Consider the following 71,472-nt stretch of genomic DNA (forward strand, 5'->3'; position numbering starts at 1 on the left):
AACCTTCTTTCTTTGTCTGTTTGAACAGTTTCTGCCTTGATGCTTATCATTAACTGATTTGTGGGGTATGTTCCAGGAAAAAAAAAAAAAAGTAAAATAACAACCTCTCTTTATGGTTTGTGTTAGGCCTAAGATTACAGAAAATACCTAATATATTGTAGTTTTTCTCACTTATTTTATAGTGTAATGTTTAAATTCTTTGTCCACCTGATATACAGAGATGATATATGAATTGGAGGTCTAATTTTCTTTTTTCTCAAAGAGATTGCCAATTTTCATGACATATTAAACAATTCCTCTCGACTACCTCCTTATCTAGTCCTGGTTAGTAATCTGTAGTAGACAGGCTGACTTCTAATTTGTGTTGCGTTTTGATACCTAGTAAGATTATTAAAGGTTACACTTTCTGGAAGAGAAAAGTGGAATGACAGGATATACTTGCTTAGAGGGAAGGGGATATTTTCTTACCATGTGGAAACAAGTTCTTCATTCCCGCAGAACTATCCCTTGATACACCTGGTATACTTGCCTTGAGCCTTTACACACTTTATGTTCCACCCTTTCTCACATCATCACCCAGACCAAGAGATAGCTGAGAGATTATAAGAAGCCCCAGAGGCTTGAAGCTCCTAGGGGAAAAACTAACAGTCAGCAAATTCCATGAGAGGAATTGTGCCAGCATGTAATGGTAGGCCCGCACGCGCACAGAATATCATGAGGGATCAAATAATAGACCAAAAGTACAAGTCAGTCGGGGGGTGGGGGGAGGGTGTAAAGAACGAGGGCTGGTGTCCGCAATTCTGACATTCGGTGTCTGAGTTAAAGTCTAAATCTGAGTTTGTCTCCTAGGATGGGAATATACCACTGCTGCTTGCAGTGCAGAATGGCCACAGTGAGATCTGTCGCTTTCTCCTGGATCATGGAGCAGATGTTAATTCCAGGGACAAAAGTGGAAGGTACCACAGGATTAGGCAAAAAGCTTATGACCTCAGCAATGTCCACTGCTGTCTTTGAAAATATCATACCTGAATTTTGGGCGATTTATTATAAAGGAGTCTTAACTTTTTCCTTTTTAAAATTTCTAACTCTTTTGATAATCAAGAATCTGTGCTGACTTCAAAGCAGTTTTTCCCAGACCTTTCTGGGCATCACTGCTGACTAAGTCTGTGATGAGACCATTAAATACTGAAGTAAACGAGCATTTCCCGTGACTTTTCACACAAAATAAAATACAAGTAAATATAAAGTTGCTTCTTAAAAATAGCATAGGTTCTTGAAAATGCTTGATGTGAAATGAGAACAAGATTTGTGCCAATAATATTAAATTCCATCCTATTATGCCAAATAGTATAGACAATTATGTCTATGTTGCTTGGCTGATATGGTTTAAGGTTTTAATCTGAAGTTAAAAAAACCCAAAAAACCTAATTTTATCTTGAGAGCATTCCATTTCAAGTTTCCCAGAAGATTAAGAGTAGTAAAGGTTTAACTATAGTTAATCTTCTTTTCTTTGTTTTCAAGACAAATGATTTCCCAGGAAAGACTTTTTACAATCCATTAGTACTAATTTTGTTTCTTTTCTTTTCTTCTTTTTTTTTTTTCCATTTTGTTTTGTTTTTCAGAACTGCTCTCATGCTGGCTTGTGAGATTGGCAGCTCTGACATTGTTGAAGCCTTACTTAAAAAGGGTGCAGACCTAAACCTTGTAGATTCTCTTGGACACAATGCCTTATATTATTCCAAACTCTCAGAAAATGCAGGAATTCAAAGCCTTCTATTATCAAAAATCTCTCAGGATGCTGGTATGTGAAAGAAAATAGCCAATGTTGTTTTAAATTTATCCAGTTCATTTTCCCCAAAGGATGAAGGAATGTGTGCAATATGATATATTTTATTCTTTTAAACATATTATTGAAAAAAATTGAAGTGTTGTGTGTTTATCTCCCCCCAAAAGTTTATGTGAGTTACTATGGTTCTTATAGTTTTTTTTCCCCACTTTTTCCTTTATAGATTTAAAGACCCCGACAAAACCAAAGCAGGTATTTATCTTTGGGCAAAGGATTTTTGGGCTTTTGGGTTTTTGTTTTTTTCTGTCTTCGCTTGTGGGAATTTGAAAATATTCAGATTAAACCACTCTGTGGTCTACTAGAAAAGTGATAAAGACTGTACTGAAAATATTTAAGCACTGAAATGTCTTCTGAATAAATGATTCATTGTTACAAAGTGGTAAATATTTTCTTAACAATTTATTTTAAAAGCATGTAACTTTAAACTTGCTACTTATTTATTCATCTTTTTCTGAAATGTACTAATACTTCCTATTGGGTAAAAATATTAGATGTGGTTTAAATTCTCAGGCTGAATAACAATAATTCATATGCTTATAATATCACATGGATGTCCTATAGCCATGAAAATATTAGATACACATATTTAATTAAAATTAGAGAACTTACCTTTTTTCTTTTAATGAGAGATTTTCTAAAATGTCATACAGTGTTATGCAAAGTAGAAATTGAGAAGTTTGACCTGTTATTTTTTAGTTTTTCCTAGCAACATGTTGTAACTGTTTTTGAGAAGGAGATATATGTTTGGTTGTTATATTTAATTATGTATGCATCAGGATTCTTGAAATCATAAACAACAAATAATATTGAATTTATTATGTTCTAACTAGATTACTTATTTATCAATAACCTTCAGAGATGAGGTTCCCCTTTCCCTCATATTTACATTCTTTAAAAGAAGGAATGAAAGTAATACAGAGAGGTATGGGGAATCCCACAGCTTTTCATTAAGACAGAAAGCTGACTCTGAATGTATTCTGAGTTCTAAACTGTGGTAGATAACTCCTAAGCCTCTGCTTTCCTAGTATTCCACACCAACTTAGTCTGGTTTGTCTTACATGTTTGTATTTTCTTGCTATTTAAGCATGGGCTACTAGAAGAAAACTTGGAGCATGCATATTATTTATTTTTATAATGATAGCAGATTTAAATCTTGATGGATTAAGAAATGCATGAACTTTTGAGTTTTTCTCATTTGTTTGATGAAGCTACTCGCTCAGACTTTTACTAACCTGACTAACCCACCTCCATTCTTTGGACTGTGATAACTTTCAGCATGATCAAGTCTCTAAAATAAGCTCAGAAAGAAGTGGAACTCCAAAAAAACGCAAAGCTCCACCACCTCCTATCAGTCCTACCCAGGTAAAAACAAAAGCAGACTACCAATCAACAAACGTACAACAATAAAGCCATAATTTTGTCATTTCTGCTTAGGCCAAAAAAAGGAATGTTTTAGAACTGGCCCTTAAGAGTACGTTTAAATTTTTTCATATGCATTTTTAAGTTATAAATTGTGGCAAGGGTTTTGATTATTAGTATGGAAATAATGTTGATTATTTTAAAGTTGTAGAGTTTTATCAGTATCTTTTTTTTTTAAGCCTCAAGGAAATTTGTCAAAATCTTACAACAGAAATCTTTCCCTTAAGATAATAAACTCAGTCCATTTTTAGTTCCTCATATTAACAGTTCTAGTAAGGGGTGGGAGAATAAGTAGCTAGTGAGGCAGTTAGTTGAAGATATATTTTAGTTGGTTTTTTAAAACACTGCTACTATATGTTTGCCTTTCTAATTACAAGGTTGGCTAATACGTAAGTCACTACGAAAGTTTTGAGACAGACTATGGTACAGTCCATTATTTTACTTCCAAGAAATGACAGTTGACAGCCTCCTTTCTGATTCACTGATGCAAGTTTCAACTTGCTTGGCTTATTGGTGTTGCTCGTTTTTTTACATCTGCGCAAATTTTACATTTCTTGATGCTTGTTTAACTCAAAACTTTCATAATGACCCTTAAAAGTACATTTTATTCCTGAGCTTATAGTGATTACAGCATAGAACAGGAAGTACAGAAATCTTTGTAAATGGCAAATAACAAGAGGATAGAGTTTGCTATTAAAACTTCACAGCCCACAAAGAGAATAATCCACATTTTATTTTATTTAATTAATTTATTTATTTTTTGAGACAGAGCCTCAAGCTGTCCCCCTGGGTAGAGTGCCATGGCTTCACTGCTCACAGCAACCTCCAACTCCTGGGCTCAAGCGAGTCTCCTGCCTCAGCCTCCCAAGTAGCTGAGACCACAGACGCCCGCCACAACGCCTGGCTCTTTTTTGGTTGAAGCCATTATTGTTGCTTGGCGGGCCTGGGCTGGATTCGAACCCGCCACCTTAGGTGTATGTGGCTGGCACCTTAGGCGCTTGAGCCACAGGCGCCGAGCCATAATCCATATTTTAAAAAGAAATATCAATAAGTAATTTTAAGTATATTTTAGTATATTTATTCTTAACCTGGAATAGAAGTTTTATAGATTGATTCTAATTAGTATAGGAGCAATATTACTTAGTTATACTCTGCAAACTTTCAAAAAGTATTTGAAATAACTCAATTGCACTGAAAGTATGTTACCCTGAATTAATTGAAGCTAAGGATCCTACTGTTAGATTTAATTGGACTGGTTAAACAGGTTGATTCTTTGGCACTGGAGAAGGAAAGATTTTGAAGGAAGATTTATCAGTGGTTTTTATTTGTTTATTTTTTTTAGTTGAGCGATGTGTCTTCCTCAAGGTCGATAACTTCAACACCACTTTCAGGAAAGGAATCAGTATTTTTTGTTGAACCACCCTTCAAGGTATTTCCTTTCTGTGTTCAATTTTGTTACTATATTTTAAAATACTGTATGTGATAGACTTGCTTTAAGTTATACAACACTATGAAAAATAGAATATACTTCTGAATCATTTGTTCACAACCTTTTCACTGTGAAGGACCCCCCCTTGATTATTTTCCCTGGCATGAACCCCACAAAATAAGAATAGGGTCAGTCAGTTGTATTTACTTATGAAGAATTAATTTTCCTCATTTAAGAAAAAGAAACAGAGTTCACTTATGTGGAATCTGAAAAAGTTGAACTCATAAAAGCAGAGAGTAGAATGGTGAAAAGAGGGATAGAGGGTTGGAGAGATGTTCAAAAGATACACCATTTCAGATAGAAGGAATAAATTCAAGAGATCTATTGTGTGACATGGTAGTGACTATAGTTTATGATGATGTATTGAGAATAGATTGTGTGTTCTCATCATAAAAAATAACAAATATGTGAGGTAACACATATGCTAATTAGCTATATTTAGGCATTCCATGTTATATACATATTTTAAAACATCATTATGTACATAATATATTTAATTTTTGTTTGTCAATTAAGAAATTAATTTTTTAAAAAGAGAGTAGGTATGAAAGTTACTAGATTCTGACTGGCCGTCACTCTTCTCATTTTTTCCTGAATTAACGATTGTTTAGGAAATAGCAAAAATTATATTTTAGAAAATCCTCTGTAATTGCCTGGATTGGATCCCGGGACAGAAAAAGGATATTAATGAAAAAACTGGTACAATCTGAATAAAGTCTATAAATAAGTTGATAATAATTTACCCATGTTAAGATCTTCATTTTGACAAACATATCATGGCTACATAGTTTATTAACAGTAGGAGAAAGTGAGTGAAGGGTTCTTGTACCTTCTTTGTAAAAAAAAAAAAATGTGTAGGAACTTATCTAATAACCAGCCTTTCTCTCTGTATTTTTTTTTTTTTTTTGAGGCAGAGTCTTGGTCTGTCACCTGGGCTGGATGGAGTACAGTGGCATGAAGCTCACTGCAACCTCCAATTCCTGGGCTCAAGTAATCCTCCTGCCTCAGCCTCCTTAGTAGATGGGACTTCAGGGGTATGCCACACAATACCTGGCTAATTTTTATACTTTATGAGATGGGCGTCTCACTCTTACTCTAGCTGCTTTTAAACTTCTGGCCTCAAGTGATCCTCCTATCTCAGCTTCCTGAAGTGCTAGGATTATAGGTGTGAACCACTATGTCCAACTGATAATTAGTCCTCATGCCAAAGAGATAGAAACTTTTGTTATTCTCCAATTTCTTACTGAAAAATAATTGTATATTTTTAATTAAACATTTTCCTGATTATAAAAGTAGTACATAATTTTATTTTAGGAAATCCATTAAGTCTTATTCCCCTGATTCTATAGATATGTGATTAGAAAAGTATTTTAAGGAAATGGGGTATATTTCTATTCAGTATTTGCTTACCTAACAATTACTGGGAAATTATACTTGGGAAAAGATAAAGTTTGTAATTATTAAAATGAAATTTCAGTTGTATAATTTTATATTTTGCTTTCCCTCATCCAAAAATTACTGAAAATGTTTTCTTTTAACTTGTATGCACATTAATATGAAAAAGATTCTATTGATCTGTCACTTTTCTCATTTTATACTTTAAACTCTTAAGATGAATTCCCATGTAAGGGAAGGCAAAGAAGTCATGCTTTTATAATTAGTACCCTAATATCTTTTAATATGACTGTGGCTTAAAAGAATCAAAATGTTTCAGTGAATAACATCACAAGTCATGATTTTCAGGAATATAAAAGACTGTCATTTCTCAGCAAAGAAATAGGGTAAAAAAAAAAAGGGGGGGTACTTGTTTAGAATGGCCAAAGTAAAAAGACTAAAATACCAAGTGTTAGTGAGGACATGGAAGAAGTAGAACTTTGATACTCTGTTGATAAGTATGTAAAATGGTACTACTTCTTTGGAAAACTGTTTCTTTCAAAATTAAACATACACCTAATATATGATCCAGCTGTCCACTCATAGGGGCTTCCCCAAAAGAAATGAAAATACATGTTTACCCAAAATCTTATGCACAAATATTTGTAGCCATTTTATCCACAATATCCCCAAATTGGAAACAATCCAAATGTCTATCAACAAGTGAATGGATAGAAAAAATACACATAATGAGATATATTCCTATAATGGAATATTACTCAGCAATAAAAAGGAATAAACTGCAATATCAGCTATGTCATAGGTGAATCTAAACAATCCTGCTGAGTGAAAGAAGCCAGTCACAAAAGTTTATACTGTAAGATGTTACCTCATATAGAAATTCTACAAAATTCAATAAGGAGAGTCATATTTGTCTGGGAAAAAGAGTGGACAAGATTGGCTATGATGAAGCATGAGAAGAATTTTAGGAGTAATGGAAATCTGTATCTTGTTCATAGTGGTGGGTCCATGGGTATACATGTGTCAAAACCTCCTCTAGGCCAGACATGGTGGTTCATACCTGTAATCCCACTTTTCGGGAGGCCAGCTCAGGAAGATCACATGAGACCAGGAGTTGGAGACCAGCCTAGTCACCGTAGTAAGACCTATCTCTATAGAAAAAGACAAATGAGCTGAGTGAAGTGGTGCACAGCTGAAGGCTTAGCTGTTCAGGGGTCTGAGGTAGGAGGATTTCTTGAACCCAAGAGTTTGATGTGGTAGTGAGCTATGATCCTACCACTGCACTCCAGTCTTGGCAATAGATTGCGACCTTTCCTCTAAAACAGAAAACACCTCCCAAAATTGTAAAGTTAAACTGTTTAAAGTTTAATTTAACTGTTTATTATACCTCATATAGTTGAAAACCTAAAAGTAAGTACACTTTTTATAAAAGAGAAAGGACTAGTTTGTATAAAGATAAGCACTTGCCAAAAATAAGCTACTCTATATTTAGCATTTGGACTTTTACAAAGGTTCCTTTGATGAGAAACTCTACCTTTTATCATTATCTGTGGTTCATTTAAATGAAACATACTGATTTTTGGCAAGTCACTGTAATGTTTTGAAATGAAAATGTGGCTTTGAAGTTCCAAGAATTTTTGCAATATATTAACAGGCAGATATTCACAAACAAAGGATTAAAGGAAATCTTCCAGGAATCATTTGCAATCCAAGACCATATAAAATTATGATTATCTTTCCTGACAGGTCTTTTTGTTATGATTTCTCTTAGATTAATAATAACATTAGTATCAGGTAACTTATAAAATGATAAAGCTAAAAAATATGCTTTAAAATATTTTAATCAACATAGAACACAGGTGGCTAGAACTTCTATTTGACTTCATGATGAAAATAGTATTTGCCATTTCAGGTTTTATGATATAGCCCAATAAATCAGCTATTATGTAGTCTTAAGTATATTTATATGTGTACTCACTAAGTGAATTTTCTGAAAAATATTTTGAGAGTATACCCTCTGCAGCTTCTAATGTGTTAGAAATCATACCTTTGTAGATAACTGTCATTTAAAATATCTTATTTCCTTGAGATCTTCTAGCTGTTTATTCAGAGTAGGATAATATGGACCCTGCTGTGTATAACTGCAAGGAAGAAAATCAGATGGTAATTCTTTTGAGTCATTTTTTTTGTTTCAACAGGCCGAGATCAGTTCTATACGAGAAAACAAAGACAGACTAAGCGACAGTACTACAGGTAAGATGAGGCGGCCAACTTTACCTCATGTTCGTTTCAACAGAGCAAAGGTCAGGCCAGGGTCCTCGGTACAGCATGGTTGAGAGCCAGCACGCTGGTGCAGGGTTGCCAGTAATGCACTCGCTGACATGCTCTGTACTTTGGGGGCCTTAACCTGGATTTTAAAGAGTCTCTCAGTTTGGATGTGAAAAAATACACTTCTATTTTCATTCGTCCTTAACTGAATGTTAGCATTTCCTTCGATTATGAGTATAGGCAGTAAACCCCCATGGTAGTAGACTAGTGACTTTGTCACCAAGAGAATTCCTATCACCTTACTGCTATTGCAAATACCTCAAAATATTGTTCACAATATGTTTACCGAAAATTGTTATTAAACCTGCTGTTAGATCGTATTTGGTGTGTTACAAAACGAGCTCTTAAATTACCAGAGCCTGTATAATTTATACATTTAAAAGCATTATCTTGAGATGGGGTCCAGAGGCTTCAGGCTGTCTGCTAATTACTTGTCGAAGCTGAGCAGCAAGTTACTTCACAGAGTGGGACCAGCTATACACCTCCACAGCTGTCTCAACTGAACTTTTCTACTTTGGATTTTAAGTGAACATCAGCAGAGATGGTGTTAATGAAATCGTATGCAATCATGTTGTCTTCACCAAGATAGGGTCTTGTTATGTTGTTTTGTTTTTCTTCCTCCTAAGCCATGGCAAGAGTTTAATTCACTGTGTCTTTTAATAGTATCTCCTAAGAGTTTACTCTTTAAGACCATAATACAGCATCTTCAGAATCAACTTTACATGTAGAATAGATGATTTCAAAGATCCATTTTTGCTCCCAAATTCAGTTTCTTTTCCTTCCTCCTTCTCCTCCTCCTCCTTTTTTTTTTTTTTGTGAGAGACTGTCTCACTATGTCACCCTTGGAAGAGTGCTGTGGCATCATAGCTCACAGCAACCTCCAACTCTTGGGCTTAAGTGATTCTCTTGCCCCAGCCTCACAAGTAGCTGGGACTACAGGTGCCCACCGCAGTGTCTGGCTATTTTTTGTTGCAGTCATCATTGTTGTTTAGCTGGCTTAGGCTGGATTCGAACCCGTCACCCTGGGTGTATATGGCTGGTGCTGTAACCACTGTGCTACGGGCGCTGAGCCAGGATTCAGTTTCTTAATCTATTGTGCATATCATACGTGTTTGGAGCCTTTAATTTGCAGAATTTAGAAATATTGAACTATCTTATTCCTGGCAGATACAAATGTTAATATAAATGAATAAGAGTTACATCAGATACTTTATTTTTATTTATTTATTTATTTATTTTGAGACAGAGCCTCAAGCTTTCCCCCTGGGTAGAGTGCCATGGCATCACAGCTCACAGCAACCTCCAACTCCTGGGCTCAAGTGAGTCTCCTGCCTCAGCCTCCCAAGTAGCTGGGACCACAGGCACCCCCTGCAACACCCGGCTATTTTTTGGTTGCAGCCATCATTGTTGTTTTGGCGGGCCCAGGCTGGATTCGAACCCGCTACCTTAGGTGTATGTGGCTGGCGCCTTAGCCACTTGAGCCACAGGCGCTAAGCCACATCAGATACTTTAAAAACCTTCCCTTATATCTTAGAAGTAATTTCTATTGCTTAGCATTGCAGGCATGCTCCAATTCCCTCATTCATTTCACTGACCACACTTCACTGACCACACTTCATGTGGAGGGGAATCAGAATGCTGTGACTTAGGCATCAGAACAGTGCCTTATAATCAGAAGCAAGCATTTCTACAAAGCAATGTCTTTTTGCCTTCTTCCAAATTAAGATGAACATCTGTGTCTTAAATGGCTGTGAGAAAATAAAGAGCATAATAATAAAAAGTTTAGATCAGTCCTATTTAGAGTATGACCTGTACACTATTGCTGTCTGCTTTAGTAAAGGAGTTTGCACCAGAAATTTATCAGCTTTCACAAAGCACCCCCCTGTTTTGCCCAGCTGATACTTTTTTCGTCAGAAGACTTTCTGGATGAAGCAAGCAGTACATTGTGTTACGTTATGGAGGAAGTTCTTTGTCTCAGTGAATGCTTTGAACAGCACCACTTTAGATGCAATTTCAGCTTAATAATCAGGATGACAAAAAGTTGAGGCTTACCAACTGTGACTCCTGTGGGAGAAGAGAATATCATTTCGTGCTAGAGTGGTCAGTGATACCTTAATAAGGAGGCAAAGTTTGACATGGGTCTTGAAGGATGCCTAAGAGCTTTCTAGGCAGAGAGATGCTACAAGAACAGTCTTGTGGCTGAAGGAATCAGCTACCTATCGGGAATGTAGACCATTGTTACAGGCACGTTGGGGTGTGACCGTAACAATGAATCTGAGTCACAAACTTGAAAAAAGTAGACTGGGGACAGATCACAGAGGCCTGAAACCATGTAAGGAGTTTTAGAGATTATTTTTGGAGGAAGAACAGTTGAAGCATTTGAAACAAAGGAATGACCCAATCAAGGTATAATTTTAGGAAGATTAGTCTAACATTGTCATGTAAGCTATATTTTTTACTCGAAAGAAGAGAGAGGCAGAGATTTGTCAGAGAGCTGTTTTCAGGGTCTCCAAGTAAGGTGGAAAATCTGAACTAGAGTAATGATGGCGTGGGGATGAGAAATAAACATGATTCCAGAGATATTTCTAAAAGGATTCACAGAACTAGGACTTCTGAGACAGGAGCCAGAAGCAACCAAGATAGGACATGTCAGTGAAAGGCAAATGTGTAACCAAATGCATCAGTTTTTAGAATCAACATATATATCTGTAAATTGTAGTCTGTCTGTCCAGCTGGTTGGGATTTCATACGCAGGACCAGGAGGAAGAACTTGGATCAGGCCAGAATGTGGATTTTTAGAGATCAGAGAAATAATAGCTTAATTTTTTGTATTTCAAATTGCCTTTATCTTTTCAAGGTGCTGACAGCTTATTGGATATAAGTTCTGAAGCTGACCAACAAGATCTTCTTGTCCTATTGCAAGCAAAAGTTGCTTCCCTTACCTTACACAATAAGGAATTACAAGATAAATTACAGGTAGGTAAATAGGTCGCTACCATGACAATTCTATAGAATCGCTCTATTGTTTTTTCAGGAGTATCAGACACATTATATTTTAAATATCTATATTAGTTTCTTCTATTTAAATGCAGCTATCTTTAAGCATATTATAGTTTCAAAACATTTGTTTCTTGAGAGTGTTATTAATGCTATTTCTGTAAATTGCTAAATTGGTGCATCATATAATTAACATAAATTATATATGTATATGACAATTAAATATTCTTATAAAAATGTATACATATAAATATATAAGCTCTTTATGTAAATAAAATGTATATATAAATATATTACATAGAGTGATATCTAATAAGATAATTATATGTATATATGATTTTGTATTTTAATTTTATATACATTAAAATTTTTTATTTTAAATTACATATGTATATGTGTAAAACATCAGTCATTAATTTAGTAAAGCTGATCATTTACCAGATTTAAGAACTTGAGAAGAATTAGCTATACTGGCTTGGCTCCCATAGCACAGTGGTTATGGTGCCAGCCACATACACCAAGGGTGGCGGGTTCAAACCCGACCTAGGCCAGCTGAACAACGACAATTGCAACAAAAAATAGCCGGGCATTGTCATTGGCACCGATAGTCTCAGTTGCTTGGGAGGATGAGGCACGAGAATCGCTTAAGCCCAAGAGTTTGAGGTAGCTGTGAGCTGTGACACCACGGTACTCTACCAAGGGCGACATAGTGAGACTCTGTCAAAAAAAAAAAAAAAAAAGAATTATCTGTAGTATCCTCATTGCTCCTCTTGGTTAAGCAGGATGGTATAAGAAACAAAGGAAAAAATTAAATCCAAGGTTTTGCAGACAAAACAATTCCAGTGTTTTGAGAGTGACACAAATCATCTGTCTTAACAGAGTACACAGTACCCTGTGTGTCACTAGTCCTACTATCACATCCCAGGCCATATATATGTGTGTGTGTGTGTGTGTGTGTGTGTGTGTATAATTATTATTATTTTTGTTGTTGTTGTTTGTTTGTTTGTTTTGTGTCAGGAGAGTACACAGTCAAAATGATCACCTGCTCTCCCATACTTGACTTTTGGATTTGTTGCTCTTATCCAGTTGCCTGTTGACTTACCTGATCTTTGGTGCCATTTAATTCTTGGTTTTTGTCCTAGGCTAAATCACCTAAGGAGGCAGAAGCAGACCTAAGCTTTGACTCTTACCATTCCACCCAAACTGACTTGGCCCCATCCCTGGGCAAACCTGGTGAGACCTCTCCCCCAGATGCCAAATCATCTCCGTCTGTCTTAACACATTCCTTAGGTAAATCCACTGTTGACAGTGATGTCAGAATTCAGCAACTACAAGAGATTTTGCAAGATTTTCAGAAGAGACTGGAGAGCTCTGAAACAGAAAGAAAACAGTTACAGGCTGAACTCCAGTCCCGAAGGACAGAACTGGTATGCTTAAACAACACGGAGATGTCAGAGAATGGCTCTGATCTCAGCCAGAAACTTAAGGAAACTCAGAGCAAGTACGAGGAGGCCATGAAAGAAGTCCTCAGTGTGCAGAAGCAGATGAAACTGGGTCTTGTCGCCCCTGAGAGTGTGGAGAGTTATTCACATCTCTGCGAGCTGAGGGTCTCTGAGGAGGAGATAGATGCCCTAAGGCAGGATCTGCAGAAGGCATTAGAAGAGAGTGAAAGAAATAAAGAGAAAGTGAGAGAGTTAGAGGGAAAACTTGCAGAGAGGGAGAAAGGTACAGTGGCTAAGCCGCCTGCAGAAGAATATGAGGAAATGAAAAGTTCATATTGCTCTGTTATTGAGAACATGAATAAAGAGAAAGCATTTTTGTTTGAGAAATACCAAGAGGCCCAAGAAGAAATCATGAAATTAAAAGACACGCTAAAAAGTCAGGTGACACAGGAAGCCAGTGACGAAGCTGGGGACATGAAAGAGGCCATGAATAGGATGATAGATGAACTCAATAAACAGGTGAGCGAGCTGTCACAGCTGTACAAAGAAGCCCAGGCTGAGCTGGAGGATTATAGGAAGAGGAAATCTTTAGAGGACGTAACGGCCGAATACATCCATAAGGCAGAGCATGAGAAATTGATGCAGGTGACAAACATGTCCAGGGCTAAAGCGGAAGATGCACTGTCCGAAATGAAGTCTCAGTATTCTAGAGTGTTGAATGAGTTGACCCAGCTCAAACAGCTGGTGGATGCGCAGAAAGAGAACTCTGTCTCCATCACAGAACATTTGCAAGTGATAACCACGCTGCGCACTGCTGCAAAAGACATGGAAGAAAAAATAAGCAGTCTGAAAGAGCACCTTGCAAACAAAGAAGTGGAAGTGGCTAAGCTAGAGAAACAGCTCCTAGAGGAGAAAGCCGCGATGACGGATGCAATGGTGCCCAGGTCTTCCTATGAAAAGCTCCAATCGTCCTTAGAGAGCGAAGTGAGTGTCCTGGCTTCAAAATTAAAGGATTCAGTAAAAGAGAAAGAAAAGGTCTATTCAGAGGTTGCCCAGATTAGAAGTGAGGTCTCTCAAGTAAAAAGAGAAAAGGAACATATTCAGACTCTCTTGAAATCCAAAGAACAAGAAGTAAATGACCTTCTGCAGAAATTCCAACAGGCTCAGGAAGAACTTGCAGAAATGAAAAGATATTCTGAGAGCTCTTCTAAATTGGAGGAGGATAAAGATAAAAAGGTTGGTGCAATTCTATTGCTGTTGGCTTTCTACCAATAAGTCCTTGGCCCTTTGTTCTGTATTAAACATTTGTTGTATTTGTTGGCACTAAGCTGTCGTGAGTGCTCAGAGACTCTGCATGTGACTGCACCTGTCTCCACACACCACATTAAGAATAATTTATTGGATATTTATATTGAAACAAAATTTATCTTCTGCCACTTTTCCTTATATTAACACATTTTCACATATGTGATACATATTTGTCCTTTAAAAACAGTTTCAGAAGATCTGCTACCAGTGTCAGGGATTGGCAGTGAAACTGCAAACTCAAAAGTGTACATGATCCATTTTGAACTTCAACTCCACTTCCTGAATCCAGAACAGATTCCTTCATCATATGGAAACTCAGACATTTCTAGGTGTAATCCTGCTTCCCTCAGCTCCATAAGTTTCCCCACCTCCCCCAAGTCAGTATAAAATCTGACCCACATTCTCAAAGGTGGGGATGGTTGGGGAATGTAGGGGCAGGTAGGAGATGGGACTGGATGTGGCCAGAGAAGGACGGAAGTAAAGGGAAGTTCAGGATGGTCCCTTGTATCAGGGGTTCTGAATGGCATTCATCAGTGGGCTAGTTACCTTTTTTCTTTTGTGGTGAGTGTTTCAAAAGGAGTTTCAAAAGCCTACAGGGAGTGGGGAGTTAGGAATCAGTGGGGTGAGGTGGACGTTCAGTTCACTTTCAAGCAACATGTTCAAAGATACCCGGCTTCCTAAGACATACTCCTGATTGCCCATGTCAGCAATATTGAAAACACATAGCTGTCTCGAAATAAAAGAAGTCTGAAGTCCTATTCTGATTTATTGTTTTCCAACATACTCTTTTTAAGCATGAAAGAAGGAACTCAACATTCCAGCTTTAGTTACCCTCATGCACCAAAACACCATGTGTAATCCAGGGGTCTTTATCAGAACATAATGTGGGGGCCTTACTGTTTTACCTTATTTTGTTATTTCTTATGAATTTTCTTTTAAAATGGAAGGATTGTTTCAACGTCTCCTGTCTCAGAGGCCAAAAGAGATGACTGTGTTCAAGGCTCAGTTATCTAAACTTTTGCTTCTGCAGACACGTTACTGCCTATTGATACGGTTTTCTTTGTCACTAGATAAATGAGATGTCAAAGGAAGTCACCAAATTGAAGGAGGCACTGAACAGCCTGTCGCAGCTCTCCTACTCAACAAGCTCATCCAAAAGACAGAGTCAGCAGTTGGATGCACTGCAGCAGCAGGTCAAGCAGCTCCAGACCCAGCTGGCTGTGAGTGGATGTTTCCGCTGCCTGGTTTGGGTAGAGGGTGAGGGTGATCATACACAGTTCACCTGTCAGGGCAAGCTCCCATGAGCAGAAAGATTCCTAGCCCAAAGGAATGTTGTGCTTCAGTGCAGGCAAAGAGGGAACCAAGGGTGGAATTCTTCATCACTGTGCCCCATGAAGGAAATCAGTAGGGCTGCTGGTTCACTCATCCATCGACTTTTCACCTCTCTGTTCTGTCTGCAACAGTTGTGCCCCATCTCTGGCAGTGGCAGGAACTTTTTCTTATTAGGGGCTAGAGTCTCTGGTAGCTGTGTTGCTCCATGTTTGAAGCTGCTTCCGGGAAAACCCTTTCATATCTGAATCAGTTCCCTGGAGTTGTTATAACCAGTCACCACATACCTGATAGAAAACAACATAAATTTTATTATTTCATAGTTCTGGAGATCAGAAGTCCAAAATCAGGTTCGCCAGACTTGTATCAAGGTGTTGGCAGAGCTGGTTCCCTCTCAAGGCTGTAGGGGAGAATCCATTTCCTTGCTTTTTCCAGCTTCTAGAAGCTGCCTGCATTCCTTGGCTTATAGCCCCCTCTTCCATCTTCAGAACACATCACTTCTGTGATGCCTGTCTGCTGCCTGTCTTCTCACTTCTCTCTTTCTGCCTTTGACTTTCTTGCCTCCCTCTTATAAGGACCTTTTATAATGATTAAAAGTCCACCTATACTATGTGATTATATACTGTGTTTCCCCGAAAATAAGATACTGTCTTATATTTATTTTTTCTTAAAAAGACACACTAGGGCTTATTTTCAGGGAAAATAAGTCTTCCTTATTTGTCTTCCTCTCCACGCCAAAATGTATGGTGTCATGCAGATACACTGCATAGCCACACCCATCACTAGGTCTTATTATTAGGGTAGGGCTTATATTTAACAAATGCATAGAAATCCTGCTAGGGCTTATTTTTTGGGTAGTTCTTATTTTTGGGGAAACACGGTAATCTCTCCATCTCAAAATCCTTAACCTTAATCTTAAATCCTTAATCTCTCCATCTCAAAATCCTTAATCCAAGATCCCTTTTGTCATATAAACTAACATTCACAGCTTCTGGGATTAGGATGTGAACATCTTTGAAGGGCCATTATTTGGCCCACCACAAAATCTGTTAAGTTGTCAAGGGTGTATTCTCCATAAGAAGTTAAGGGATAGTCTGTCCTGGACTGTTGGTAGCTTCAGTGTACAAATAGAATATGGATTTGATGATTTCTTCAGCATAGATTTAACACGAGTGAATTCAGGTTTCTACAGTCCTTACTGTGGTTAGCCACAAAGTACAATACTAGCTTTTTGGAGTTAACAGTTCTAGCAGTGGTGGAAAAAATCAAGGGAAAAATGATCCTCTTTACTGTGTTCTGCAGGCCACTCTCCTAATAAAATGGTTATTAAAGACTTGTAGATAAAGTGCTAATAGTTTATATAGTAAATTATTCAGCATATGTTTGTTGAGTTTTTATTATGTATCGGTATTGTACATGGTGCTGATGATATAAAAGATAGAGACCCTGCCTTCATGGAATTTATACTCAATATATGTTAATATGGTGATAATCCATTCATAAAGAGGTGCCCAACACTCTGTGGGCATGCAGAGGAAATCTGTCTACCCAATCTGTTGAGTCATGAAAAGCTTCCCATAGGAGGTGATGCTTGTGCTGGGTCTCAAAGGGATAGGTGACAACTTCCTTACTCAGCAAGGCTGAGATGTGGCACTAGCTAGCTCGTGGTAACCTACTCCAGTGGACTGGGGGCAGGTAGAATCTGGACTGCACTAGATTGGCTGCTAGAGGAATAAGTAGACAGGTGTCTGGTGAGGCTAAAGAATTACAGCACAGGGCAGAGGGAAGCCTAGGAGATAGTTGTGAGAGGGTGGGATGCTTTTATTGACAATATCAGAGATGGTAATGACAGAGAATATATTTTTAAATTAAATTAATGCATACTTGGTCATTATCAAAAAGTTGAAAAATACAGAAAACTCTGAAAAGTTCCTACAAATTAAAATTGCCCATAATTCAACAACTCTGAGATAATCACTTCTGGCATTTGATATATTTCCTTGCTGGTATTTACTTTGAGTACATGTGTCTGCCTCTGCATAAGTACCTGTACATATATTTCTAAAACAAATTCAGGATGGTAAGACTCCTTTTTACTTGTTTTCTCCTGGAGTTGACATACTAAGATGAAGTAGGTAGATTTGCTTTCTCTAAGAATATTGACAAGTACTCAGAAATACACAAGCCATGGAGCCCACAGTAATTTTAGAAGCTTCATATGCTTGCATACAGTGGAGGGAATTACTCGGGTAGCATTTGACTGCAGCTTTCCCATCGTTTTTTGTTTTTGTTCTTTAAAGATCTCCTAAGCTCATTAATAATGTCAAATTTTCTCTTTGTAGGAATGTAAGAAACAACACCAGGAGGTCATATCGGTTTACAGAATGCATCTTCTATATGCTGTGCAGGTATGATAATGCACCTTGATGTTTCTGGACATCCTAAATAGGGCAGCAGATGTTGCCCATACGCCTGTCATTAAACTAGTGTAACAAACAAAAATTAGAGAATACTTTTACTGGAAAGCCTGACAGTGGCTTTTGTTTTGCATTGGATTTTGTGTCCAGAGCAACGTCACCATTCATTGAGAAATGAAGGGTAATATGGGTGCTATCCACTATTGGGAGGACCCAGCCTTTCCTTTCCAGGCATGCCAGTGTTCTCAGGGCCATCAGCACCGCCTTATGTCAGCAATTGCTGGTATTCTGGTTAGCTGGGCTCCCATTTGCAACCGAGACCCCAGATATCCTTGGCTGAGTGTTCTGGTAGATGCTGCCTTGTCATCCTCCAGATGAATAGGGATACGGCCCTCTCTTGGAGTCAGTTCCTCATAGAAATGTGGGACTTGATAAGGTTGACAGTCTTCTAAAAATGGGGAATCAGCCAAGGGCTTCCTGCCAGCCAGCCATCTTGTTCCTCCGAGGAGAAAGTGCCATGACTTAATTTAGCTTCTTACAAGTATGTTGTGTTTGAATTCCATAGGGCCAGATGGATGAAGATGTCCAGAAAGTACTGAAGCAAATCCTTACCATGTGTAAAAACCAGTCTCAGAAGAAGTAAAGTGGATTCCTTGGCAGGACACTGCCCCCTTGTTGTCCATCTTTGTGATCCAGAGTTGTTGGCAACCACTGCCATCATTCTCACTTGTGGTATGCACTGTGACCTAGCATGGCCTCTTCCCTTTCCAAAGGTTTCTGAGTACTGCTCCCAGGAGAAGACAGCCCTCCTAGGAACTGCCTGGATTTCAAACCAGCAGAGGTGAAATTCTCTGTCATCCCTTCAGTTTCCAGGGCTGGGATGTGGCACCCTCCTCGGTAGCTGACCACCTGAGTGGTTCCATTACCACTGAACGACACACAGAGGTTCAATACTGCTTCTGTTCCTGTACTGGGGCTGTGCTCATCAGCACAGGAGAGCTCTTTTGAGCTTTGGCTTCCAATCTCAAAAACATAATTTGCTTTTTAACCAAATTAGTGTGGCATTAGTTACGAAGCGCATGCTTAAGACCCTTTATCATGTTATCCTGTGGATTTAAAATCTCTAATTCTGTCTCATCCCCTCATCTACCTTACATATCTCATTACCCTGCTTATCAATCTCATAGTTTGATGAGCACTCTTAACTGAAGTTTAAGGCAAATTGTCCTTAGTAAGTTGTTTTTTTTTAAGTAAATTGAAATTGTCTATGCAAACTTGCCTCCTGCTTGAAGCTCAGGAAACCCAGACGTTTTGTGTTTCAACAAGGGACAGTGAACTGCATGTTTACAGCCAAAAGAAATGCCTCATAGTTCCTAACCTCAATTTTTTTAAAAGTGTTTTTCCTCTGTAATATTTTTATTGGCTCTTGAAGATGTTTTCATATCTAAACCCCTAAATAAGTAAAATTACATTAGATAATATTAACAAAATATTTTTTAGGTAATCATGCTTAGGACTTTTTAAAAATATAACTTTCTCCTCAAAGTTTTCCACAATAGCTAAAGGTAGTTATGTATTCCAGACTTGAGCTGCCACCAGTATCCCTAGGACTTTCTGCCATTGTGTCCTCAAAACTGTAGCGCATTTCTGAATATACTAAATACTTTTTTATGCGTTGAATATTTTGAACGTCCTGGCTATATCAGCACCCATAAACTATCTCTGAAAGGACTGTTAGTACCAGTTTTCCAGCTTTGAAACTAAAAACCCTGATATAACATGGCGTATAAGTCTTGGGGGGAAATATTTCTGTTCACTTTACTTTCAGGTTAAAAATGTCCCTAGCTTGCTTGCAGCCTCCTGTATACCATTGATTTTGTGGAGGGAGATAAACAGAATACAGAAAGCTCCAAAATATTTAACTAGAAGTGGAGGGCCCCTTATGACAGGGCCACACACTGCAGTGCTGCCCAGTCTTAGAGGGTACTCGGCTCTGCTGGATGATGTGTTCATCTGTATTGGATGAGGACCAACGACAGCAAAAATGGTTTTAAAGCTTGGTGTTACTTTTCTTAAGTTGTTTAATTGCAATTAAGCAATTTCAAAAATGCTCCAAAGAAATGTGAAAGGACTTTTTTGTCACATTACAAATGCAAAACAACCCGCCCCCTGGCCCCCCCCGCACAGAAATGCTGCAGAGTATAAAACTTGAGACATTTTGTAGGATGCCTGACAAAGTGTAGCCTTTTATCTTGTTTCAGGATGTGTATTTATTACAAGTACTCTGGTTAAATATTGAAAAGGTATATGCTGTAGTTTAGTATTTTGTCTTTGTAATTTTAAGAAGTTATTGCAGAAAAATAAACGTTTCATTTTGGATCTCTGGTGTTGATCTTGGGGTATTCATAAACATCCCTGTATGGCTTCTGAAGATCATTTCACTGTGATGGTTTTTAAGCCTGCGTTATGCTCAACCTGTGCAGATTGCCCACACTGTCTTCTACAAAGTCTCATTATCATTTTGTTTCTTAGCCCTTGTGTTCAGCCTGAACTCTGCCCCAAGTATCAGCCATTTGGGAGCAGCTGCATCATAGTCCTTTAATTCAAAATTGCTTTTCATTTGATCTGTAGTCTTTTTATCTGTTTGGAAGCATTCACTGGATTTTTTTTTTCTCTTCCTTTCTTTTCTTTTTTTAAAAATATAGTATAAACACATGGTTCAAAAAGAATTCAAATATATTCTCCTATCCCATTATAAGGAAAATTCATTCCTAATAAAACTCTTTATTGGGTGAATTCTTGGTATTGAATTAAAATGCCAAACGATACTGAAATAGGTACAATTACTTTAGTAATTAGATTATTTATCACAACACAACAAGGCTCACAACATGATTTTACCATCTCTGCTTCAGTTCTTGTTCCTTCCTATTATATACTGAAACTTTTGATTTCAAACAAACCATGTGTGTGATACTCAAAATTTACTTAAATGAACCTTTAATGCCTCCTATCCTACTCCCCCCAAAAAAACAAACAAAAAAAATCAATGAAAATAATGGCAAATGGTATATATGAGGTAATTACTGTTTTAAATTATCAAGGGCCTGTACCATGAAAGGAGAATGTATTTCAACTGGGGCCAACCAAACAACCCAGAAGATGACTTAACTGGGAGCACTTATATGGGAAGGAAACCTGGATAGACCCAAATCCATCATCTTAGATGGAAAGAAGTGCTTCATAAGCCACCGTTGGAGTATGAAAAGAAACCCTCATACTTCTCAGTGATTAGATAATCAGACTATAAGTATAGAACAAATGAAATAAAAAATAAATCTTACTCCCAATCCTTAGTTCAACTCCCCAGAAGTAACAGCCATTAAGTTTCTTGGGTGACCTGAGACATCCTATGTCTATATATACATGTAGGTATGTATTTTAGTTTCCTCTTTAAATATCTTGGAGACTGTTCTCCATCAACATACCTCATTCTTTTTAATTGCTGAATAATAGTTCATAGAAAGATTTTTCTATATTTTACTTCAGTAGTTCCTCATGGATGGACATTTAATGTGCTTTGAATATTTGGCAGCTACAGAAATGATGCAATGACTATCCTACCTATAAATTGCTTTACACACCTATGTGAGGAGTCTTTGGATAATTTTCAAATTGCACATTTTCACATTAGCTTCTATCATGATCCAGTCAGAGAAAAAAAGAGTACAGTATTGTACATAACATCACATTGAGTGAGAAAGCATGGACTATGTGTTGGTTGACTAAGAGTCATCCATTTGTTTTCCTTACATAAACTTTGTTAAAACAGATTCCAAAGCCTTTATTAATTAAACCCACACATCTTAAGATAAACCCATGATATACTGGTTGGGGAAAATGATCCCAGCATATGCTGAAGCCCAGCCTTATGCAACGTGGTATAATTGGAATGTTGGATGCTGACAGCAGCAGAAACACTATCCAGCAAAGATGGAGGTGGTTTTTTTTTTTTTTTTGAGCAAAGTTAAAAGGGAAATGATTACAAGACAAAGAATGAACTGGGAAAGGCAACAGGCTAGAGAACTAGTGCATTCACAAGAGTAGCCATTTAAGTTCACCAGCTCTGTGGACCTGTCAAGCATTATGAAGGCATGTGTGGCATATTTGAGAAATGAACAAGAGCTTGATTCTGATTGTGACTATAGTGGCCCTCAGGAAATGGTTGAGGGAACACTGAGTTAAACAGATGCAAAGTTTCCTTGAGAGTAAAGTGTCAAAAGGTGCAGGTGAGTAGGAGAGAAGAGTTATTCTTGCACCTTTATTACAAACCAGGTCCTCAAATGTTAAGACCCAGCATATTCAAGAACCACAACTGGGTGTACCAGATTATAAAATGGAGCATGTGCAGAGGAGAGAAAAAAGCAGAACTTGGTCAATGATGTAAGCTGCTAACAGAAGAGATGGGTAGTAAGCACTCCCTGTGAGTCACCTCTGTGTTTTTAAAACCCCATGTATTTAAATCGTGTTAAACACACAGATAGAGTAAGTCTTCCCAAAGGCCTCCAGGTCCTAATCTCAAGAACCTGTGACTCTAACTTGTGAATAATTTTGTTACATGGGAATCTAACCTGTGAATAAATTAACATGACAAGAAAATTAAGGAATTAAGGTTGCAGATAAAATTAAGGTTGCTAACCGACCTCAAAGTAAGATTATTTTGGATTGTCTAGGTGGGCCCAATATAACAAGAGGGGTCCTTTGAAGATAAAGAGCCACCCTTACAGACATCATTTCTTTAACCCAGTGACATTCATTTCAGGCTAATGACCTCCAGAATTATGTAAGTTTGTAGTGACGTGTTAGAACAAAAGGAAATTGATACAGGGAGGCCAGAATCTCTAATGGAGTCCCTAAAGGTGATTTATCATTTACTAAATGCTATTGAACATTTATGGTGTCCCAGGCACTGTGCTGAATGCCAAGGCCACAGTGGCTGCTTCTGCTCACAAAGAACTCATAGCTGATTACAAGGGGACTGCCACCTTGCAGGTAGTCAGTATGAGATGGGTGGAGGCCTAAAAGGCCTTTCATGACCTGATGTCCTGTCCCTTCACCCAGTCTCTTCTCTCTCTCCTCATTCTTATACTTGTGCTTTTCTTTGACCCCTGTTAAGCTGGCTCCTGCCTCAGGGCCTTTGCACTCGCTGTTAACATCTTAGGATATTCTCCTAGATATTTGCATGATTTGCTCCCTCATTTCCTTGAGGTCTCTGCTCAATACCAGCTGGTGAGAGAAGCCCTTCTTAACTATACTATGTAAGATGGCACATGCCTCCCTACACAACCACACCGCTTTCTACATCCCTTATCTGGTTTTATTTTTGTTTATATCATTTATCACTTCCTTGTAAGGTGGCTCACCTGGAGTCCTGAAATCCAGCCCACCCTTTGTTCCCAAAGCTGTACTCTTTTTTTGCTTTTTTTTTTCAGCCAGGGCTGGGTTTTGAACCTGCCACCTCCAGCATATGGGGCCAGCGCCCTCCTCCTTTGAGCCACAGGTGCTGCCCCCCAAAGCTGTACTCTTTAAAGCACCAACCTGAGTCTAGCCTCGTGGGACTCAGAGGCTTTTTCTGAATTTACACCAGGTTGCTGCCTACTCCCTAAGGTGTGTTTTTCTAACTTGCAGAGACACCACATTGTTTATTACAAGTTCTATGTTTTTCTTTACCTAGGAGAATATAAATTCCAGGAGAGCAAAATCTTTGTTATCTTTTGCTTCCCTAAAGCCTAGAACATTATCCAACATACAGAAGGTTATCAATAGATATTTTTATCTGTGAGGATGAACGAGATGTGTAGAGAATGAGAAATTTGTGAATAAACAACTTGTTATTACAGCATGGTGGGAGTCATGAGGAGATTGTAGACAGGATACTATCAGAGCTCAGAGGTAGGCCATCTAGACCTGTCTTGAGAATCCATACAATGTGTTACAGGAGAAAGTTGACTTGGATTTCCTCCTTCTTAAATTTCACAGTTCCTGGGGTTGGAATAGTTTGGAAGATAATCACATTTGATTTGGAGTTTTAAGAGTCTAGAGGTAACCTCTACCCGTGCTTCCTCTATGCAATTTCTGCAAGAGCAGTATTTACCTCTTCTCTCCCTCAGGATCAGGGAAGGGAAATGTGAATGAACGTTGTAAAAGCACTATCTGCCCAGATTACTGGTATTCCATTCCGGTGTTAATGAACAAACCTAAACACATATGTAATACAACCAAAGTTTGCATTTGGGAGAGAGGGTTAAGATGGCAATGGAAGAAAAAATATCACAGACTCTTGCAACTTTTAGTCTTCAAAGGTCTTTTACCTTACTTTTGGTCACAGCTAATTAAATGGAGGCAGACTCAAGAGTGTTGGCTTTGAGAATGGGAAGTCAATGTCTGTTCTGCTACTGTACCTCCCTTCATAATGGCCAGCAAAAGCAAATGTTTAGAAAAGAGAAGTTACCTATAATTTTTAGAAACAACCTGCTAACCATTTCCTAGAATGACAGAACACTAAAACTTTTCAATTTAATGAAGTCCAATTTAAGAAGCAAGGGAAATGGCTCGGCGCCTGTGGCTCAAGCGGCTAAGGCGCCAGCCACATACACCTAAGGTGGCGGGTTCGAATCCCCAGCCCGGGCCCGCCAAACAACAATGATGGCTGCAACCAAAAAATGGCCAGGCGTTGTGGCGGGCGCCTGTAGTCCCAGCTACTTGGGAGGCTGAGGCAGGAGACTCGCTTGAGCCCAGGAGTTGGAGGTTGCTGTGAGCTGTGATGCCATGGCACTCTACCCAGGGGGATAGCTTGAGGCTCTGTCTCAAAAAAAAAAAAAAAAAAAAAAAAAGAAGCAAGGGAAATAAGAGTTGTAGAATAGGTTACAGGTTCTTTTTTAAAAAATTCCCTACAGTAAAATACTGTTCATAGAACCACAAAAATCCAGTTTACCCTTACAGAACCCTGGAACGGAAAGGAACTTTACAAAGTGAGTAGTACAAATAATTTCACTGTATAGGTGAGAAAATTAAGACCCATTGATTGTTTCTTGTCCCAAGTCACACAGTCAAGACCTGAACCTTGACTTCTTGACACCAAGTTCACTGTTTTCATCATTATTCCATCCTGAGGGTTCTCTTAGGAAGAAGGGAATATAAAAGGGTGGGATCTTTCCAAATTTTGACTCAAGAGCTTCAAGAGACAGATTTAAACTTTAACAGATCATCCATCTTTTACTTAACAGATATTTAAAGAAACTCATTTAAGTAACTCTTTCAACCTAACTCTAGGCTTTCTTGGCAGTCTTGAATGAATGGCAATTGAACTTCCACCCCAGAGCTGGAAAAGAACAAACACCAAATGTAAACACCATCTTTCAAGTTCTCAGTAAATATTTTTCTTCTCTCCCCAGCTAGCTTTGCAGGGAGGGCTGAAAATAAGAGGGACAATTCACTCCAACTTGACTTGCCATATTCTTTAAACATAGGGTTGATGACTTAACCCTTGTTTCTCACTGCCTTAGATCTTGTTTTTAATTTGGTATACTGTTGCCAGAGTCTATTTCATCAGTCTGAGGAGATCTTTTTCAACATTACCTCTGGTCAATTGTGTCTCAATCACAAAAGGAACAGGGAAGAGGTGTGTCCAACTTCCCATCACGGCCGGAAACTCAGGTTTTAAGGTTTCTCCGGAGTCCCCTTGGTTTAAGAAGGGAAGGTTTGTTCAGTTGGTTGGAGAATGTAGGATTTTATTTTCAGCTCTTACCACTGTATTTCCAGACAATGAAGAAGTATTAAGAATACGTATATGGCTGCGTGATTTCGTCCCTCGAAAATACTCTCTGAACTGCAAACTATTAGCAGATTCTTACCCTACTCACTTCCTGCAAGCCGTTTTCCTAACCGTGCCTAAGCTCCAGTCTTACCGGGAGAGGTAACACAGACTGTGCCGGCACCGTCAACAGCTACATCTGAGCCTTTCCTCCGGGGTCCAGAAAGCAGGACTCCGGAGAAGCCGCGAGGGTGCTTTCCGGGTGCGGCCCGGCGGCCTGGGCTGGAGCTGAACCCGGCCCGCAGTCGTGGGGGCTCTAAACAGACAGGGTCGCGGAGCCCGGCGCGCTCTTTCTTCCTTCCGTGGGATGTAGCTTCTCTTCCTCCGTCTTCATCTCCGAGAAGTCAGGTCCTCGAAGATACAACATTAGCGCACAAGTCAGGGCAGCAGAACCTAGTTTGGCCGCCTGGGACAGGAAGGCGGAGGGCGAGCTGAGAGCGGCGCCGGGAGCCCCAGTCCCGAGGGCCGGACCGGAAGTGTCTCGCGTTGCCATGGCTACAGCCTCTCACAGACGGCCCGCGGCGTTCCGTGTCCATGGCAACCGCGCAGTCTCCCGCGCGGGAAGTTGGGCGCCAGGACTCGAAGGGCAGACCTAGCAGGCCGTCTAGCTTCGGCGAGGCGCCGCTGTGGTGCCCGGACCGAGGTTGCCCGGATCCAGGACGCTGACGCAGTGCGAGGAAGCCGCGCCGCCGCCTGACGGGAGCCGGGGAGCCGGGAAGCGAGTTCCCGCGCGTGGCTGTTCAGCTGTCGCCCGGTGGGGCGCCGGTGCTGGCCTCGCCGCAGCCGCCGCACGTGTAGCTGGACAGAGCCTGGACTGCAGGGAGGTAGCCGCTCGCCTTGTGGCGTCCGGGTTTCCTAAATTACCACCGAAAAACAGCAGAAAAGGAGGAAGCGCTTTGTACTTGAGAGAGGGGCCCAAGTTTGGTGTTCGGGGCTGTATGGAATCGCATAGGAACTGGGTTCAGGAGTTTGAGAGGTTAGAACTCCTCTGGCTCTGGCCGTAGGTTTGAAAGTAGTGTTAAGAAAATGAAACTAGTGAATCTTCTTTTCTGATATTCGGATAGCGGATGTTCTGGATCCTGGATCAGAGAAAGCTACACAGGGCTCGGTGGGAAATGAGTGACGTTCGTTCTGTAGGTGTAATGAGGAGAGACCTGGGGGTGTTAATTTATTACTGCAGTAAATAATAACTGCATTGGATCTGGATTTGATTTAAGCAACAGAGAGCCTTGAAAGTTGAATTTCACAAATACTGTAATTATAAATCACATTTTTCATCATGAGGTTCAAACATTTCCCCCATCAGCTAACAGTAGCAACCAAAACAGACATTAGTTTTAGTTTCTTTTCTAGAACCTCCTATTTAAATAGTGAAATGGCCCCAGGGATAAAGAGGAAAATTACCCAGTACAGTGGCCTTGCTTCATTTATTGCTGAGAGCTGGTTCTTTAAGTCCATCTTGCCTTCAGACCTGCAAAAACAATACCTGAATTGAGTAGGTGACCCTAGTTTTGAAGATCCAGGAGCTGTAAATGTGCTGGCTTTGAGAGGTAAGGCCAGGGAGAAGTAACATGGAATAGAAATTAGGGAAAAGAAATTTAATTAGGAAATGTCTTTAATTTTTGCTTTCTAGGAAGCTCCATGTGAGTGTGCGTAGTCCAATTATGGATTTTGGATGGGTTCTATATTTAAGTAGCTTCAGTTTAATATTGATTGCATCCAAGAGAGGGAAAATGGAATAAACTAAGCCTTCCTCCCAAAGCTGACCTTACGTGTGATTCTTGGTAGGAATAAGATGCAAGCCAGCCCCATCCGCATCCCAACTGTTAGCAATGACACGGACTGGGACTCCTGCTTCCATCTGTAAGTATCACAGAAGTTTGACATCACATTCATTGGCCTGAAACCTTGGAACATCCTCCTTAAGGCAAGCATGAGTGAGAGGCTTTGCAAACATCTTATGCAGAAGAGAAGGCTGAGCTTCTGTGTTGTGTTTTAAAAATGATTTTGCCATAATGTCTCATGGCAATTTAGATACGACAGAAGATAATGTTTTTCCTAACTTAAGAAAATTTGTAAATCACAAAAAGTAAAGATTATAACAAGACTGGTAAAGTCATAGAGAATTAACTGTAAGTTAATGAATAAATTAGGTTTTATGAAATAAAGCAGCTGAATGGGGTGGCTCATGTCTATAATCCTAGCACTTTGGGAGGCCCAGGCTGGAGGATCATTTGAAACCAGGAGTACAAGACCAGTCTGGGCAACATAGCAAGATCAGGTCTCTACAATTAAAAAAAAGACAATGAGTAAATAAACCTTCTTACAACCTACTGGCTTATATATAACACATCTCAGCTGATTTAATTTCCCCTACAATTCTATGAGGGGGGGAATTAAAGCTGAATATGAATCAAAGGGAGGGTAAGTCACACAGCTAGTAAGTGATATTCAAATTGGGTATCTGACTCCAGACTCTGTTCTTTAACCATTCTGTATACCAGAGTTTCTCAGCCTCTGTACTGCTGACATTTTGGATTGGCTAACTCTTTGCTGTGGTAGATTGTCCTAAGTATTGTAGCATGTTTGGGAGCGTTCCTCATGTACCCACCAGATGCCAATAGTGCTGCCCCAGTTGTGACAAGCAAAAATGTCTCCATTGCCAAGACAGAGACCTATTGCTTTATACTGGTCCCCTCAAATAGAAACAGTGTGAGCCACATATGTGATTTTATATTTTCTGGTAGCCATATTAAAAAGTGAAGTGAAGGCTCAGCATCTGTGGCTCAAGTGGCTAAGGCGCCAGCCACATACACCCAAGGTGGCAGGTTCAAATCCAGCCTGGGCCCGCCAAACAACAATGATGGCTGCAACCAAAAAATAGCCAGGTGTTGTGGCGGGCGCCTGTGGTCCCAGCTACTTGGGAGGCTGAGGCAGGAGACTCACTTGAGCCCAGGAGTTGGAGGTTGCTATGAGCTGAAATGCCATGGCACTCTACCCACAGGGACAGCTTGAGGCTCCTGTCTCAAAAAAAAAAAAAAATGTGAAGTGAAAATAGAAGGATTTAATTTTAAAACTGTTAGGCAGCTAGCTAGATATGAGTAGAGTGTGACAGATATGGTTAGGCTATTTTGGATTGGTCTGGGTCAGGCTAACCTGGGCTGGTATGGGAAGGAGTCTGATTAAGACCTTGCAGGTGATCTAGGCATCTACCCAGAGGAAAACAAATCATTTTGTCATAAGAACATTTGCACTAGTAGACTGTTTATCATAGCTCAGTTTACAATTACCAAAATGTGGAAATAATCTAAATGCCCACCAACCCAGGAATAGATTAACAAGCTTTGCTATATGTATGCCATTCAGCCATTAAAAAGATACATTTTTTGTATCAACCTGGATTGAGTTGAAATAACATTCTTTAAAGATGTGCATAGTGAAGCATCACAAAAATGGAGAAGCAAGAATCCAGTGTACTCAATTCTAATATGAAGGCAGTAGATGATTTAATACAAGGTGGGGGGTAGGGGAATGAGGAATGTAGGGAGAAGTTAAGGGGTATAGCACACCTCTTAGGGGTGGGACACAATTACAAGAGTGACTTTACCTAACGAACGCAATCAGTGTGACCTAATTCTTTGTACCCTCAATGAATCTCAAACAATAAAAAAAAAAATAATAAATTTTAAGAAAAGACCTTACAGGTGGGTTCTTCTCAAGACCTTGCAGGTGGGTTGTTATCAAGATCTTGCAGGTGGCTTGTTTTCAAGAATTTGCCAGTGGGTTGTTTTGAAAACAAAGTTAATTAAGACCTTGAGACACTTCGAAGAAGCAGCTGATACTCTTTAAGGTTGTGTATAATACCCCAAACTATGCTTTCCACAGAGCACACAGTCACTAGGAAAGGCCAGCTTGCTGTACAAGTTGTTAATTAACTTTTTTTTTTTGCTAAAACTTTACTTGCTTGTTTCAGTTATTTCAGTGACTACCTTGAGCCGCTGTGCTGCTATAACAATACTACATTTTACTTTTCTCAATATATCCAAAATATTATTATACAAAGTCACTAGTGAAATATCTTATTTTTTTATATTAGGTCTTTGAAATGCCCTGTGTATTTTACATTTATAGCACATCCCAATTCAGACTAGCCATATTTCCTGTGCTTGTTAGTCCCATGTGGCTAGTAGTTGCCATATTGGATAGCATTATTCTGTACTACTTCATAAAGTATCTTGAAGTTAAAGATTATATAACTATAATATGAAAATTGAAGTTCAAAAACTGTAGAGTTCATAGTAGAAGATCTTGGAAATAATCTAATAATTCATATTGAATATTACTAATCAGAATTCATATTTATGATGGCAGCTTATAAAATAAGTTATAAGTCTGGCGAGACAGACTCTTCATTCAACCTGACTATTCTTTTTGTCCTTTGAGGTAGCGGACTGGCCCATATTCTTTAGCCATTTTTCTCATCTTTTATTATGATGATGTTAAAAGCTAGTTCGGGTCTTTACATTCTCAATTTGTCAAGACCTCAATCTTTCTCACTCCTTCGAGGTTCTTGCTATTGATGCTTGCTGCCTTTGGTCTTAGCTTAATTTCATTGAAGGCTTGATTTAAAATATTTAGAGATTATAATTTTTAATATCCATAATTAGCAATTTCTTTGGTAACTCCCAATACATTTATCTTCTGTTGTAGGTCTGTGAAATATGCATCATAAGCAAAATCTTCTATTTTGAGGGACTAAATTTTCTTGTTAGTTTTCTTAAGTTATGAGCTCTTGCCACATATTTCCTCTCTTCTTAGTATTTTTCAAATATTGTAAAGATTTCTTTTTCATTCATTTGTTCATCATTTAACAAGCTGTTGATTGTTTTTACTGTGGGCCAGGTATCAGGGTTTTAGAAATAAATGAGGCTCAGCCTCTGCCTGGTAGAATTTATATGCCAGAAGGCAAAGACTCAGAAACAAAACAAAGAAACAAACTAAAACTTTTGATTTTATCCTGTTTTAGAAAGGCAAAGGTGAAATCCTGACCCCACACCCCTTTTATATCCATAGGTCACAGGAAACCAAGATCCCAGCACACCAGCAAACAGATGTGTTGTATTCTTCTTGTGGGTCTGGAGAGAGTGAAGAAGAAACTAAATCTGGGGAGGAGGAAGGGGAGGAGGACACAGACTGTAGGTTTCTTCCTAAAGACGAGTTAGCTCAATGTCAGAAGAAAAGTGCTCAACTGATTAAGGAAAAAATGGTAAAGCAAACAAAATACTCCCGAGGTTTTTGTTCCTGTTAAGAAATATATCCGTTATTTAGAGAAACTTTGCTTTAAATGCAGACTGAAGCACGTGAAGCACTAGAAGATGTTCTGTTTCTTTGTAAGTAAGAAGGGCCCACCTTCTGGTTCCATGCTTGGCTCTCTGGTCATTCTTTCTTGGAGTATTTGTACTCTAAGCTTTAAACTAAAATTTACATTTAGCTCCTCCTATAGATTTTTGATTACCTTTAATTTTGTAAAAATTAAAAAACAAATAATTTTCATGAAAGGTTTCAGGATATCTTTTGGGTAACAAGAGGGCCAGGATAGTGAGGTAGGGGCTCAGAACAAAGGGAGCCACACAGGTCTAGGCTTAGGCCTGGCAAGGATGTGGCTAAGATGCCTGTGGTTATAGTGGAATCATAAGCAAACCAAGGGGCCAGAAACAGGAGGTCGCAGAGGTCTAAGGGCAAGTGAAAGACTTAGGAACTAGGATCTCAGAGCAAGGGGGTAAGAAATAGTGTTCAAAATCCAGGAACATAAGATAGCAAGACATTGACTTTCCTTATTTGAATAAGCGCCAGTCTGCTTCCAAAACATGATTTATTAGATATATGAGACCAGATATTTAATTTTAAGGAATTGCTCATATTTTGGTGAAGTAATGATTTTGCAGTTAGGTTTCCATATTTGCTAGAGATACTCATGAAATGTTTATAGAGGAAACAATAGAATGTCTTTGATTTGCTTTAGCATAATAGAAGGCAAGGGCAGAAGAATGAAGAGTGATATGAAACAAGACAGACCGTGAGTGGATAACTGGTGCAGTACAGAGTCAATCTTCATGCTGGCTATTTTTATATATTGAAACTTTTCATGATAAAAGCTTTAAAAAAGTCACTTTGGCTATCATGAAGAAAGTAGGCTTGGGGGATCAGCATGGAAACAGTTTGAAAGAACTGCTGTAGCCAGGCCAGGAAAAGGTGAGGCTAGCTTACACCAGGTACTCCTAGCAGAAATGAGGGGAAGAGCTTGGTTTTAGATTTAGGAGTGAGGTAGACCCAACTGGACTTGAAGGATAGAACAAGGGATGCAGAGGAAAGAGAAGAGAAAAAAGAAGGCAGGTAAATTTAGTCTTACATTCCAGGATAATAAGTTTATGTGCTATGCTGGAGATTTTCTTTCTTTCTAAAAAGCATAATGACTTACTTGCTCTCTACAGAATACCCAAGCAAACAGGGAACTGATTCGATGTGTCATCCTTTCTCGGATTATTTTTGGAGAAAATCACTGGAAATGTGCACAGGCTTTGGTCAGCCTAGCTTATGGCTATCTGACGCTAAGAGGTACTTGGTTTCCCCAGCTGGGTCTGGGTGGGCAGCCTGTGAAGGCTGAGCTGAGCCCATACACCTTAGTGAGGGCAGGGATGACTGAGAAGGCCCTTTGCTGTCTGTAGTTCACACTTCATCAGGAGAAGGGAGAGTCCATGGATAAAGTAGACAGTGTGGCACAGATCTTAGTAATAATGATAACAAGGATGGTGATGCTAGATAGTGAGTATTCAGTGTGTGCCAAGCTAGTGTCATTTAGACCTCGTAATATCCCATGGTGAGAGATACAATTATTATTCTCAGTTTATGGATGAGGACATGGAAGCACTGTGGGCAAAGGTTCAGTATCAGTCAGTCTAGTCAAGAGGTCAACAGGGAAAGAATAGGAAAGGGCGTATACTCAGCACCAGGTGGGCAGAGCCAGTAATAATACTTGAAGTGCAGGAATAGAACTCAAGTTCTTCGAAGGTCTGGCTTAGGGAAGGCAGGGCCCTTATCCTAGAGAAATGGTACTTCTGGAAAGGACATAAGAATAAGATAAGAATTTATTTGTTAAAACTTAAACCCAAGTGAAAATTTCATGAGGGTAGAAATTTTGTAGTATGAGTTTAATAAATATTTACTGACAGATGGAGGCAAAAGGACATTTCTGGAACCAGGAACATGTCCAACCCAGACCCTCTGTTCCTTGACCGGCCATGTCCCCCTGTGTGCACTGCATATACTTCTATGAAGTCAGTGCCAGTTTGCTGCTTTTGTGGTGTCTTCATACAACCTGAACTTCGTCATCCTTTTGGATGGACATGGATCATACATTGTACTTCTGTCTCAGCTCTTTGAAAAGAGCTTCTGCAAATTTGGAAAGGTTCATTTGAAATGTGTTTTCTAGTTTTACTTTGCTCAGAACTTAAGAAAGGATTGAACTTCATTTTGGCTGCTGCCACTTTGGTGATGGCTGCAAAAGGGAAGAGGGAATGGGATTGCTTCTAGAGCTTTCCCAGGGAAGGCTTTTTGTCCTTTCCTTTGATGTTTGTTACTAACTTCATCGTGGATTGTAACTTGCTAAGGAGGTCACTCACTAAGGCGGTCAGGCACTTTTAGAACACTTGAGGGCTGTAGGTAGCAAAGGTAAGTTGTTTAAAATTATCCCTGTTGCCACTGACTTGCACCCATGCTGTGAAACTAGGCTTCAAGGGCCAAAGGCAGGGCGAGCTGTAGGCGGAGGCTGGGGTGTAAAGTGAGGATTTAGGGGTATAGTGGCCTACTTGGCAGGGATGAATGTGCTTAGCAGCCCCTAGGTTCCTGCAGAAAGAGGGCTGAAAATGAACACCAAACACTGTCATTTTCAGTAGAGAGGAAAGAAAATAGGATAGTATACTCTCTGTTGGCCTTTTTCTTTTCCTGACATGACCAGGCTGTCAACTGAGTGCTCCCAAGTCTGCCTCTGTTAACTCAAGTAGACTGATGTAAGTGACCAGGAACACCAGCTTTCAGTTAGAAAACAAGGGGGAAAAGGAATTTAACAGGAAAGAGGGCTGCCCCTCACTTTTGACGCAGTGCACATCTGAGGGGAAACTGGTGCTAAACCATTAGACCAGCTTGTAGGTCATGGTTTTTTGTGGAGGGGAATAGCTCCCTCACTGTGATCTGTAGAAAGTCAGCCCTGGACACAGGGTTTATATCTTAAAATCTTTAAAAAAGTGTGTGTGGGGGGGGAATTTCTTCCACAGTTCTGTCTAGTTGGGGGTTGGTATTCCTTTTGTCTTTTAGGACCCTCACTGCATTTAGCAATTGGATTCTTTTTACATCTATGTATGACCAATTAGTATCCCCAGCTTCATCATGGATTGAAAAAAAAAATCCCCAGATGGATGTAATTGCATTCATAAGCCTTTGTATTTATGTAATGCCTTTACCAGAAAGCTCAAATTACAGTACTCTACGGCATAACCTAGTCTGTTCCTGGACTTTCTCCATGTGTTTGGCAAAGGACAATTTCTTCAATTATTTTTGTCATTTGACATTTGGAGGCTAGAGAAGCTTTATGGGTTGAAAAGGTCACATGACATTAGCAGCAAAATTGGGAACAGGATACTTAGCTTCCACTTGAGTCTCTATCCATGATTTGCAAACTCAGCTTGACAGCCAGGAGGGCTACATGAGAACTACTGTGAAGCTAGTTAAAATTAGAGATTTCTGGACCCCACTCCTCTAGAGACTCAGTCAGAATGTAGACCCAGGAATCTACATTCTTTACAAGCATTTCCAATACTTTTTATTCACAGCCAGAGTTAGGAACAAATACTATAAACCAGAGGACAGCTGTACTGCCCACCTTACCCCTCCCAGGAATGTTTTGATTGAACTGTGCCTTGTTAATGTCTTTCTTCTTGTTACCCATCCTCCAACAGGCCTCCCAGTTCAGGCTAAGAAGCATGCTGAGTCTGCCAAGAGCACGCTGTTGACCTGGAAGTCCAACATGACCTCACAAAAGGATAAAAGAGAAATTCTGGAAGCTCTGGTCATGCTCTATTACACTCTGGGGGTGGCCTGGCTCCTGCAGAACCAATATCCTTCCTTTCCCAGCTGAGTTTAGTGACTGGGGCCACAGGCTCCACATGCCACATTGGTCATCTCATACAGGAGGGTGAGAGATGGAACCAGGACCCTGTTTGGTTCCAATGTCTGGGCCTGCTCCATAAGCCTCTCATTTCCATTTAGAATAGTATGAGGTTTGCTGCTATGCCTGTTCATATAATCTCTTGAGTTGAGCTATGGGAGGGATCTGACTAAATGACACATCCCCTGGCCACCTGAAGGTTTTGTGAGTCTTGCTCAAAAATCAGTATTAGTAAACAGGATGTCAGTGGTGGTGGTGCCAGTGGCAGTGTAGAAATGGAGAAATAGATGGTCATTTAAAGCAATTTGGCAAGCTAGCTAGCGTGTTTTAATCCCCTGGGGAGCTTTAAGAATTACTTCTGCTTGGCCCCCACCCCTTTGATATAAAAGCCCACCAGGTGATTGAAATGTAAAGCTAAAAACCACTAGTGTAACAACTCTGATCATTTTCCTTTTTGGAAATGCTATTGAGAATACTGCCTGTGAGGCGAGAAGCCAAGTAAAATAGACTAATGGAGTAGTTCTTCAGATCCCCAGAGGGGAACTATGGTATGTGCCTCTCCTCAAAAAGTTTGTAGTTTCTGACAGCCTTTTGGTACCATCTCCACTGGGAAGATGTCAAGGGCATTTCATATTCATGAATAGTTCTGAGCACTCTTTGAGTTCACTTGCCCTTAGTCTCTTCTCTTCATATCCCCCATTCTATTTTTTTGTTCCTAATACTCAACTTGCAAAATCTGCTATGTAGCCTCTGTTATACCCTTGGGGGGAGCTATTAAAAATGTGGGAAATAGAAGGATATTTGGGAATTAAGGGGATTTTCTTTTCTTCTATTACCTCTGGCCAAAAATCTGCTTTGCTTGCACTTTCTGAATGACCCAAAAATTCCCTTTCAGCATAATTAGTTCCTCTCTGTTACATTCATAGGAACCAGCTTGGGGAAAATGAATAACTATTGTCATGCAGTAGATACCTCTGAAGGAAATCCAGTGTAATTTACAGTTGCATTTCACTCCTGCAAATACTCACCTTCCACTCCAGCCCACCACCACTGGAAACCCAAGGTCCTACTCCTTTTCTAAAGAACTTTTCCTTCATGACAACAGGCATACTCGGAAATAGAGAACATGTAATAGTTAAGTACCTACTTTCAAATATTGCTTCATTTCTCGAAAGGGCCCTTTTGTTCTCTTATCAACGGCTGTCCCTGTGCAGTGGCAGTTGGCTTGTGTGCCTGGCATTCTCCTTGACTGATTCACTGGCAGAGAGTCCTATTTCAACCTACAGAAGGCAGCAAGAAACCTGAAGGAACTGAAAGAGTTCCATCAGGGAGGCATTTGTGGATTACAAGTCTCAGAGAAAGACCTAACAATTGCTTTGGGCAGGTGAGATCTGGGCTTGAAGAAGCTAAGGATTGTATGAATGTGGTTTGGAGTTACATGACTGTCCTGTAGTCTATGTAAGGGAGAAAAGTATTCAGAACAAAAAACCCAGAAACTCAAACAATAATTAAGGAGGCTATTAATTACTAAATGCACACACTGTACTCTCAGCACTTTGTGCTCTGCACCGTTTAATCCCCATGACATTGAGGTAGTTGGTATGGTCATTAGTCCATTAAGGAGAGATCAAGGAGACTGAGCTGAAGTTAAACAAATTGTCCAAGATGACACAGCTTGTAAGTGTTGGATCCATGATCTGAACTCAGTGACTCTTAGCTGTTCCTTAAGCTGCCTCTCATGCTTATTCTAGCATTTGTTTTTTCTGAACTGCCACCTACGTTTGTCATTACATGTGACATCTTAACAGATAAGGAACATGTAATGACAATTGGAGGCTATGAAAGCTATGCACAGTGTGTGCATTTTAAATTAAAGTTCTGTTGCATATGTAAACAAAGTTTGTGGATTGTTCAAGCCAGACTTAACTGTTTTGCTGTTGAGTTAGGGTTCCTCTGAGAAGCACAATATTTAGAAATGAGAGTGGGCCTACTTAAAAGGTTATCTGAAGTAAAAAAAAAAAAAAAATAGTGTTTCCTAGATTTTTCATATATCTTCACATCCTTAAAACCGATCTATTTCCAAAACTGTAAGCTTTGGCACAGTAGTACATATGACTGAATGGTAAGTAAGTTAAATACAAGCATTATGTCTGCCTTCTCTAAACAGCCATGAATCTGAAGTCAAATGGGAAATGACTGGGAGATGTTGGAATGTTCAGAGCTAAATCAAACTTAAATCCATAGGGCCATAAATTAGTCTGGTGAATGTCTACTCCTGTCACATAGGGCAGTGGCTAAAGCTTTTCTGCCTATTATGAAAGATAACCTTATTCTTTTTTCAAAAAATACCAGTGCTCATTTCATTTCATGGTACTTATTTATTTGTGAATAAATGAATGACAGATTCTTGCTCTGTTGCCCAGGCTAGAGTGCAATGGTCTCACCATAGCTCACTGCAACCTCAAACTCTTGGGCTCAAGTGACCTTCCTACCTCAGCCTCCCGAGTAGATGAGATTATAGGTAAATGCCATCACGCCCAGCTAGTTTTTCTATTTTAAGTATAGACAGGGTCTCACTCTTGCTGAGGCTGGTCTTGAACTCCTGGCCTAACCAATGGTCCTGCCTTTGCCTCCCAGAGTGCTAGGATTATAGGCATGAGCCACCATGTCTGGCCTACAATATTTATCAAATACCAGTTTTGTGCATGTACTATTCTAAGTATTGGAGTGCTTACTAGGTCTAATCTACATGCTAGACACTGTTGTAAATTTTATTTTTATAGATAAGAACATTAAGGCACAGAAAGACCAACTCAAGGTGACAGAACTAGTAGCTAGGATTGTAACTGGGGCATCAATCCATAGCTCATCTACCCCACAGCGAGTTCTGTATGATATTGATCAAGTACCTGGGAAGGGCAAGTACCTTTTTCATTTTAAGTATAGAGAAACTAAGGCAAGATTTTTCAGGCCAGATACCTTGCTAATATCTCCCTATAAGCTCTTTTTTTTTTTTTTTTTGAGACAAGAGTCTCACTGTGTCACCCTTGGTAGAATGCTGTGGCATCACAGCTCACAGCAACCTCAAACTCATGGGCTTAAGTGAGTCTCTTGCCTCAGCCTCCCAAATAGCTGTGACTACAGGCACCCTCCACAAAGCCTGGCTATTTTTTTGTTGCAATTGTCATTGTTGTTTAGCTGGCCAGGGCTGGGTTCAAACCTGCCTGCCTCAGTGCATGTGGCTGGCGCCGTAACGACTGTGCTATGGGCACCAAGCCTCCCTAGAAACTCTTGATGAAAGCCATTATAATTCTATAATTTATGTTCTTATGGGCAAGGGAAACAGTTGGTCTCATTGATCAAAGAATTATTTTTATAAAAAATTATCAGGTGACATACCAGTGTTCTTTTAATTAATCTTCAGGGAAGGATAAATCTTTCAGCTTAAAAAAGTTGTAACTATAACTAAAAAGCCTCATAATTTTATGCACATGAATATATTTTTTTCTAATTTTTAAAAAATTTTTAGAGACTGGGATCTTACTGTATTGCCCAGGCTGGCTTTGAACTCCTGGGCTCAAGCAATTCTCCTGCTTAGCCTCTGGAGTTTCTAGTACTATAGGTGCATGCCACCCATGCCCAAATCACACATATATATACTTTTTGTTTTGTAAAAGTTTTCAGTTAGCAGTAATCACACCTCGGATAAACCTCATTGGTTACAATCCTGTCATTGCACAAAGCTTATCTTGTTTTGTAGAGATGAGATCTTGCTGTGTTGCCTAGGCTGGTCACAAACTTCTGGCCTCAAGTGGTCCTTCTGCTTTGGCCTACGAAAGTGCTGACATAGGCATGAGCTACTGTGCCTGACCATCACAAATGTATTTTTATTTTAATTTGGGAATATAAAGATTAGGGGGAAGTAATATTGACTTTATATCTACTGCATGTTAGGTGATTTTTACTTATTTTTCATATAATATTTAATCTTCACAACAACCTTGCAATGTAGTTATGTTTCACTGTAGTTTATTTGGAAGAAAGTGTAGGTTCCTGGAATTTGATAATTGTCAGAACTGGCTTTAAATTACCTGTGTTGTCATTTTGCCTTGCTCCCTCTAGAAAGATAAACCTCAATGAGATGTTTTATCCACCCCTTAAAAGAATTGCATTCCCAATTTTCTTGTGGAAATTTTGAATATACAGACAGGTATGAAGGAGAAATAAAAGTCAATTTTAATGCCACCATCTAGACATAACTGCTGTGAATATTTTGGAGATTGATTACACTGTCTAGCTTTCTCATATTTTGAGTGCAGTTTTTGTCTTACTTTTTTCACTTAGCACATTTTAAATCCCTCATATTGTTAGTCTAAAAAGAAAACATGATTTTTAATGTTTCTGAAGAATTTTATTGTGTGTTGTGCCATAATTTATTTAACCACTCCATTTGAAGTGGACATTTATGTTGTTTTCTCTGTTCTCTCTCATTTTTAACTGAGGAGGAATAAGCCAAACTAAATTAAATAAAACAAAGCAGAAACTTTCTTTGGCCTGAGTGAGAGGGAACCAGAGGTAATAAAAGTTTGATTTTTAGAAGGTCTATGTTTATGGGTAAATTATCCCATCTTGTGAATTACTGGAAGTCATGTTTTCCATTTGCTTTTTTATAAAATGAGATGATATCATGATATATTAATGGGTTTAATAAGTGGCAGTCAGTGAAATCTGGTGGATAAACTGCAGGAAATAGGAGTTTATTTACAGTAAGGGTGGATTTAGCCAACCACCCAAATTATTGGCTTGTGGAGGCTAAATTCTTTAGTTCTTAGAATATCCTTTTGTATCTGCAAAGCAAGTGGCCTCTTTGACTTTCCACCTTCATTCTTTTCTTGTAGAGCCTCCTTGGCCATCCACAGGCTGAATCTAGCTCTGGCATACTTTAAAAAGGCGATTGGCGATGTTGTTGCTGCCAAAGGTGATAGGACGCCAGATCTGATTAGTCTATATGAGGAAATTGCTCAGATTGAACAGCTGAGGAGGAACCACGACCAGGCCATCCAGTACTTGCACCAGGTTGGTGGCTGGGCTGAGGCCCAGGCTAGGTGGTCTTATCGGCTCCAGGGTCAGGGAATCCATTCTGTTTTAACCCCAACTTCCCTCTAAATCCACACAGGAGCTCTTTGTCAACCTTTGTCAATGTGGGTAGAGGGCACTGACTCAGGTGGTGGACCTGCTGTGTCATTTGACCTGTAGATAACACTTGCCTTCCTGGCTCCCCTTCTCATCCCTGTAGGTGGTGGGAAGAAGAATCCAAGTGTGAGTCTACAAAGAAAAAAGACATAGGGGAAACTGAAACACAAAGGGCCTTTTAAATGAAAAATCATGGTATTTAGTGTAATTATGTCATTTGTTTTTTAAGCTAATCTAGCCAGATTATATTTCCAAATCTGAGGTTAAACTAACAAAAGGATGTTTCACTTGGAGGTAACTAACTTGACAAATGCCAACGGGAAACCAAAACAAAACCTAGGAAGGAATGTTGAGTCTATCATATGATAACAGTTTAGGGTACTTTTATCATGTACTCGAAACTGCTGGTTAAATCCACCTTTTCTTTTTGTTTATGACTTCAGGTATCTTCCCCAGTGACAAACAGGTCAAAAAGTGAGTTTCCTGTATCATAGAAAGGGTGTAATGCAACCTAACAGTATACCTGAAAATAGATACTGAAGAAAAGGCATTGCAAACAATCCTGCAAAGATTATAAACGGCACACAATGGAGAAACATTAGGGAATGCTGCTCTGAAAATAAGGAGCCCATTGTTGACAGAGAAAGCCAGTTTGTTTTGTGTATTCAAGACTTTTGTAAAGCAGTTGGCTAGGTCAGAATGGATAAAACTATTAATAAATATCAGAATTTCCTAGAAACACCAAAAAATAGGATTTATGGAATCATTTTGTTAAGTGCTCTTGAGGACATATTGATTCACTTAATCCTTCATTCATAATAGCCCTATGAAGTAGGTACCATTATTATTTTATCTCATTTTAAGGATGAGAACAACTCAAGTTTATAGAGAGTTGTAGCTAATTCAGCTGAAGTTGTACAGTTAACAAGGAGTAGAACAGGATTTGAACTTTGAAAATTTGGCTCTCAAGCCCGTAGTGGTAACAACTCTGCCCTGTGTCCTGGCTCCAAAGTGTTGTCTGCTAATCCCTTCAGCAATTTGAAACACCTCACAGTGTTTGGCCTGTAAAATATTAAGTACAAGTGGTTCTTTTGTTGCTAGTGAGTGTAGACTAGTTGTTTTTTTATACTTTCTCCTTCCTAAGTGTTATACTTTACAGTTTAGCACAAATGAAAAGAATAATAAAATCTTTCACGTTTTTAGTGCTTACTATAATGTATATGCCAGGTAGTATTCTAAAGAGTTTACATAAATTGATTTAATATTTACAATAACTGTGACAATTGCTGTTAATCATCTATGTTTTACATTAGAAGAGGTTAAGTTAAAAAGACTTGCCTTATGTGACAGTAAGTGGCTGAGCTGGGATGGAAAATTCAGGCACTGTGGCTGTAGGATCCATGCTTTACAAGACTGCCTTGAGACTGAACTCTTGAGAAACAGCTAAGATTATGGTTTTATTTTTGCTATGAAACCTTATGGAAATATTTCTAGTTAACATTGAGAACTTACCATGTGATAGGTACTGTGCCCAGTGCTTTACATATAGATCCACCATCTCCATCTTTCTCAAACCATAATCAGTAGGAACTATATATTGCTTCTACATGTGAAGGCAAAATTACTCACTTCAAGCTAGGAAGTGGCAGGCCTGGGAGTCAACTCATCTCTCATCTAGCTCCATGGTTAGCTATATATTGGCTCTCAATCAACTAGCAATTCTATGGGAACTACTAGAAAGTCCACAGTGAAACATTCATTTGGGTACTTACCTTTTCATAATGTTGTTTATTACAGGCTCATTCGATCTGTGTTTCTTTGTTCACTGAAGTTAGCCCTAAAACCGCAGAGACAAGTGCATTACTAGCCAAAGCTTATGCCATATCTGGAGAGGCCCAGCACAAAGGTAGGTAGACAAGCTGCCCTTGCAGTTAGGTTATCATCATTTCCCAGCCACCTGAGGGAAGCACTTTGTCAAATCATCTACTATAAATGGGATTATAATTATCTATTTGTGCCTATAGTGCAAAGATTAGGCTGGTCAAGCTTTCCTACAAAGTCAATTACAGATGAGTTTAAACCTGATAATATACCCCCAAATTAGTTGAAACATTAGAACCCCCCCCCCAAAAAAAATCTGGTTTCTATTTCCTTAAAAACTCAGCAAAAATCACCCTCATAAATAGTAGAGATTGTACACACTATGTGCGTGAACTGTGATACTGGTTGATGAGAAAATCCAATGATAAAGGAGAAAAGCATTGGTTTCTCTATTCCTCCTCTTCTACTCTAAATCTCCTTGACTCTTTTCTCTCTTTTACAAGAGAGGAGGTTTGTAGTAGTTAGAAATTTCTTGACCTATATTCACAAGGTACTAGAGTTCCAGAGGAAACCCAAATGATTAACTTAGCCTTCAACAATAATAGTTCTTTGTCCAGCAAGGTCATCTTTTTGAAAGTGGGTAACTTTAGGACAGACACAAATGAACTGTGTATTCACAGGATGGTGTATCATTCTCAGCTGTCTTTATCAGATTAATGAACACTGATGCATTTAATGGCCTATCAGGAAGAATTTAGGATTTGTGAAGAATATAATTAAAACATTTAAAAATGTTTATTTTCTTTGCTTATGAAAGTAATCCCTTTTGGGCTAGGCATGGTGGCTCATGCCTATAATCCTAGCACTCTGAGAGGCTCAGGTGAGTGGATTGCTTGAGCTCAGGAGTTTGAGACCAGCCTGAGCAAGAGCGAGACCCTGTCTCTAAAACATAACCAAGTATTGTAGCAGATACCTGTAGTCCCAGCTAGTTGGGAGGCTAAGGCAAGGGGGATCACGTGAGCCCAAGAGTTTGAGGTTGCTGTGAGCTATGACACAGCGGCACTCTACTGAGGGTAACATGCTGAGACTCTGTCTCAAAAACAAATAAAAAATGTAATCCATCATGATGCATGTTATGTTCCAGGTAAAGGAGAGGGAGAAAGAGAAAATTAGAAAGTTTTGCATCCTATGTTTTTCTTTTTTTTTGAGATAGAGCCTCAAGCTGTCCCCCTGGGTAGAGTGCTATGGCATTACAGCTCACAACAACCTCCAACTCCTGGGCTCAAGTTAGTCTCCTGCCTCAGCCTCCCAAGTAGCTGGGTCCACAGGCACCTGCTACAATGCCTGGCTATTTCTTTTGGTTGCAGCTGTCATTGTTTGGCAGGCCTGGGCTGGATTCGAACCCTCCACCTTAGGTGTATGTGACTGGTGCCTTAGCCACTTGAGCCACAGGCGCTGAGCTCCTACGTTTTTCAATGCTTGTATTATCCGTGTCAGTAAGTGAATAGTTTTTTCAGTTTGCAGAATTTATTTATTTATTTATTTTTTGAGACAGAGTCTCAAGTTGTTGCCCTGATCAGAATCTCACTATGTCAACCTCAGTAGAGTGCTGTAGCACCATAGCTCACAGCAACTTCCCAACTCTTTGGCTTAAGTGATTTTCTTGGCTTAGCCTCCGAAGGAGTTGGGACTACAGGTGCCCACCACAATGCCCAGCTATTTTTTTGTTGCAGTTGTCATTGTTTTTGTTGGCCTGGGCTGGGTTCAAACACACCAGCCTCGGTGTATGTGGCCGGCACCCTTACCCACTGAGTCATGGGCACCGCCAGTTTGCAGACTTTGTTTTAGAAATTAAAACACTTGGGCTCGGTGCCTGTGGCTCAGGTGGCTAAGGCGCCAGCCACATAGACCTAAGGTGGCGGGTTCGAATCCAGCCCAGGCCCGCCAAACAACAATGATGGCTGCAACCAAAAACTAGCCGGGCATTGTGGTGGGCGCCTGTGGTCCCAGCTACTTGGGAGGCTGAGGCAGGAGACTTACCTGAGCCCAGGAGTTGGAGGTTACTGTGAGTAGAGATGCCATGGCACTCTACCCAGGGGGACAGCTTGAGGCTCTGTCTCAAAAAGAAAAGAAATTAAAATACTTTATTATAAATATTTCTAGAATATAAACTGATTTTGTATCAAGATTCTTTGAAACTTTTAAAACTGTATGTAACTTAAGCTTATTATTATAGTAATGTGTTTCATTTTCTACTTTCTAATCTAGAAAATACATTGCAAGTGAGATCTAACAAAGGAAAAAAATAAATTGCTTCTTAGAGAAAACCAATAAACACAAAAATAGCTATTTCAAAACTATGACACACCTAATCAAGAAATAGATCTTAAAGTCTATTAATCCTCCGATTTAAAATAAATGATCTCTCAAGGAAAAATAAATCTGCCATTAAAGCAACTTGAATCAAAGCAGAACCACTCTCATTAAGGGAAATTACGTTATATGTAAGAAAAGTGTAATGCTTTAGAAAATGAGGAAAAGTAATTTCTGTGTTGGAGAGTAAGCATACTAAATACTTTCTGTTCATGTATATTTTTGTTATATGTTAAAGTACCTGTTCAGATAAGAAAAGTGATATAAACATGAACACCATAACACCAAGTTCCTGAACTATTTTTTTCAATTTAGCTTGGGGAAAACCAACTAAAAAGCTTCAAAATCCAAGGATAGACTGGTCCCAAAGCATTTCCTCCTCTGTCCTTTCTTTGCCTTGTTCTTTTTTCTCTTTTCTATGCTTACGTTCCTCTTTCTTGGAGGCTACATCTTGGCTTTTTTTCTCCTTTCAATTTTTAAGCTTTTCTGTACTGACCTGTACAGTTTCTGTTTCCACCTCTGTTTTTTTTCTTTCAGTGCTTTTGTGTTTATCTAAATCAATTTCCTCAAAACTTCTTTTCCTCTTATGCTTGGGCTGTTACTCCTTTGATTTTTCTTTGCCTTCCTTTGGGTACCTTTTCCTTTTCTGATGTATCTGTTTGTGACTGGCTTGATGAGTACTGATAACTGTTATCTGAGCAGTGAACTCCAGATTTTACACTGTATGAGCCACGATTATATTCCTGCTGACTAAAGTTCAGGGGTACTGGTTTTTCTGAGAAACAGTCCCTGGTGAATTGATAATAGCTCAGAGAGTCTAGTCTCAGCCTGCTATCACGAGCTGGTAACCACTGAGGTAACCGATTTTCCACTGTTTGTGAAATATTGCATGATCTTGGGTAGGTCTGGATGGTTTCAGATGGGAGTCTTTGATCAAACATTCTATACATGGATCTAGATTAGAATCAACCTCTAGAGTCTTTGTACCAATAGATTTCCAAATAGTCTTCTCTCATCTTTCTGAAACAAGTTTTTGGCTCTAAGCCTCTGACTTTCTGTACTTTAATATAATCTTGAAAGTTATCTTGAAAAGAGTTGTATATCTTCTTTGAGTGCTTCATTAGGTTGACAAAAAGGGATTGTCCTTATCAGGCTGAGAACTTGGTGGAGAAATCTGACCATATTCACTTAGTTATTCTGCATGAACTTGCCCCAGATAGTGAGACTATGAAATAACGGGGAAGTTTGCTGTGAGCTGTGACACCATGGTACTCTACCCAGAGTGACAGCTTGAGACTCTCATAATGTGAAATCCTTTGTTATTCAAACTGAACACTACGCCATAAACATCTTTGAACTTCTTGTAAAAAGCTATCTTTGTTTATTCAATTGTAGGCAGGGGCGGGCGTCTACAACTACTGTTCCACTCCTCCCCAACGCCGGGAGATAGGCTGTGGTGCAGGTGGCAGAGAGGCAGGAACAACCCCTGCTGCCACCGCTGCCGCCTCCACCACCGAGCACTGCAGAATTTTTGATATTTTAATTATTTTCTTAAGCATGAATGTCTACTTAGGACTTCCTGATTCCTCATTTTTCAGCTAATCATTTTTCTCCTTTGAAAATATTCTTGTATATACTTACAGTGCATATGTTCTATACATATTTGAGTCTTACAAAGTTGTCTTTGTGGTTATAAGAAATTTAATCTATTTGTAAATATGTGCAATTTTTATCTTTTTGTTACTGTTGTTTTATTGTTGTGTTGCTGTGTCATCCTTGGCATGATCATAGCTCACTGCAGCCCACACTTTTGGGTTCAAGTGATCCTCTTGCCTTGGCTTCCTGAGTACCAGGGACTATAGGCTGCCACTGCACCTGGCTAATTTTTCTATTTTTAGTAGAGATGGGGTTCCACTATGTTGTAAACACTGGCCTGAAACTCATGTGCTAGGATTACAGTGTGAGCCACCATGCCTAACCTCACTTTTTTTTTTTAAGTGTAAAAAGCATGGAGTGTCCAAGGCTACCTTATTCTTTTCTTACATACTATTTCTTTTTTTTTTTTTTTAATTGAGATGGAGCCTTGAGCTATCCCCCTGGGTAGAGTGCCATGGCATCACGCTCACAGCAACCTCCAAGTCCTGGGCTCAAGCGAGTCTCCTGCCTCAGCCTCCCAAGTAGCTGGGACTACAGGCGCCTGCCACAACACCTGGCTGTTTTTTTGTTTTTTGTTTTTTGTTTTTTTTTTGGTTGCAGCCATCATTGTCGTTTGGTGGGCCCAGGCTGTGGATTCGAACCCGCCACCTTAGGTGTATGTGGCTGGCACCTTAGCCGCTTGAGCCACAGGCACTGAGCCCATACTATTTCTTAATTACAAAGAAAATATAGGTCTTCACATTACATGATTGACTAATTCAAATTCCAGATTAACAGTTTATATATCAAAATTTAAAATATAAATTAGATAGAAGAATGTGTAGTATTAGAATAAAAAATACTAAAATGAGGTCATACCAAAAGAAGGGATTGACAGATTTAATTACAAAAAGATTTAAAGCTTGTATCTGGCCCAAAGTACCATAAATAAAATTAAAAACAACTTAGTCAAGTCGATTGATAACCTAAATAGACTCTTAAGATGAATTTGTAGTTATCTTTCTAAGAAAAATCTCCAGGTCCAGATGAATTTACTGGATAATTCTGTCATTTAAAGAAGGAATAATGCCAATTCTACGTAACTTCTCTCAAAAATAGAAGAGGAGGAAATAGTTTGTAACTAATTTTAGACGCCCAGCATTACCCTAATATCAAAGCTTGGCAAAAACACTAGAAAAAAAACAACAAAAAGACAACTACATACCAATACCTTTCACACATGTAGATGAAAAAATTATTAAGAAAAAACACAGCACTACATAAAAAAAAATACAGCATGATCAAGTAAGGTTTTTTCTCAATAATGTCAGACTGTTTCACTATTCAAACCTTAATCCATATACTTCTGCCATATTAATAGTCCAGAGATAAAAATCATGTGATCTTATTTGATGTAGAAAAAGAATTTGACTAAATTCAACATCCATTCATGATGGAAGGCAGCTTTCTCAATTTATTAAAAATAAGCATATATGAAAATCCTACACCTAACAGCATACTTAGTGATGAAAGACTGAGTGCTTTCTCCATAAGACCTAGAACACGGCTCGGCGCCCTTAGCATACACCAAGGCTGACGGTTTGAAACTGGCCCAGGCCAGCTAAACAGTAATGACAACTGCGACAAAAAGTAGCTGGGCGTTGTGTTGGGTGCCTATAGTCCCAGCTACTTGAGAGGCTTAGGCAAGAGAATCGCTTAAGCCCCGAGTTAGAGATTTCTGTGAGCTGTGATGTCATCTCACTCTATTGAGGGCAATATAGTGAGACTCTGTCTCCAGAAAAAAAAAAAGTCGCAAAACAAGACAAGGATATACACTCTTGCCACTCCTTTTCAACATTATACTGGTAGACCTAGTTAATGCAATGAAACAAGGAAATACAAGCTATACTATTTGGAAAGGAAGATATGAAACTGTTTTTGTTTGCAGATGATATAATTGTCTAATTATAAAATTTGAAAGAATTGATGACAGATCTCTTGAAACTAATAAGTAATTATAGAAAAATTGCTAGATAGTAAGTTAATGTACAAAAGTAAATCACTTTTTCATATACCACAAGGAGCAAGTGGACTTTGAAATTAGAAACTACCATTTACATTAGCATCTGAAGAAATGAAATTATCAGGCATAAATTTAACAAAATATTTGCAAGAGATATATATGAGTAAAACTATAGAACTCTGATGCAGTTAAGGAACTAGCAGGCACAGTGGCACCTGCCTGCAGTTCCATCTACTTGGAAGGCTGAGGTTCAAGGATCAATGGAGTACAGTTTGAGACTAGTCTGGGAAATGTAGGATGACTCCTATTTCCAGAGAGAGAGAGAGAAAAGAAAGATATTCCGTGTTCATGGATAAGAAGATTTGATATTGTCAAGATATCAGTTGTTTTCAACTAGATTCATCTCAAGTTCAATTCCAAAGTCCCATCAAATTATTTTGTGGATATTGATAAACCGATTTGAAGTTTATATGGGTAGGCCAAAATAGCCAACATAGCGTTGAAAGAGAAGAAAAATATTGGAGGACTGACACTACATGACTTTAAGACTTTTTATAAAGCTACAGTAATCAAGACAGTGTAGTTGGTATTACCAAAATTTTCTCATTGTTCCTATGCATTTTCTAGATGGATTACATAAACAGTATTATGTTTATGTAATGTCCTATGTTGGAATAAGAGACAATGTTAAAATTAAATTTTCAAACAATTACAACTGTATTTTTGAAGTACTTTTAAAATTATGGCTTACTCCCACCCCACAAAATAGGAACCTCAGTAAACAGTACTTGCTATCAGAGCTTAATTTAGCTAAAATATGGTCTAGATGTGTACCTGGTAGTTTAATATGGTAGTTATATAGAGTCTTAGGGTTAATAAGACTGGTTATGCAGAAGCTTTCTTTTACTACAGAAAATTTATACATTTCATAAGGAGAATAAAAATTACAACATCATCTGATTCCATCAAGTCATATCTTGGCTTTTAAGAGTCCTTATGAGACTTGGAATGAAAACAGGCACGAACTTCAAGCATGAAAATATCAGTTGAGCTAGAACTGATACTAGACACTTGTAAAGGTTAGAAGTTTGCATTATATAATTGTTAATATTTTTTCCAGATGCTGTTGAGGTATATTTTATAAAAAGTATCAGTGCATATCAAGCAACACTGGGCTCAGAAGATTTTGAAACACTGAGTACCATTGAAGATTTTTGCAAGTGGCTTATCCAAAATGGGGAAAAACAGGTAACTATGATCAATTCATAGTGATAATTGCTAGTTTCTTAGATGAAGACAGCTTTTTTCATATTAAATTCAGAAGCTGGAGCTCAGACAAGTCTCAGATTAAACCAGGATTAACACACAGGACTGGTACAGCTTGGGATATTAGTAAAAAAGTGTTTTTCTCATATCTTGATAACAAAGTCCTTTAAATCTAGGAAATATATAAATTAAATTTAACATTTTAAGTCAAAATTGGCTTCCACTTTTGGATCTAGCTACCAGGTGTTTTGGTGTGGAGGTCTTTTGCTCTCAATCTGATCTTCAACTTTTAATTAGCCACAATTTTGTTTTCACATTTTAAAAAAGTTATAGAAAATGCTTTTTTGTTGCTAACTTTTTTACCTGTAAGTAAAAAACTTTGGCCTGAACTTTATGTAGCAGCATGTACACCAAGCATCCTCAAACTGCAGCACGCGGGCCACATGCAGCCCGCCTATGACATTTATCCGACCTGCAGGGTGTTTTTGTGCCCCTGCCTCCCTGCTTAGCAGCTTTCTTGTATATCGGCCTTCTGGACAAAAACACAAAAGGACCTAAGTTCCAGATGTGTCTGACTCTAGATCAGTAGGCCTATGGACAGGTGACTTTTACCACTAGAAAGCAAGCTCCATGAGGGCAGTAATTTTTGTCTGTTTTTTTCACTGCCGTGTCTTCAATGCCTGAAATGGTAACCAGCACATAGTAGGTGCTTGTTAACTTTTTTCTTTTTTTATTTGCCATTGTGTTAAACTTTTCAATGAAATGTGAGGCCAGTTCTAGAGAACCATAATAGAAACTCAGAGTCTTTGGAATTGTGTTCTCATGGAATGTAATTTTGGAGGGATAAATAGAAGTTTAATCTCTCACTAAAAAAAAAAAACAGAAACCATTTGGCTAGAACCAATGCTTTCTAGTAATTCATCCAGAGTAACAAACAAAGAGAAAAGAGGAGAGACACTCACTACATATTGTCTAGGGCTTTTAGAAAACAAAGTTGTTCCTTTGGCCATATACATGTAAATCTTCAGGAAAAATGATATTGTATATATCAAGGGTGGGGGGCACTGCTTAAAAAGAAATGCCCCACAGGTTTTATTATAGCAAAACTAGAAGAGTCTGAAGGTTATCCAGTGTGCTGTTGGTATCGTAAACGCCCAAGCTCAGGTTAAGATTGTAACAGCAGAATGAATATATTCAGCATATTAATCATTGTAAGAGTTAAGCTAGCATCTTGAAACTTGTGAAAGAAAATGGTGAGAAAATTCATTAGTTTGAACTGACATGCTAGTCTGCTTTACTCAAGAGAAGCACAGTTTGTAGGAAATAATGATATGAAGCCTGAGCTACTGGAACCTATCCCCTATTAATAGCTAGATGAAGAAAAAGAGAGAGAAGACTTAAATAAAATAAAAAATGAAAGAGAACACATAAACTGATGCCACAACAATTGAAAGGATTAGAAGAGACAATGATGAACAATTATGTACCAACAAATTAGATAACCTAAAAGAAATGGATAAATTTTTAGAAACAGATAACCTGCCTAGACTGAATCATGAAGTAATAGAAAATATAAACAGACATTTTATAAGGAGATTGAGTCACTAGTCAGAAACCTCCCTACAAAGCCCAGGACCAGATGGCTTTAGTGATAAATTCTACCAAACATTTAAAGTAGGGGTGTCCAACCTGTGGTCCAGTGGCTGTGTGCTAATTTTGTGAGTACATTTTTTTGCTTATCTGTGGTGTCAGATATCACAAAAAGTATACACAGAGCTTTGATTTTTTTTGTTGTTGTTAACAGCCTCTGTTAGTGTTTGTGTATTTAATGTGTGGCTCAAGACAACTCTTAATTTTCTAATGTGCAGCAGCAAAAAAAAGGTTAGACACTCATGGTTAAAGAATTATTGATAATTCTTTTCAAAACCTTTTAGAAAATTGAAAGGGAAGGATTACTTTCAAAGTGAGGCTAGTATTACCCTTAAATCAAAGCCAGAAAAAGACACTACAAGAAAAGGAAAATATAGGCCAATGTTTCCAATGAATATAGATGGGAAAAATTCTCAAAAAAAATACTAGCAAACCAAATTCAACAGCACCTTAAAAGAATTGTACACCATGATAAATTAGGATTTTTCACTGGAATGCAAGAATGGTTCCACATACAAAAATCAATGTGATACACCACTTTAACAGAATGAAGAATAAAAATCATATGATAATCTCCAAGATACAGAAAAAGCATTTGACAAAGTTTAATACCTTTTTATGATTAAATAAAAACAAAATCAAAAACCAGAAATAGAAAGAAATTAATTCAACATAACACAAGTCATAAAGATAGTATCATACTCAGTGGTGAAAAACTGAGGACTTTTTCTCTAAGATCAGAAATATAGTACTGGAAGTACTAGCCAGAGCAGTTAGGCATGAAAAAGAAATAGAAGACATCCAAATTTGAAAGAAAGAAGTAGAATTATCTCTGTTCACAGAATGACATTGATTTTATATAGGAAACCCCAAAGATTCCTCCAGAAAAACTAACAAAAAATTGTTAGAATTAATAAATTCAGCAAAGTTATAGGTGAAAAAAATCAATATACAAAAATCAATAGCATTTTTATTAAGGTATACTAACAGTGACCAAGTTAAAAATTAAGAAAATAATGCCATTTACAACAGCATAAAAACACATAAAATACTTAGAAATAAACTTTACCAAGTAGGCAAAAGGCTTATAAAATGAAAAAATAAAAAGGAGAATAATCTAATTATATGTATGCTTTCCTACTGTGAAAATGTAAAAATATTATAATAGCTTTGAGATTACTGAGTTATTGGCACTGTTTTCTGAAAAGCAGAAGTTGCCTTTCTTTATGTGTTCGTTGTTCTGACATGCCACATAAGGCATTGATGATTACATATTCAACCCAGTTAGGAAGAAATGTTCTGTTTATACATGTCCATATAGATAGTAACAGGCAGTGAGTGGGTTATGTGCAATTCTCGAGGCTGCCAACTATAGTTATACCTCTCTACTCTCTCTAAAGAAAGTATATTAGGAAGGCAAATGAGTACAAGTAATACTGCTCTATGAATAATTTTCAGTCATATTTAGTTTTATTTTTTGTTATATGGTAAGTACTTAAGAATAAGAGCAAGGCTGAAAGAGAACTGGTCTGGATTTTAAACAAATATCAGTGTCTCCAGGCACTGTAGGGTATGCCTGGTGACTGTAGGGTAGTCCAGCTATGGGGGACGCTGACATGGGAGGATCACTTGTACCCGAGTTTGAGGCTTCAGTGAGCTATATTCAAGCCTGTATATAGGCACTCCACTCTAGCCTGTGCAACCCATCTCAAAAAAAAAAAAGTTTGCTATGAAAAATACAGCAGCCAGGAGAAGTGTTATAGATTGAAGAAGACTAAAGAATCTTGGAAACTAAATGCAATATATAATGCTTGATTAGACACTAGATTTTAAAGAGTTACAAAAAAACATTATTGGGACAATTGAGAAATTTGAATATGCAGCATATGTTAGTATTGATGAAAAAATTGAATGATAATGTTGTAGTTATAAAAGAGAATGTCTTATTCTAACATGACACATATTGAAGTATTTAGGGGTATTTTCATGACTACAACTTAATTTCTTCAAAAATATATGTGTGTGCATTTGTACTTATATTTGTATGGACATTATTTTTTAAAGAGAGCATAATAAAGCAAATGGGGGAAATGCTGAATCTATTGAAAATTTTGTGGCATTTATTCTACTATTCTTTCAGCTTTTCTAAAGGTTTGAAAAAATTATTTTTAAGAGTAGGTTAAAAAAAAAAAAAGGAGTAAGGGTTATGGAGTTCAGGCTGCCTGGTATCTGAGTCCTCCTAGCTATAAGCTCTGAGATCTTGAGTATGGTCTTTAGCTGCTATTAGTTTCCATTCCTTTCTTCTGTAAATGAGTACAATAATAATTACTCTCTCTTAGGGTAGCTATGAAGATCAAATAATATTATACATACCAATTAACTATTGTTAATTATAAGCTCAGAACTTTAACTGATAATAGAGACAAATTACTTAGGTGAGACATCATTACTGACTGATCCTGCTGGGTTATGTCATTGTCAGGAAAAGTGGCTTCTTCATAGAGCTAATGTAATAGAACTGGCATGCTCCCCCATAAAAATGTTTTTAATCCTGCAGGAGGCTTACAGACTGCTAAAGACTTCATTGAAGTCCCAGATCATCAGCTATGGTGACTGTAGTGAAAAAGTGGCTGAAACTTTTTATAACATGGGCAGGATCTGCTTTGCCAAAGGCGATCTCAAAAAGGCAATTCAGCTGCTAAAGAAGGTGAATCCTGGTTGGTTTTGTTACATTTTCTCCTGGGGTTCTAAGCAGAATGTTAGGAATGATGTATGTATGTATGTTTTCCCCTTCTCTTCCTTGCCTTTTCTTTTTTTGCTTCTCTCCTTCTCTCTCTCTCTCTCTCTCTTTCTTTTTTTTGAAGTGATACGTTCTCTTTTGAAAACTCTCTGCTTTTTTAGATGTGCTTAAGAGCTCATTTTTTTGCAGTGGAGTGTAGCAAGAGGCATCCAACCAGTCAGTATACTGACAGAACCAAGACTTAAGATCCAATAAGATAGATAAGGATATCTCTGCATAATAAAATCTAAGTTTGTCAAATTCAGAGGAAAAGTCAGTAGAGATCAACCAATAGTTGGGTGAGCAGAGGGTGGAATCAGAAGCAACCTACACATGTACATTAGCAAACATCAGGTATGGAGAGATTTTTATCTTGTTTCAGGTTAATCTACTATAATCAGAAAATGGTAAATAACAAGATAAAGGGGACCTCATTTTGAAGATGTAGGGTAAAAGAATAAAGCCTTTTAAAAATAAGTTGTAGGAACCAGAATAGCTTCTTCAAGGGAAGCACGAACACATAATAGCATCCATGTAATGGGAACAGGAACTTTTGGAGAGAAAACTTAAAAGAAAGGATGTCAATCTAAGGCCAAAAGATGAGATGAGATGAATAACATTAAGAGTAAAATGAGGCTCGGCGCCTATAGCTCAACTGGCTAAGGCGCCAGCCACGTACACCTAAGGTGGCGGGTTTGAATCCCCAGCCCGGACCCGCCAAACAACAATGACGGCTGCAACCAAAAAATAGCCAGGCGTTGTGGCGGGCGCCTGTGGTCCCAGCTACTTGGGAGGTGGAGGCAGGAGACTCGCTTGAGCCCAGGAGTTGGAGGTTGCTGTGAGCTGTAATGCCACGGCACTCTGCCCAGGGGGACAGCTTGAGGCTCTGTCTCAAAAAAAAAAAAAAAAAAAAGAGTAAAATGAAAAAGCATTTGAAGAAAAATCTAATAATGTTCAAATCTGTATTGCAAGTAATAGTTTTATGGGGGTGGCGCCTGTGGCTCAAAGGAGCAGGGCACCAGCCCCATATGCCAGAGGTGGCAGGTTCAAACCCAGCCCCGGCCAAAAACTGCAAAAAAAAGAAAATAATAGTTTTATGATAACATTTAGTGATGTTGAGCAATTTATTCTCAAGTCTAGAATTGCAATAGCATCACTAAAAACCAAAAATAAAAAAGAAAACAGATTTTCTGAGTCTCACCCAGACCATCTGAATAAGAAATTCTACAAGTTGTGTCCAGAATCTGTATTTTCAGTAGTTCTAGAGGCCATTTTAATAATCCTGCTGATTTTATTAACAAATGTCTATGATTTTTATGAGAGAATTGCAGAGTTCTCCTAGAGTGCCGAGTGACAGAAGAGAGGATATAATAGGAAAGTCACTGATGGGGGGACAAAGGGGAAGTTCAGCTGAAGAGTTGTGTGTATTTCTGAAGAAGAAACTGTAATAATTGGAATAGAGGCAATAATTAGACCACTGGAGATAACTTTTCTGAAATGAAAAAAGGCCCCAGCATACATAATTTGTAAGGGCTTACCATATTCCATACAAAATTAATGAAAGGAGGAGGGTCCCATCTGGTTTTGTACCTACCAGGGAATTTTTGGTGGTATATACTATATACTGAATGTTTGTGGCCTTATAATTGCATATGTTGAAACTGAATCCCCAAATGGGATGGTATTTGGAGGTGAAGCTTTTGGGAGGTGATTAGGTCACAAGAGTAGAGCTCTCATAAATGGGATTAGTGTACTTATAAAAGAGACCCAGAGAGCTCTCTTACCCCTTCTGCCATGTGATGTTAGAGCAAGAGAATATCTGTGAACCAGGAAACAGGTCCTCACCATATATAGACAGACAGCACGGCTATATCGTCCATTAAGAATAGGAAATCAACTTGAAGATTTAAGATGCTTAAGGTAGGCAGGGGTTGTGTCTTTGTTATCAGCTTTTTCCCTTAGGGCTTTAGATGTGGCCCTTCTGAACGGTCCCAGCACAGAATAGGGGAGAAGAGCACTCTGACAGCAGGGTTCTTCCTTCAGAGTTTGAACACTGTCTTCATACTGTGTAACCACTAGCGATGGGATGCTGGTAGTGAAGTATCTGAAATCAACTGTGCTGATGAATGGCTGTTCTGGGGGTTGAAAACTATTCCTGGGACTAAAATGGGGGAGGACAGCACCACCTTTAGATGCTGAGCGGAAAACCCTTGTTAGACAGAATATAGCATAAAGAGGGTCTGTATATTTCTAGTGACACTTTTGGCTGACTTTTTCTCTTAGGCAGTTCAGGTTTCATGTAAAAGGAATAAAAGTTAAATGGAGTAGGGTAGGATTGAGAAGGTATAGAAAAGACAAATATTAGAGTTCTAATCTTGGCAGGGTACAATGCCTCACGTTACAATCGTCTCACTCTGAGAAGCAGAGGCAGGAGGATCACTGGAGCTCAGAAGTTTGAGACCAGCCTGAGCAAAAGTGAGACCCATCTCTACAAAAACTAGAAAAATTACCCGGGTGTGATGGCACATACCTATAATCCCAGCTACATGGGAATCTGAACCAGGAGAATCTCTTGAGTCCAGGAGTTTGGAGTTGCATGAGCTATGATGATACCACTGCACTCTAGCCTGCGTGAGAGAGCAAGACTGAGTCTCAAAAAGAAAGAAAAGAATTATACTTTTGTGATGGAGTGATGTCATTGACATATCACAAACTGCACGTATTTGAGGTGTGAAATTTGATCAGTTTTGACATCTCTGTACATTTGTGAAACCATTTATAATCAAAATAATGAATATGTCAGTCACACCCAGAAGTTTTCTCCTGCCCCTTTGTAATTCATTAGTTCCACGCCTCCCCCAGTCCTACCTGCAGGAAATAACTGATCTGCTTTTGTCACGGTAGATACATTTGCATTGTCTAAAATTTTATGTAAGTGGAATCATACAGTTTATACATTTGTATAAAGTTCTTTCTGCAAATTATTTTGAGATCCACCCATGTTGTTACGTTTTTATTCCTTTTTATTGCTGTACATTGTAGGGATATCATGACTGGTTTATTCATTTACCTAATGGTGGACATTTGGCTTTTTCTAGTTTGAGGTTATATAGATAAAATTGCTGTGAACATTCATGTACAAGTCTTTGTATAGACAGGTTTTTCATTTCTCTTGTGTAAATACTTAGCAGTAAAAATGGCTGAATTATATATGACAGGTATACTGTGTTTCCCCGAAAATAAGACCTACCCAAAAAATAAGCCCTAGCAGGATTTCTATGCATTTGTTAAATATAAGCCCTACCCATATAGTAAGACCTAGTGATGGGCATGGCTATGCAGCATATCTGCATAGCCACACCATGCATTTTAGCGAGGAACAGTAAGGAAGACTGGAATACCTTTTATCTGCTGCAGCTCCTTTCTCCCAGCTGTTTGCACTTGCGCGGGTGCGCGTCTGGTAACCACAGTGACAGGCATCCTATTGCGCACACCTGCGAACAGCTAGGGGAAAGGAGTTCACACATCACTAGCACTAGCCCCACCAACAAGGTGGGCTCCCCCTGTCAGGTTCCAGAAGAAGATGACTTAACTGTATTTGAATAAATGTAGATTGTTATAGTATACTTAATAAAAATTAACATCCCTTGAAAATAAGCCCTAGTGTGTCTTTCGAGAAAAACAGTATCTTATTTTGGGGGAAACACAGTATATTTACCTTTATAAAAAACTATCAGAGGTTTCCAAAATGGTTTTACCATGTTATATTTCTACCAGCAGTATATGACAGATCGAGTTCCTGCAAATCCTCAGCAGCATTTGGCGTGGTCAGTGTTTTTAATTTTAGCCCCCCAAATAGGTATGTAGCGGTATTTCATTGTGTTTTTAACTTGTATTTCACTTGAGCATTTTTTCACGTACTTATTTCTCATCTATATACCTTCTTTGGTGAGTTGTCTGTGTAGATCTTTTCTCCATTTTTAATGAGTTGTTTATTACTAATCTTTAAAAGTTATTTATGTATTTGAGACACAGGGTTTTTTTTTTTATAAAATATGTAATTTGCAAATATTTTCTCCCAGTCTATAATTTCTTTTCATTTTGAAGGCTCTTTTGAAGACCCCAGAAAGTTTAAAATTTAACAAAGTCTAGTTTATGAATTTGTTCTTTTATAAATTGTACCATTAGTGTTTTATCTAAGAAATCATTGCCTAACCCAATTCACAAATATTTTTCTCCTATTTTGTCTTTTAGATGTTTTGTAGTTTTGGTTTTAAAATTTAGTCTGTGGCTAGTTTGAGTGAATTTTCTTATATGGTACAAGGAATGATCTCAGTTTAGGTTTTTTAAATTTGGATATTCATTTGTTCCAGCACCATTTGTTGAAAAGGTATTCCTTTCTCCACTGAATTAAATTTGCACCTATGACCAAAATCAAGGTTTAAGATTTGTGTGTGTATGTATACATATGTTTGTATGTGTTTATTTCTGGACTCTTTCTCTGTTCCACTGATGTCTATCTTTATACCTATACTATGCTGTCTTGATTACTGTGGTTTTAAAACAAATTTTGAAATAAGTTAGTGTTGGTCTTCTAGTAGTTATTCTTTTTGAAGTTTTCAGTGCCGGGAAGTCTAGGTTTTTCACAGTTCCATGAGAATTTTAGAATCATTATATCAATATCTATGAAAAAGCCTACTGGTAAATACAGTGATGGTAATATTTGTCATTCACCAAGTGAGTGTTGATACTTTGGATCTGAGTGAAGGAAAAAAAGCAAAAAGCAAGGATTTTGATTGAGATTGTATTGAATTTATAGATCGGTTTGGAGAAAATTGACATTTTAACATAATTTAGGCACCTCACCTATGAACATGTTGTATCACTCCATTTATGTAAATCTCCTTTAATTCTCTCAGAAATATTTTGTAGTTCTCCAGATATGGATCTTGAGCATCTTTTCTTAGATTTATCTGTGTTTTGTATTTCTATACTTTTTTAAGTGTATCTTTTTTTATTTTTGAGACAGAGTCTCACTATGCCACCCTCAGTAGAGTGCTGTGGCATCATAGCTCACAGCAACCTCAAACTCTTGAGCGTAAGTGATTCTCTTGCCTCAGCCTACCAAGTAGCTGGGACTACAGGCACAACACCTGGCCATTTCGTGGTTATAGTTGTTATTATTGTTGTTTGGCAGGTCTGGGCTGGATTTGAACCTGCCAGCCTCGGTGTATGTGGCCAGCACCCTAGCCACTGAGCACAGGCACTGACCCTTAAATGTATCATTTTTGAATTTAAATTTCTGTTTGTCGCTGGTATGTGGAAATATAATTTTTATATAATAATCATACGCCCTGTGACCTTATAAACTTGCTAGTTTTAGTAACTGTTTTGTAGATTTCATCAGATCTTCTGCAGAGACAATCATGTCATCTTGCAAATAAATACAGTTTTATTTCTTTTATTCCAATATAGATGCCTTTTATTTTTTTTCTTATCATATTGCTCTGACTAGAACATCTAATACATTGTTGAATAGTGGTGAGAAGAGGCATCCTTGTCTAGTTTCTGAGTTCATGGGAAAAAGAATTTAGTCTTCCATCATTAGGTTTGATGTTAACTGTAGGTTTTTGGTAGATTCTCTATCAAGTTGAGGAATTTTCCTTCTCTTTCTGATTTGCTGAGAGATTTTAATCAGGAATAGATGTTGGATATGTAAAATCCTTTTTCTGTACCTATTGAGATAATCTATGGCTTTTCTTTTTGGACAGTCCCCATTTCTGGTGTCTTCATGTTTATTAATTTTTCTTCTCTAATGTCAAACCTGCTATTAATCCCATCTTGTATATTTTTCCAATCAGACATAATTTTCACCTCCAGAATTTTTATTTTTATTTCTGCTTAACTTTTTTAAACATATGGAATATAGTTAGAGTGTTAATGTACTTCTTTACTAGTTCTGACATCCATGTCAGTTATACATCATTTTGATTGGTCGAATTTTCTCACTATGGGTCATACTATTCTTCATGCCTAATAATCTTTGTTTGGATGCCAGACATTATATATTTTACCTTGCTGGGTATTGGATATTTTTGCATTCTTATACATATTCTTGAACGTTGTTATAGAACTCAGTTAAATTACTTGGAAATAACTTCATCCTTTCATATCTTGCTTTTAAGATTTGTTAGATTGGGCTTGGCGCCTGTGGCTCAAGCGGCTAAGGCACCAGCCACATACACCTAAGGTGGTGGGTTCGAATCCCCAGCCCGGGCCTGCCAAACAACAATGATGGCTGCAACCAAGAAATGGCCAGGCATTGTGGCGGGTGCCTGTGGTCCCAGCTACTTGGGAGGCTGAGGCGGGAGACTCGCTTGAGCCCAGGAGTTGGAGGTTGCTGTGAGCGTGATGCCATGGCACTCTACCCAGGGGGATAGCTTGAGGCTCTGTCTCAAAAAAAAAAAAAAAAAAGACTTGTTAGATTGGACTAGAGCACCATTTAGTTAAAGGCTAATTATCACCCCCCCACCCCCCCACCCCGTGACTAAGGTGAGAGCCTTCTGAGTACACCACCCAAAGTTCCATGAACAACAAAGCTTTACAGTTTGGCTGGTGGGAACAGGCCCGTTGTAGGTGCCCAGCACTTTTTCCTCCACAACCTTGGTTATTCCTCGCATGCTCTGCTGAATACTTGAAGAGGATCATGCAGATAATTCATGGTTCTTTTTCTGTGGAGGTATCTCCTCTCTGTTACTCTGCTCTGAGAGTCTCCTGAGAATTTCAACTCTATCAGAGAAGCTGGTGAACCCCATTTGGTCCCCCTTTCCTGCATCATGCCCTGGAAATTTTCTCAAAGCAATAGCTTGTGGCAATCATACGTTTGACTTCACTCATTTTCCCTCTCTTAGATATTATAGTCTTTTGTTGCCTGATGTCCAGTATCTTGAAAATTATTTAAGGCATTTTGTCTACTTTTTTATTTTTTGGTTGTTTCAGGCAGAGGGTAAATCTGGTCCCTACTAGTTCATCTTGGTTGGCAACAAAGGTTGTCAATAAAATTTAAAATGAAAAACTGCCTAATAGTAAAGTGATGGATATACCATGAGAGTCAGTGCAACTTTGGAACACATACACGGATTTCATTTGTATCTATCCATTTGGTTACAGCAATTTGGAAAATGCTGGTGGAAGCCATTACTGCAGCCTTGTTTTAAATAGGGATGCTGTCAGGTTTTGGCTCATTTACTTTGGTTATTCATAGGCACATATGGTAGTAATAGGTACAGTAAACTGGAGTGCATACAGCATGAGGGATGCAGAGGGTAACTAAAGAACCTTTGATCCAGCCTCTTTTCCACCTTGGTAGGGAACCAGTGGAACGTAGTACAGGCATTTGAAATGTAGGCTTGTGACATCTCAGTTCCACTGGTCCTCTTGAGTTTGGTTTGCAATTAAGATGCTTGCTGTCTTATTCTCTTTAACCTGTTATTTTTCTCACTTCATCTACAGTGTTTAATGATTCAAATGCTTATATATGGGAGTGAACACAATAAATGCAGAGAGACAAAAAACCTCCTTATCCTGTTGCAGAGGTGAGTTCTGACCCTAACCATCAACCAGATCATCAATGTGGATAGATGCATAGCATAGCTTCTCCCCGATTCAGTCAGGTAGGGGTGATTCACTTCTGTCATTCTTCCCAATTGGCAAAATCCTCCATGTGCTATAGATTTGGCTAAATCTTGTATTCGGAGTAACTAGTTGATTTCTTGTAGTCTTTCAGAACTCAGTATTATAGGGTCTGCTGCAGTAATATTTAGTATTATAATATCTCTTTCACTGCTGAGCATTATAGCCAAATATTGCAAAACAAGGTTATAGCTGATACAGTGTGATAGATAGGATATGGATTTATACAAAGTAAATTTACATTAAAATTATTTTTCTTTCTGAGTATACAAAGGCAAGGTTTTGGGGGATATAATTGTCTCCAAAGTTAGTGGTGACAGAGTGTCTTCAGATTAAAAAAAAAAAAAAGTTTAGAATTTAAGCCGAAGTGAGAGTTTTGTGCAGTATTACCTCATTCTTTATCCTTGGTCTATCACTGATACTTGTTCATGTCAGAATGATGTTAACCTTGAAGTGTTCTCTTTTGAGAAAGAAGACTGAAATTTGTTGAGTGTCTACTAAATTCCTAAATCTGAGTTAGGTTCTATTCATAAAGTATTTTATTTAATCCTCACAAATACCCAATAGGATAGCTCTCTTTTGTCAGAGGGAGTCCAAGGTTAGGACTCAGAAGTCCATGTGCTTTTCCTTGAAAGCCCCCTAATAAAGAGCAGCATCGTTATTGGGTGAGAGTTGGGACCCTAATTATAATCACGGGAAGTGGCTCACAATTGGTCTCCTTCTCGCTAGGATCACCAGGCCAGACAGGTGAGGAAGATTCTGAGCACAGATACTACATTCAGAGCATCCTCTGTGCACCCCTCAGTCAGAGCCCCACTGAGGCAGGCCCCACAGAGAGCTGTCTCCTATTTTATCATTATCCAGAGGAGGAGGTGCCTCAGCCTCTCTCAGCAATGCCCATGTGAGGAGTATATACGGGACCAGACACGGGCCAACTGTGGGAAACTTTGCTCTCTACCTACTAGTGTATATGGAAGGATATATATTTTCTTAATAACCATAAAAATATTAATAACTATAATGTAGAACTTCTTCCATTTCCCTGACATTGTATTGTATATTCATATATACTATTTCTGATTCATAAACCACATTGTTATGTGGGTGTTTTTATCTCCCATGTTTGGTGATAAAACATGGCAAGTTTGGATATTTTGTTCAAAATTACCTAGATGGTAAGTGTGTTAAAGATTTCCAGATTGATCAGATTTCAAAAACTTTTTTTGTTTTACTATGTAATAGTGATTCTGACTTTGATGACTCAGTTATACACGTGTTTAGTGGTTAAGGTTGCAGAACTCATTTTACATATGGGAAAACTGAGAACTGACTTGCTCAAGTTAATTTATCCAGGAAGAGACAGAGCTGGGATTTTAATCTAGGTCTCTTAACTCTAGAATGTGCTCTGTGTAGGCAGGAGCTTATACTCGGATGGTGGGCTGTTTGAATTTAAAATTCAGCCTCTAACACTCAGCTCTCTGACCTAGGTGACATTGCTTAACCTCCTGTAGCCTCCATTTATTCATCAGAAAATAGTACTTTCCTTAGAAAGTGAATTTTCTGAAAGTTAGTGAGATCATAGATAATATAGCACTTAGATCAGGGCCTGGCAGGTCTTCAATGAATATGGATATTCACAATAATAACTACTCACTTTCTGAAATGTAGAGGTACTAGATCAGAATGTTTAAATAAGAGGCTTCTTTTTATCACCCTAACATAATTATTTTACATTATTTTACAATGTGTACTCTGAGTAATGGATACAGAGTACACTTTGCTGGAGTCATACCTATAATCTTCCTCTTCCATGTACAGAGTATGTGACGTTGGGCAAGTCACTTGACTTCCCTGAGCCTTGTTTCTTTATCACTGACATGCATATAATAGTAAACCTTATAGAGCTGCTGTTCATTTTAAATAAAATCACGTCTATAACACGCACAGTACAGTGTCTGGCTTTGTACGTGCTTAATAAATCTTATTAAAACATGCTTCCTCGGCACAGCACCTATAGCTCAACAGGTAGGGCACCGGCCACATTAACACCGGAGCTGGTGGGTTCGAACCCAGCCTGGGCCTGCCAAACAACAATAACAACAAAAAATAGCCAGGTGTTGTGGCAGGCACCTGTAGTCCCAGCTACTTGGGGACTAATTAGAGGCTGAAGCAAGAGAATCACTTAAGCCTGAGAATTGGAGGTTGCTGTGAGCTGTGACACCATGGCACTTTCCCAAGGGCAACATAGTGAGAGACTCTATATCCAAAAAAAAAAACCCTTCCTCACTCTTCTTCATAGTACACACTGCCTTAGTTTTCAAGGCAACAGATCAGAGTATTAGAAATCAGGGATAATTCTTAGCCAGTATTACCATGTGGTATGTGTTTGAGAATTTGAATTGCTGAACATATCTCAAGTACATTTTGTTTTGAAGGTAATAATAATGAAATTAACTCTTGAGCAAACCTTGTCATTTCAGAGAAGAAGTAAATGATATTTCCTCAAAACTGGAGTAAAATTCTATTCAGTTTATGCAGGGTGTTTGTAAAGTTTATGTGCAATTTAAAATAGTGTGCGACTTAAAATTGCACATGAACTTTATTAACACCCTAAAAGAAAAACTTTAAAATAGCTAGAGTGACTATTGCCTCATCAGCCTGCATTACTTTTTGTTTTAGTCTCTACTGTTCCTCTTTGGTGATTTGAAAAGAAGCATAGAAGGGAAATCATATAGAAGACATCATAAAGAATTCAGACCCCATGTGGTGCAAGTTTCTTTAGATGCTTGGGTACGAATTCTTCCCTCTGTAACTGAAATGAGACCTAGGCCTACCGAGAAAGTTTATGTGAGGGGAAAGAAGAGTCCTCAAACTCTTGGGCTCAAGCAATTGATCCTCTTGCCTCAGCTTCCCAAGTAACTGGGACTACAAGCACCTACTACAATGCTCAGGCAGTTTTTTCTATTTTTATTAGGGACGGGGTCTTGCTCTTGCTCAGGCTGGCCTTGAGCTCCTGAGCTCAAGCAATCCATCCGTATTGGCCTCTCAGATTGCTAGAATTACAGGCTTAAGCCACCTCACCCAGATGATTTCTATTTTGGATGTGTCATATTTGAGGTATCCACAATACAGCTACTCAGCAATGTCTAGTAAGCTGTTGGCTGTATGGATCAGGAGCTCTAAGAGATAGACACTGAAGCTGATGGAATGGATAAGATAACACATAGAATACAAGTAAGCGAAATGAGAAGGCGTGGAAAGAACTGTGGAGAACACTTACAATTATTTCGGGAAGAATATAATGTGTTGATTTGGTAGCAGAATAGTCAGTTGGGGCTCCCATTTGAGCTTTCCCACATACAGTGATAATTCCTAAGGCTTAAGGGTTACTTTATCTGTAAAAAATGAAAATATAAAAACACTCTATTTGTAGTGCATTATTCTATGTGTGGCACATAGTAATCTTCTGTTAAATGTTAATTAATGTAACTATTGTTTAGGCATTATGCAAAAAGAGGAACTAAAGAGGACAAAAAGTCCTTCAAGAATTAGGAAAGTCCAGAAAGAATAGGGAAAAAATCAGACGAGAGGAAAGTTTCAGGGAAGGAGTGGCCAATATCATTGTCACAAAAGACATGATGGGACAGTTCAAAGAAGAGGAAATACAAACGGCCAATAAACACACAAAATTTTAGTCTTTCACAAAATTAATAAATCAAAAACATCCCCACAAATATGATAGATTAAAAATAGTAAAGAAATTCAGCTTTGTCAAAGCTATGGGGATATTGGCTCTCTCAGTGCTCTATTTATGAGGCTGTTGACACAAATGATGAACATTTTGAGAAGAGTTAATAAAATGTTTGTATACATAATCCTTCAACTCTGAAATACAACTTCTAGGAATCTGTCTTTTAGCATCCTTATACAAATGCACAGTATATATATATATGTGTGTGTGTGTATATATATATCTATATCTTCCTTGTACATTTGGGTTTTTTTTTTAGAGACAGAGTCTTATTTTGCCACCTTTGGTAGGAGTGCCGTGACATCACAGTTCACAGCAACCTCCAGCTCTTGGGCTTAGGCAATTCTCTTGCCTCAGCCTCCTGAGTAGCTGGGACTACATGTGCCCACCACAACACCTGGCTATATATTTGTTTATAATAGCAAAACAGTGGAAAAACTTGCTATATATTTGTGTTATCTTACTTTTACTGTTGCAGCAAATATTTTTGATAATCAAAAAGATACATTTTTAAAGAATATGGTAAATGGTACATGTGTCAAATACAAGAGACAGTAAAATGTAGTGAGAGGAGGGACTAGAGCCAGATGGCCTGGGTTATAATCTCAGCTCTGTTATTAGCTGCATGACCTTGGACACATCACTTCTCAGTTTCCTCATTTATAAAATGGGGATAATAGTATATCTACTTCATAGGGTTCTTATGAGTAAATGAGTTAGTGTAAGTAAAACTTCCAGGAAGATGAGGCACTTAGTATGTGCTAGTTAGAGGGGATAATGGTGTGATGATGTATTGACTGCAGATGGGAAGAGAATGATGTCTAATAAGAAAGAAGCTGTTATATCGGCCAATAGAAAATTGGCATCACTGATATTACTGTGAATTGTATTGGTAGGAAAGACCTTTGAGATTACTGATTGTCAGCTGACTCACCCCTCACAATGGGCCCCTTCTGTTACTGGACAGTTCTAATTGTCAGAAGAATATGGTAGTTAAGGTTATGGATTAGATTTAAAGTTAGATCTGTGTTTGAATCCAGGCTCTAACACTTTCTGTGTGCCATTAGGCAAGTTGATCCTAAGCCTCAGTTTTCCCTAATGAGAATTAGGGAATGTGGAAACATAGTGAGGAGCAAATGAAATTATTTACAGAAAGCTTTTAGCATGGTATCAGGTATACAGTTAGAGCTCAATAAATATTAGCTATTTTTACAACTCTAGCTAGTCATACAGACTTACTGGAAGTGTGAAAGCTCAGAGCGTCAACTTCATCTCTGCCCCTGTCAGATGTCTGGGGACAGCTGCCTACTGAAAAGTTACTTTGATGTAACCTTTCATGGAAGAAGCTGACAGGAGCAGGGAAACCCATCCTTTTCTCTTCATAGAAGAGGGAAGGGTCCTCCAGGCCTAGTCCCTTTTAGTGATCCACTACTCTCACTGGTCATGTGAACAAAATGGAACAGCCTCTTCTGGACAGAAGAACTAGGGATAGAAAGCCGAAGGAAAGTAGGACAGAAATGGGGATTTGATTTTCTCCAGAGAGAACTGCAGCAAGGAAGACAGAATAGGTGATATGTTCAGTAAGTTTTGTGTCAGCCAGACCAGCCCTGGGCAAGACCTTAGTGGTGAAGTTTATACCTCAGAAGCTGGATTGATTCCAGGTGGCCACATTCATATTCTTTTCCTATCATTTATTAGCAAATATTTCAATACTGCCCATATGGAATTAAAGGAGAAAATATCTAGCAGGAATGAGTGAGGAGCACAATCTGCTCTAACATCCAGGTGCCAAAGGGCAGCAGATTTTCCAAATTGGGATTCCAGGAATAGCTGGAGGCATTGGGGTAGATAGAGAAGTAAAAACTCAACAACCCTGCCTGTGGGTCTCAATTTTTGCAAACAGGGCTGCTAAGCCATGAAGAGCTACCTCCAGATAGCTCATCTTTAGCAGAACAGTGGGGAGCTCTGCAATTGCCACTCTGCTGTGCCCACAGAAATTTAATGATTGGAAGGTATAGATTGGAATAGGGCAAGGAGAAGAAATATACTGAATTTCATGGGCTGATTCTGTTACTGGCTTCCTGGAGTGATGCTTGAGGTTCCAAAGCAAATGGGTGTGTTTAGTGGAGCTTGATTAGTTAGTGTTATCTGCCATGGGAATGGGTAGGGAATAGCTGAATATTTGCTGTTCAGGTATAGAGCAAAGAGCTCTGAACTCTGAGTTATGGTAAATCCTAATAGCTACATGCCCTTAAGTCACTTAAACATTCTGTGCCTTTTTCCTCTCATTGGCTCTGTCATCAAACATCTAGTGAGCACCTACTAAGTGTCAGGTGCAGTTAGAACTGCAAATGGTAATAGAAATAAAACAGGGTCATTAATCTCAAGGGGACAGCAATCTAGTGCAAGAGACAATCGTGAAGAACTAATAAAAATTGTGAAGTATAAATTCTGAAATAGAGGTCTCAGAGTAAAGGGAGCAGAAGGGAGAGAGAATTTCTGAGAACTGGAAAGGATTTCACACAGGTGACATTTAAATTTCTTAAAAGGGCAAGTAACAATTCATCTAGATGGAGAAGAGAAACCATTCCCAGACGAAGGAATGCTTTATGCAGAGGCACAGTGGCATGACAGAGGGCAGTATATCTCAAGAATGGTAAGTACCAGGTGGCTGTTTTACAGGCAGCATGTGTGAAGGGGAAATGCAAGGAATGCTGATTCCCAGGGATGTGCCTTGGTTATTCGGGGGAGTGGGAAAGGCTCTGTGGCAGGAGGACAGAAATCAGTTCAGGGAAAAAACAACTGGGTTAAGCAAAGTGACCCAGATTACACAGATCACTTTCCTGAAGGACTTTTTAGGACTTTTAACATATTAAACTTGTCTATTGGTATATTGAGAACAAATCAATTTTTAAAGACACTATTTTTATATACCTGAAATCTTTTTTGGCAAGTAAATTTTGGCAAGTAAAACCTTGCACTGTCTTTATAACCAAAGTAGAGAAACTAGCTAAGGTTTGGTTTTGTTTAAAGCAAAGGGTATAGTGCCTTCTTGAACTGAGGGCATACAGAAATGCTTTGTAGTTTGGTAAAGAATTTGGGCCCTACTTCAGAACATAAAGTCTTCATGAACAGTGACTGTCTCACAGTGAACTATTTTATCTGATGATAGAAACAAGACATCAGTACTTCCCTGTGAACTAGTTTTTCTTTATGATCCAGGGTGGTTAGGAGCGGTAGTTCTGGAGAGCCAGTGAGCCTGAGTTCCAAGCCCAGAACTACCATTGCTGGCTGCAGTTCTTGGCTTCCTTGTCTATACCTGGGATGAGAACAGTACCCATCTCCTAATGTGCAGTTGTGTACAGTGCTTAGCAGAGTGCCTGGCCCCACAGTAACCATGTTCTAAATAACAGCTGTCTTTAGTTTTACTGAAACCTGGGCTTTGACTTCATTACCTTCTAGTTATAACATTAGTACATAAAGCAAATGCAGGTAGGTGCTGGTTATTTTGGAAAGTTACCACCAAGCTGATGAGGAAAAAATTTTGCTGGTTAACATCTCAAAAGTGATCTAGACTTATCAGGTTCTAGAGACATAGATAATATCATAGATACAAAGTCTGACACAATCACTCACATCCCAAGAAGAGGATATATACACTATAGAAGTCAGTTGTTCTTTCAGTCAACTGAAGATTTCAGGCAAAGAGAATCCTGCCACCCTGTGGTGGGAGAGGTGAAAGCTTGAGGCTAATTCCTAGTTCCTATCCTCAGCAGTTTCATCTCTGATTTTATGAGATCCCATCCTCTGCTACTTTGGAATTACATTATCCTTTGTTTTACTGAGAAGGAAGTTTATGTCCCAGGTAGCTCTCAGTATTTTATACAGTCTAGTAGTAGAGAATCAAAGTCTTAAGTGCAATTTACATAAAAATGTGTAAGTTGATCATAAAATTTTGTATCTCATATTTCTAAGGGACAGATGGGTTTTTTTTTTCCCAGTTAAATGCACTTTTTGCAAGCTTGACATATAAATAGGAGGTAAGTGCAGTGCACTAGACAGACACTGTTTCTGGAGCAGTCTTTTGGACCGTATTAATTACTTGGAACTACTGCTCTATCCGTCAGTATCAGGAAATCAGAGTATGGAAATCTTCATGGCTAGAAACAGAAGAAAGATCCTCTTTTTAAGACTTGTAGAGTCTCCAGGCTCAATCTCTGTGCTCATGAGAAGAAATCATGTGATAATCATGAACTACAAGAAGTCCCCAGGATATGAACAAGATAGGTTCTTCTATAGGTTTGTCCTTAAATTGAATTTGTATGTAAGTTGGAACAGGTACATTTAGTTATTACATGTTATAGCCTCTGTTCATAAGTGTGACTTGTACGTAAGTTGGACGTTTGTAACTTGGAACTTCCTATATACGAAAACTTCTAAATTAGATCGGTTTTCCAGTTGAAATGAAAAGCAATCAGGGTAGCTCAGATCGCCTTGGTTTGCTATCTGAATCCAAGGAAGAGCTGCCCTTTTAGGGAAAACCCCCAAGATTCTAGTCCTGTTTTGCGTGTCTATTAGAAGAGATGGCATTTTGCCAGTTATGGCGACATGGTGAATAATGGTGACAGAGTTGCTTCAGGCTGAGTGCAGCCTTCTAGCTTACATAAAGGCAGTGATTTGCTGCCTGGAGAGGCAACACCAGTTTGGGAGTTGGAGAAGGCGAGGAACACTCCCCTCAAACCGAAACACACAAATGATTTTCTCCTTTCCTCTAGGTCTTCTATTATCAGTAACTAGAAAACCTCTATGCAAGATAGCCAACAATAAAGGCAACTTGTTGAAGATAAAAATCAGGACCACAAAGTATGTTTATCAATGCTGATAGCAAAGCAGATCCAAAGCAGAACAGTTTTTCACTAAAGATTCTGGAAAAAATAGTCCACTTAGCAGCAACATTACAGGTAAAATGCCCAAGAGCCATTAGAAACCAGGATCCTCCTCTCTAACTGGGGGAAAGAAATCTTTTAGACACATACTTTACGTTATAGTTTCTTATGTCACTGGGACTCCTTTACTTTCCATTTTCCTTTCTCTAACTCTTAATTTTATTCCTTTCAGTTCTGATTTTTAAAAAAATTCTACAACACCTAAGCAATTTATTGGTGAACATTTTAATATGCTACAGATGATCCTTGAACAACGTGGGAATTTAAGGGCACTGACGCCTCATGCATTCAAAACTCTTCAAATATTGTGACTTGGTTGTTTGTACCCTCACATTAACCTGAAATAAAAAACAACAACATCAACAACAACCCCCCCCAAAATCTATATATTACTTTGGACAACCCCCAAACTTGACTGATACCCTACTGTTGACCAGAAGCCTTACCGATAACATAAACAGTTGATTAACACATGATTTATATGTTTCATGGATCAATATTCTTACAAGGAAGTGAGCTAGAAAAATGTTAGGGAATTCATGTGGAAAATACATTTATAGTACTGTACTGTACTTACCAATACTATAAGTTTACACTGTTTACAAGGTGTATCTTCTGAAATAGTGGCAACAGCAGCTGCAGGTCTTAATCTGGGGTACTCATCAAGGAATTCAACTTTTTCTTATAACATCATGTCTTTTATCTGCCTCGTGGGAGCACTTACAGCATCATTTTGTTACTTGAAGTTTCCAGTATTGCACTAAACGCTGTGAAAAATACATAAGAATCGAGAGAAATCACTTTACTGTGATACACAATTTACTGCAGAGATGAACTGCTCATGCAGAGATGGTTAGCATCACATGGTGTTTTTAGTGGACGCTCAAAAGGCAGTGGCAACAGGAAGTGGCTATGAGATTGTTACAGTAGTCTGGTACGTGCTGCAGTGAATTTTATGCAGTTCTGATTTGATACTGCATCTTTATGTTTGTTTACGTTTTTCTTGACTGCAAATGGTACCATGCACAGTCTGTATTTATTTGTGTGTGAATTTTGATAAATTTTAACTTTTCTTTTTTTTTCTTTTTGAGACAGAGCCTCAAACTGTCCCCCTGGGTAGAGTGCTGTGGCATCACAGCTCACAGCAACCTCCAAGTCCTGGGCTCAAGTGAGTCTCCTGTCTCCGCCTCCCAAGTAGCTGGGACCACAGGCGCCTGCAACAACGCCCGGCTATTTTTTGGTTGCAGCCGTCATGGTTGTTTTTGGTGGGCCTGGGCTGG

General features: G+C 38.7%; 2 protein-coding genes and 3 pseudogenes across 3 annotated transcripts in view; 3 read left to right on the forward strand and 2 right to left on the reverse strand.

The window, feature by feature from the left end:
- RAI14 (retinoic acid induced 14) overlaps positions 1 to 20,347 on the forward strand; it is a 115,114-nt gene extending 94,767 nt beyond the window's left edge. Inside the window, exons 7-17 of one of the 2 annotated variants that reach the window (XM_012807101.2) lie at positions 850 to 956; positions 1,623 to 1,801; positions 2,010 to 2,038; positions 3,122 to 3,208; positions 4,608 to 4,694; positions 8,348 to 8,402; positions 11,335 to 11,453; positions 12,617 to 14,152; positions 15,295 to 15,444; positions 17,896 to 17,961; positions 18,536 to 20,347. In XM_012807101.2, coding sequence (XP_012662555.1) covers positions 850 to 956; positions 1,623 to 1,801; positions 2,010 to 2,038; positions 3,122 to 3,208; positions 4,608 to 4,694; positions 8,348 to 8,402; positions 11,335 to 11,453; positions 12,617 to 14,152; positions 15,295 to 15,444; positions 17,896 to 17,961; positions 18,536 to 18,613 — 2,493 coding nt within the window. In that variant the 3' untranslated portion in view covers positions 18,614 to 20,347. The remainder of the gene's footprint in view (positions 1 to 849; positions 957 to 1,622; positions 1,802 to 2,009; positions 2,039 to 3,121; positions 3,209 to 4,607; positions 4,695 to 8,347; positions 8,403 to 11,334; positions 11,454 to 12,616; positions 14,153 to 15,294; positions 15,445 to 17,895; positions 17,962 to 18,535) is intronic. The other variant, XM_023514993.1, reaches the window with a different exon arrangement.
- A 6,406-nt stretch (positions 20,348 to 26,753) lies between these two features.
- Positions 26,754 to 49,357, forward strand: TTC23L (tetratricopeptide repeat domain 23 like). Its single transcript, XM_012807102.2, has 8 exons — positions 26,754 to 26,819; positions 27,632 to 27,706; positions 30,917 to 31,109; positions 32,335 to 32,458; positions 34,855 to 35,011; positions 36,322 to 36,447; positions 39,962 to 40,139; positions 49,229 to 49,357. The coding sequence occupies exons 1-8, from the start codon at positions 26,782 to 26,784 to the stop codon at positions 49,250 to 49,252; spliced, it is 915 nt and encodes a 304-aa protein (XP_012662556.2). The 5' UTR covers positions 26,754 to 26,781; the 3' UTR covers positions 49,253 to 49,357.
- On the reverse strand, positions 38,564 to 38,808 carry LOC111726403 (annotated as a pseudogene).
- LOC100966789 lies at positions 44,791 to 45,571 on the reverse strand (annotated as a pseudogene).
- A 9,151-nt stretch (positions 49,358 to 58,508) lies between the features above and the next one.
- Positions 58,509 to 58,569, forward strand: LOC111726396 (annotated as a pseudogene).
- Positions 58,570 to 71,472: the final 12,903 nt, after the last annotated feature.

Source organism: Otolemur garnettii, unplaced genomic scaffold (assembly GCF_000181295.1).
Source record: "Otolemur garnettii isolate 467f Iridium unplaced genomic scaffold, OtoGar3 scaffold00063, whole genome shotgun sequence".
Lineage (NCBI taxonomy): Eukaryota > Metazoa > Chordata > Mammalia > Primates > Galagidae > Otolemur > Otolemur garnettii.

Bases quoted from the DNA above. Each gene is read 5' to 3' on its own strand.
- TTC23L (XM_012807102.2), top strand. From the start codon at position 26,782: ATGGAATCGCATAGGAACTGGGTTCAGGAGTTTGAGAG. The intron at 32,459-34,854 runs GTACTTGGTTTC...ATCCTCCAACAG, and splicing joins TGGCTATCTGACGCTAAGAG to GCCTCCCAGTTCAGGCTAAG. The intron at 36,448-39,961 runs GTGAGATCTGGG...CTTTTCTTGTAG, and splicing joins CTAACAATTGCTTTGGGCAG to AGCCTCCTTGGCCATCCACA.